Genomic DNA, 72089 nt, shown 5'->3' on the forward strand with positions numbered 1-72089 from the left:
CAAGGCCTTGCACAAACACCTGAGTGGACAGTGCCAAGGTCCCTGCAGCGACTGTCAAGATGGGGAAGGTTGACAAGCCAAAGGGCACATCACCTCTGGGCACGATGTCACCTGGTGAGGGGCTGGTGACCACCAACTCATCAGGGATGGCAGCCCCATGCACCCCAGTCACCACCACCGCTCCGACCGCCACCTGCACCGCCACCTGCACTGCCACCTGCACCGCCACCTGCCCCGCCACCTGCACCGCCACCTGCACTGCCGCTGTCACAACGTCAGTCTGCAGCATCCTCCCCAAGGATCAGCCATCCATCCACCGCAACAGTCACTTGCACCACGGTCAGCACCCCAGCCACCATCTCCACAGCCACCACCACCTGCACCACCATCAGCACCACCACGTGCACAGCCGATGCCACTCTGTCGGACGTCAGCCCCATCCCCAGTGTGCAGCCGTCAGAGTCTGCAGGTGACGTCCTGGACACTGGACACACCACTTGAGATACCACCTCCTGCACTGACAGGAACAAGCAATTGGAAGCATAAGTCGACACAGGATGGAGTGTGGGTCTGCCTCCATGGAGTATCATGCTACCTGTTCTGGGTACATCGCGTGGCTGTGACACACAGGTGAGACGAAGTCAACATGCCACACCCCAGGAGCAGCATCACTGGGCACAAAGCCCCCTCCAGAACTAGTGGAGAAAAGCATCCACTAACCCAGTCCTTGGCAGGATGAAGCACTGTGGGCACAAAGCCCCTCCAGAACCAGTGGAGAAAAACATCCACTAACACAGTCCTTGGCAGGATGAAGCACTCTGGGCACAAAGCCCCCTCCAGAACCAGTGACGAAAAGCATCCACTAACCCAGTCCTTAGCAGGATGAAGCACTCTGGGCACAAAGCCCCCTCCAGAACCAGTGGAGAAAAACATCCATTAACACAGTCCTTGGCAGGATGAAGCACTCTGGGCACAAAGCCCCCTCCAGAACCAGTGGAACATGTCACCGACTTGAGAGACTGTGGCTTTGACCTCCCCAGGAGCAAGCAGTGGGCAATGAACCCACTTGAGAGACTTGAGAGACTGTTGCTTTGACCTCCCCAGAAGCGAGCAGTGGGCAAACCACCCACTTTAGAGACCTGGGAGACTGTGGCTTTGCACTCCCCAGGACCAAGCAGTGGGCAAACCACCCACTTGAGAGACATGAGAGACTGTGGCTTTGCACTCCCCAGGAGCAAGCAGTGTGCAAATAACCCACTTGAGAGACTTGAGAGACTGTGGCTTTGCACTCCCCAGGAGCAAGCAGTGGGCAGACTACCCACTTGAGAGACTTTAGAGACTGTGGCTTTGCACTCCCCAGGAGCAAGCAGTGGGCCGACAACCCACTTGAGAGACTGTGGCTTTGCACTCCCCAGGAGCAAGCAGCGGGCAGACTACCCACTTGAGAGACTTGAGAGACTGGAGCTTTGCACTCCCCAGGAGCAAGCAGTGGGAAGACTACCCACTTGAGAGACTTGAGAGACTGTGGCTTATCACTCCCCAGGACCAAGCAGTGGGCAGTGCACCCACTTGAGAGACTTGAGAGACTGTGGCTTATCACTCCCCAGGACCAAGCAGTGGGCAGTGCACCCACTTGAGAGACTTGAGAGACTGGAGCTTTGCACTCCCCAGGAGCAAGCAGTGGGAAGACTACCCACTTGAGAGACTTGAGAGACTGTGGCCTTGCACTCCCCAGGACCAAGCAGTGGGCAGTGCACCCACTTGAGAGACTGTGGCTTATCACTCCCCAGGACCAAGCAGTGGGCAGTGCACCCACTTGAGAGAATTGAGAGACTGTAGCTTTTCACTTCCCAGGACCAGGCAGTGGGCATGGAGCCCCCTCGAGGTGCAGTGGCGTTGTCCCCTCATCCGGCTGAGGTGCCCCCCCCTCCCCTTTCCCCTAAGGTGCCTGTTTTTTTGCGACCTGATGCCCTTGCAATGTTCTCTCTGTTTTGAGGCAGGTGTCATGTGTGGGCTTCGCCCATGCTTTTTGCGACCACTGGTCCACGGACATTTCATGGGACAGTGTACAGACTTGTGTACTTGCTGTAAATATTTGTGTATACTGATTATTTACTGTTCTCTTGGGCTATCTGATTGTTCTAATATTACACTAGTTCAACTCATTTTGTTTAGTCCTTGCGTTCTTCCAGGGGGTGACGGGGTGTATCTGTGATATGATTGGATATGCGTGTGTGTGTTGTTGTGGGTGGGGGGTGGTGGTGTTGCGTTTTGCGTGTGTGTGTCACTCTCCTTTCCTTCCTCCCCTGTGTGCTAGGTGCAGTACTCACCATGGTCGTCGCCCCCGCCGCCGTTCGTACTCCTGGTAGATGAGAAGATACACCAACCTTGGTAACACCTGTAGTTCAGGCTCCATGGCATCCTGGTTCTTCGTTGAGTGTCGAGAGGTGAGTGGTTTCCCTTCCAAAGACTGTTTCCGCCGTGCTTTTGATGGCATTGGTACCGCCCCGGAAAAGGTGCCTTGCAATAGTGTGGGCGGTACATTGGTGGTCATTCTGACCCTGGCGGTCTTTGACCGCCAGGGCGGAGGACCGCGGGAGCACCGCCGACAGGCCGGCGGTGCTCCAATGGGGATTCCGACCGCGGCGGTAAAGCCGCGGTCGGACCGGCACCACTGGCGGGGTCCCGCCAGTGTACCGCGGCCCCATTGAATCCTCCGCGGCGGCGCAGCTTGCTGCACCGCCGCGGGGATTCCGACCCCCCCTACCGCCATCCAGATCCCGGCGGTCGGACCGCCGAGATCCGGATGGCGGTAGGGGGGGTCGCGGGGCCCCTGGGGGCCCCTGCAGTGCCCATGCCACTGGCATGGGCATTGCAGGGGCCCCCGTAAGAGGGCCCCTACATGTATTTCACTGTCTGCTGCGCAGACAGTGAAATACGCGACGGGTGCAACTGCACCCGTCGCACAGCTTCCACTCCGCCGGCTCGATTCCGAGCCGGCTTCATCGTGGAAGCCTCTTTCCCGCTGGGCTGGCTGGCGGTCTGAAGGAGAGCGCCCGCCAGCCCAGCGGGAAAGTCAGAATTACCGCCGCGGTCTTTCGACCGCGGAACGGTAACCTGACGGCGGGACTTTGGCGGGCGGCCTCCGCCGCCCGCCAAGGTCAGAATGAGGGCCATTGTCTTCCGCCTGTTTGTTGGAGGTTACCGCCGCGGTGTTGGTTGCTACCACCGTGCCGGTCGGAGTGTTAAAGTGGCTGTCTGTGTTGGTGGTTTCCGCCATGGTCGTAATTCCAATTTTTTTGACCGCCGGCCTGTTGGCGGTATTACTGCCGCTTTATCACCGACCGCCAGGGCTGTAATGAGGGCCTATGTACTGGTGGGATAACAGGGAGCTTAGGGACTGTCAGCTTCTGAAATTACCTTGTTGGATCTGTCCCTTTTTGAAGGGTCAGTCCCAAACATTTTGCCTCCTTTCTCCTATATTTTCTGACCTTTTTGTTGGCTTTAGGACTTAGGGCACTTTACCACTTCTAACCAGTGCTAAAGTGCATGTGCTCTCTCTCTAAAATGTATTGGTGGTTGGTTTATCATTGATTGGCATATTTAATATACTGGTAAGTCCCTAGTAAAGTGGACAATGTGGGCCCAAATAATACTTATAGGCCTGCGCCACTGATCATGCTACCCTCATGGGTAACCTTGTATACATGTCTCAGACCCGCCACTGCAGTGTCTGTGTGTGCAGTTTTAAACTGCCAGTTTGACCTGGCAAGTGTGCCCACTTGCCAGGGCCAAACATTACCTTTTACTACATGTAAGTCACCACTAAGGTAGGCCCTAGGTAAACCCAGGGGCATGGGTAGTGTATTTGAAAGGTAGGACATGTACTGGTGTGTTTTACATGTCCTGATAGTGAAATACTGTCAAATAAGTTTTTCACAATTGGAAGGCCTATCTCTCCCATAGGTTAACATGTGGGTTGCCTTTAAGTATCGTTTAAGTGCAGCTTCCCATTAGGAACAGATACAGATTGGAGTTTGGGGTCTCTGAAATCACAATTAAAAAATACAACGTTTGGTAAAGTTTTTTTGATTGTCTGTTTGCATTACCATTCTGTGCCTCTGCTTATCTGCTGAATACACGTCTGGGCCAGACTGACAGTTGGGCTGTTTGTGAATTCACTATAGACAGTGACACAAGGGGAGCTGAGGTATGTCCTGCATATTCTGATGAGTCCCCCTGGGCTAGAGTGGGAGGGAGGAGCTGACACCCACACTTGAAAGCGTTGTGTCTGTCTTCACACAATACCGTCTCAAAGTGAGGCTGGGGCAGGGCAAGGAAGAGGCAGGGGCTTAAGCACTACAAAGACTTCCCTTTGAAGTTTGCCTATTTCAAAGGCTGCTGACCCCACAATTTTAGTTTTCTTCTGGATCAAGAGGAACCTCTGCCAAGGGGAAGCGCTTGATGTTTGAGGAGGACTTGCTTTACTGTTCTGGCCTGCTGCCTCTGCATAATGAGGGAAATGACTGGACATTGCATTCTGAAATCCTGCTTGTGAAGTTTCTTCAAGGGCTTGGACTGAGCTTGCCACTGTTCTGAAGTCTCAGGGCCAGCAACTGGGCTCGCTTGCTGAGACCCCTACCCTGCTAAGTAGTGCCACAACCAGTCACTGGGCTCTTGAAAGGAGAAGCTGGTGAACCCAAGGTGAAAACCCATGCACTGGAGCCGAGCAGCAGAAAAATAAACGCGGCACCTGCGCTGCGGCTGAAAATCAAAGCAGGCCCGGTGAAACCGATGCATTGCCAGCTCAGCATGGATTCATCTTTGCCGTGCGTCTGGATTTTCCACACCTCATCCCTAGGCGTCAACATCTTCAACATCACTGCACGGACCGGAAGCTGCTTGTCTGAAAACGGACGCATCACTAACCCAGCGGAGAAAGAATCGACACCTGACCTCACTGTGTAAGGAATCGACCTATCTCTTGCTTTTCCGATGCATGCTAGCCAGTGTGGCTTTATTTTTGATGCATACCAGGTACTTTGTGCTAAAACAACACATCCATTGATTTCTATGATTTAAGACTATTTTTATTCTGAAAATTCATGTAAATTGCTTGTGTATGCTGGATTTTTGTTGTTTTGGTCTTTACTGTGTTACTGTGTGTGTGTGTGCAAATACTTTACACATTGCCTCTAAGATAAGCCTAACTGCTTGTGCCAAACTACCAAGGGGGGGAGTAGGGGGTATCTGAGCTGTGTATCTCCCTTACCCTGACTAGAGTGAGGGTCCCTACTTGGAAAGGGTGCAAACTGACTGCCAACTAGAGACCCCATTTCTAACACTGGTGATCAGCGGTGAGGATAGGACTTGTATTTGTACTTGACATACAGTGATTGGTGTACACTACGGTTTCAGCACAGACCATTACATACCATCATACTTTTTTTCTCTCCCTGTATATTTGTGAAACTCTTGAGTTTGGGCCACAATCATGTCTCAGTGCGATCAGCACACAAAGGATGGGAGTTATGTGGCGAAGGGGGGGACCAGCATCGGCTATGGGGCGGGGGCCAGCCTGGAAGTTGGAAGAGCATCCTTCAGAGCAAGCAACAGTGTTTCCTCTCTAGGTCTGTCTCCAGAGGAGCTGGAGACTAAGCGGAGAGCCAGGAAGTTCAAGTCGGACCAAATAAAGCTCAGGTTAAAGCAGGACAGAGAAAAAGCTTTTGAGGAAATGCGACTGCCCTTGGAGGAGGAGAAAGCTCTTTTAGCTCAAGAGCACAGTATGATGAAACTGGACCTCAGAGTCAGTAGTTCTGGGTCCAACACAGATGGTGGAGGCAAATGTGTTACATCCAGTACCATGGGAGAAGTGCACATGCCCAGAGACGTGGTGCCAAACTTGAACGAGGTGGGTGACATACGTGAGAAAGTTCTGGGTTATGAGATAGCTCCAGTGGTGCTCAGGGTCCCTAAGAGGGATTAGGGAACAGGCATGAAGAGCCATATTGCTAGTGGTGCGAGGGACGCTCTACTGGCTCTAGGTGAGAGTGACAGGGAGATGTGTTCCCCCCGGCAGAAGTCCTGATAGTGAAGTATGGAGACACCCCAGATGAGTGTGGGTTGAATGCCAAGGACAGACAGATACTATCTACCAGTCTCAGGAGGGTGATGTGGGGTACTTTTTCATGGCACTGGATGGTGAGGTGGAGGGTAGTTTGGCTAACACATGTGAGGGGCTGTGTGTTGTGATTTCTGGAGAGCATATGATCAGTCCTTGTTTTCCATAGCTATGCCAACACCAGCTGGAGTCTGAGTTCTTTGACCCCAGGGAGCCTGCACTGGAGGCAGACCTCTGGGTGAGTACCAGAGAGTTTGAGGAGGAATATGGGGGTGCTCTTGAAGGGAGTGAATCAGATTGTCCCTCAACCAAGGGAGGTGGGGGAAGTTTGCAGTGACCCAGGAAGGTCCCCATGAAGTGGGCTGGGTGAAGAGCTCCATACCCTGTCTCAGGACAGAGGGAGTGGGGTGGGCCAAGGCCCAGGTTGCCCAAGACCCAATTCCACAGCCTGGCGGGTTCCATGAGAGAACACCAGGGGAGAAGCCTAGCCTCTACTGGGAGGCAATCTGCTAAGGAAGATCCCTTAGATCAGGAGGGTTTTGAAGGGGGGGGGGTGGCTGTCACCAACGTCCCGCCAGTCCTGGTGTCTGGCAGTACCCCTCCAGAGTGGAGGGTGGGGGAGACCAGAGGGGTGAGAGGGGAAAGGAGTCCCTTTGTGGAGAACATGGAGGGTCAGCACTGAGGCCAGAGCTCTACAGGATTGACCCTGGTGATACAACTTCTGTTCTGGGAGGGCTTCATGCTTTGCCAGATGGACAGGGGTCGGGAGACTAGTGCCAGACAGACTCTTGCGCAGCACCTTAAGAGGATTTTTCCCTTTGGGGGGATTGGAATGCTCCCCGGGAAGTCCTGGCTTGCCAGAGACAGGTCAAGCCTTAGGGTATAGACCCTAGGTTGGAGGGCCAGGTTCAGGGAGTCCCCTTGACCTAGAGGGAGGGGTGACTTCTAACAGTGTCCCTACTGTATTATCTTCTGGGGGTGATCTCCTTAATGTGGGGGTGCAGAACTCTGGAAGGGGAGGCAGAGGAGGGAGAGACTCACCTCTGAACCCAGTTTAATCCGAGGGTACAGCCCCTGGATTCGGAGACCAGTTACAGGCAGTGGTCCTACAATGGTGGGAAAATTGTGCAGGTCAGCTGGCGCCAGTGCCCTTACAGTTCTGAAGCCTGGGACTACTGCTCCCAAAAGGTGGGTACAGAGCTGAGGAGGTGGGTGGGGGTGGGAGGAGTTGCCCCTGGCCCCTGTCCAGCCTAAGGGTACAGACCCTGGGCTGGAGTTCCAGTTTCTGGATTCAATCCATGAACTGGTGAGAGGGAGAGTGGACAAAGGGTGCCAGTCACCTAGGGCTGCCGCCCCCCCACTCTAAGAAACCAAAGAGGCTACAGAGCCCTGGAAGGGCAGAGGCATGGCTCTCATCACTGACAGCTGTTGGTGGCGTCTGTGTGTTGCTGTCCTCGTGGAAAGGGTTGCCCTTGGGTTGGAGAGAGGAGTCACACCCTGAGAGTGGAATGGGCTACACCACTACATTGGCCATGGTGGTACCATCTGTCCACTGGGATACGTCTGTGAGCAAACTAAGGTTAGGTGCTGCACAGATGGGGTCCACAGATGAAGAGAGGGATTCTTCAAGGGTTAGCTTAGTGGGCCTGAAATTATGGAAAGAGGAATCCAACTGAGTTCAGGAAGACATAGAACTGGAATGCACCCTTGCTGTTGCAGGCCAGGGTCCATGTTCTGTCGTCCTAAGCTGGGAAGCCCATTAAGGTATTGATTGGTCTCCCCTGGCTTTAGGCTGGTGGGGGGTAGTTTGGGACCTAGCCTTTTTTGCAGGGTCATCCCCAAACATTTTGCCTCCTTTCTCCTATTTTTTCCTGACCTAGTTTTGTTGGCTTTAGGACTCTGGGCACTTTACCACTGCTAACCAGTGCTAAAGTGCATATGCTCTCCATCTAAATTGTATTGGTGATTGGTTTAGCTATGATTGGCATATTTAATTTACTGGTATGTCCCTGGTAAAGTGCACTTTGTGCGCCCAAGACCTGTAAATCAAATGCTACTAGCGAGCCTGCAGAATTGATTGTTCCACTCACATGAGTAGCCCTGCAAATATGTCTCAGACCTGCCACTGCAGTATCTGGGTGTGCAGTTTTAAACTGCCAGTTCAACCTGGCAAGTGTACAGACTTGCCAGGCTCAAAAATGTCCATTAACTACATGTAAGTCACCCTTAAGGTAGACCCTAAGTAGCCCCAGGGGCAGGGTGCAGTGTGTTTAAAAGGCAGGCCATGTACTGGTGTGGTTTAAATTTCCTGATGATGAAATACTGCCAAATTCAGTTCTCACTATTGCAAGACCTATCTCTCCCATAGGTTAACATGGGGATTGCCGTTAAATATCTTTAAGTGTAGTTTCTTATTAGGAACAGACAAACATTTGGAGCTGAGGGTCTCTGAAATCACAATTTAAAAATGCATCTTTTTGTAAAGTTGTTTTTTAGATTGTTTGAAATTCCACTTTTAGAAAGTTGGCATTTTCTTGCTTAACCATTCGGTGCCTCTGCTTGGCTGCTGAATACACGTCTGGACCAGACTGACAGTTGGGCTGTTTGTGAATTCGCTCTAGACAGTGACACAAAGGGAGATGAGGTATGTCCTGCATATCCTGATGAGTCTTCTAGGAATAAAGTGGGAGGAAGGAGCTGACACCTACACTTGAAAGGGCTGTGCCTGCCCTCACACAATACAGTTTTATAGAAGGAACATGGAGGGCTAATGGAAAGAGAAGAAAGCTTTTGGTTACTGTGGGAAAAGAAATCAGCAGAGGTAAAACCTCATGTAGTAAATACTGGGACAAGGAAGGAGATGAGGATGGTAGTGAATGGTTGAATGTGCCGGTTTATTAATGGTTCAGATCAGTTGCTTCAAGTCTAAAGTATCCTACAAAAGTTAAGTGTGTTAGTTCTTGTCGAGAGATTATTTAAAGTATTCACAATGTGTTTGAAACCCATTTTGAATGCTTTAACCTGGTGGCTCAGCTTCAGGGAGACGTCTTGCTCATCCAAGCATTTATTCTTGTAACAAGTCATCTTTCAAATGGAGCAAGCTCCACTTTGAGCTCTATCAACCAAGTATTGCGGTGCGCAATACTACTGTACAAAAAATATTACACCATTAGATTTAGCAAAAATCACCTCCTGGAGACTTCAGCAGTGAAGTCTCTTAAAAAAATAGCAATTCTGTGCGTTGCTCAGACTTAAGGCATTTCACAAAGGCAAGCCAGCAGTGTTTAGCGGAGCAATCATATTCAACATACACCTTCCAGTACAAACTGCTACATATAGACAACTGTACAGGGGTCGAACCTGTAAGCTTCAACAATAATAGGGCTACAAACAGAGGATGTTATGCTATGGAGCAGAGCAGTGCAACTGAAACGGTGATGGACTGCACGCCTCTCGTTGCTGCTGCCGCTAGCATCGTGGATTACTGTGATCCCAGATCGTTGGAACCTAGTTCTCAGTATCCCCCCACTGGACTGTGGGGGGTAGGGTGGCCAAGGGGGGGCAGCAGGATTTGGGTTGGGTGGCACCCGGCTGGTACAGGGCAGCGGTAGACTGCTGATTACTCTGCTGACTTTCTCGCCGGACTCCGTTCTGCCATGCCCTATCCTATCCTGCCTGCTCCTGTTGACTATGGTGCTCCCTACCTTTCCCCGCATTGCCGCCTCTTGAATTCCAGAGAGCGGACACAAGGTGCGGTTGGTCAGCTAGGGGAGAGTGCGTTTACCGGATGACTGCTGGCTGACGGCTGACTGCTTTGGAGGCCCAAGTAGGACAAGGATAAGCCTCAGGCTGCCAGCTAACAGGTGGGGGGCACAAAGAGGGGAAGACCACAAACGCAGTTCTAGTTCTTCGCTGAAGTCGCAGCAGTGTGAAGCCCAAGGTAAGGGCTTGCGAGATTGCGAGTTTGCGAGCGCGGTGGTCTTAGACATCCACCGCTGAGTGTGCATCCCATCTCCCTTGCGGAAGCGGGCCAGCTAGGTCTAGGTGCGACTTGTGGGGATGGCCGGTGAGACCCACTCACCCCACCTCGTAGCCTTGCCATACCTTGCCCTACCAAGCAAGCAACAATGACAAATAGATTTACTGGCCACATTTGCCAGCGTCAAGTATAATCTTTACTAGAGCTCCACTAGAATCCCAAGTATTTCAAGTATCCACTTCTGTGGTCAGGTGGTCCTGTGGTCTATTGGAAGTGAAACAGACGTGTAGTGGAAGAGCGCAGTTGCGATGCCTCCCCTCTGATCATTGTGAGTCCTTGCTTCATGGGCCTCTCTAGGAGTTACTGAGATACTTTGGAATCCAAAATTCACCCGGCCACGTTGACTGCTGATTATTGAGAAATGAGATCAGGCAAAATAAGAGGCAAGATTTCAAACTCAAATAAGAGTAAGAGAAAGGAAGAGTCAGTACTAATTGAAACTCAGCCAAAAAGGAGAGCTAGTAGCAGAGTTCAGTCTGCAGGACTACCTAGAGACGCCAGTACAAACCACTTATACACCTGGAGCCTATCAAGGCAAAACCTTGAGAAGAAATTGAAAAATACAAAAGCAACAAATATGGCAACAACTGATAGTTTGCAGCCTGGAGGGGGAGGTCTTCCAGAGCAGGGAGGATAGGAATCACTAGGGGACAACCATCAAATCTGAGTCCCCTAGTGACCCCTGTCCACCTCACATTTTACAGCTTGTCCCAGAATTAGTTTCTACTGCTCTTGTCACCATTTTTCAGGAGGTTCTGACCTCGGGATCGTTCCCTTCCTCTTGGAAGGAGGCGACGGTGATTCCCTTGAAAAAGAAAGCAGATGGCAAATCTAATGACATCAAGAATCTAAGGCCTATCTGCCTTTCTAATCTAAGATCTTTGAAAAACATATCAATGAAGAACTAGCTCAGTTCCTTCAAGACTCTGGCAGTCTAGATCCCACTCAACAAGGTTTTAGAAAGAACCATAGCACTGAATCTGCTCTCGTTTCCACTTCAGATACGATTCAAAAACTAGTTGATGAGGGAGTTTGCACTATCTCAGTGATTCTAGATTTGTCAGCAGCATTTGAAACCATCTCCCCTCAAATTGTGACGCATCGCCTACACCGGGCTAGCATTAGGGGCACAGCTTTAGACATTCTGAAGACTTTTCTTGAAAACAGATCTACTATAGTAACTTGCGGGGACTTTAAAGCTCCAGCATACCAGCTACCTTGCGGTGTACCTCAGGGTTCCTCACTCAGCCCCACTCTGTTTAATTTGTACATGGCTCCATTGGCCAGACTGATTCGCTCATTTGGCTTTCTGACCTCTTCTTACGCGGATGATACCCAATTGATCATCCCTATTCATGGGAATTGAGAAGACGTCGCCGTCCGTTTCCACCAATGTATGTGTGAGATTAATAGATGGATGGGCATGAACTGGCTCAAAATGAATGGCGACAAAACAGAAATTCTTTTTTTTGGGGTCTAGCAGGAATTTATGGAGCATCCGCTGGTGGCCATCAGAGAGTGGAGATCTTCCGGTTCCGATTGATCCTACTAAGAATCGGGGGTCATCTTCGACACAGCTTTATCCTTCAAACCACAGGTCAACTCTATCACTAAAACCTGTTTTTGGATACTGAAAACTTTGGGAAAAATATTTCCCTACCTATAGGAGAAGCTTCGAATAATGGTATCTCTGGCTCTAGTTATCTCGAAAATAGATTATTGCAATGCCCTTTTTCTTAATTGTGACAAGGTGTCACTTAGCAAACTTCAATTGATCCAGAATACTGCAGCTCGTTTAACACTCAATCTCCCTTGTTCCACTTCGGCCAGTGCCACTTTGAGGCAACTACATTGGTTGCCTGTGAAGAAACGTACTGCCTTCTAGACAATGTGTTTAACACATAAAGCTCTATATACCAGCAGCCCGGATCGTGTGAATTCGGGGCTTCGCTGGTATATCCCTAGCCGCCAGCTCAGATCTGCAGACTCCAATTTGGCCTTCATACCACGTACTCGAAAGGCCAGATGGGGTGATAGGGCATTTACAGTGGCTGCAGCTAAATGTTGGAATATGCTCCCTCTTACGTTGAGGAAAGAACACAATCTCCTGACCTTCAGAAAGAAGCTAAAGACCTGGCCTTTTCCGCAGTAGTTTTGGTCTCATCTCTTCTTTTGCCTTGTCCTTTTAGCCCGCTTACTCTTGTTCCTAGCGCTTCGATGCTTATGCCGGAATGCGCTTTATAAATGCGAAATACATACATACATATACTGGTCAACCCTCAACCCCAATTAAATCCCACAAAATAACAGATTACTTTGGGGCGATGAGCAGGATAATTGAGCATCAAGTCCTCTCTCCCCCACCATGGCCCAGGCTTTTGATCTCAGAGGGGGACTGCTGGGTGAAGGAGCTGCTCCTCCGTCAGTACCACTCTTCCCCATCATCAACATCTTAGAGAGTAGAGCCATAAACATTAGACCCGGGGTGGGGATGCCGGTGGAGCTCCCCCAGGAATCCAATGACTGTGACCCTGAGGGGATAGTAGGGGGGCCCAGTGTCCACTCTATGGGCTGAAATTTTGAACTCAATGCAGACAAAAGTAACATCCCTACAGTTTCATTCCCACAAAATGGCCATCTAGGTGGACCTACTAAATACATTGGCTGTGGCCGTGTTCAGAAGAGCTTCCCCGCCAACATTTCACAAAGAGTGGAAACGCGCAAGGAAGTGCAGGAAGAATATCCAGGTGACCCCCAGAGACATCACAAAAGTACTAAAAGCATCACCCAGGATGACGATGTGGGGATAAATACCCCAGGACCTTCACAAAAGGCAATAGGCCTTTGGAGGCCTTCCCCTCCTGCCCCAGCAAACGAAAGGCCAGAATCAGGAGGTAATGCTAGGCTCATTAAGGATCAGCAAGTAATCAGCCCAATGTGGGCCTTAGAAGCTAATCAGGAGGAGACAAGGGGCCTCATGCGTAGGCAAGTAGAGATGGCACCCAGGAGTCCGCGGTTAGGACGGGAAGACTCCACAGCGTGGTACCGCCTCTCATAACAAGTCATCTGCTCAAGGAAAGATAAAATGAGTGATACGTTAGTTAAGAGCTGTGAGTTTGCAGGCCTTTTTGCACTGAATGGGCAGTTGCCGGGCGATATACTGCCTGCTTGGACAAGATTCTCCTCGGAAAAGGTGGTCTCATCTAAACTATACCCTGGTAAATGCTCCCTTATTTAAATTTGTGAGTGATTTTAGAATTCAGGATCGTCCAGAAAGTGACCACAGCCCTCAAATAGTTACAGTCCAGAGCAAGGTATGTATCCACAAGTCTTCCTAATGGGGAGTTCCGCTCTGAAAGCTTAAATTGACTGAAATGGAGTTCTCATTTGGTCAAAGCACAAGCGGAGGAAGTGGTCGGGATACTTGTAGGAGGCCGGCCTGGTTTGTAGTGGGTACCTAAGGTACTTACACCTTATACCAGGACAGGTTGTCCCTTATTATTGAAATGTAGACAGTGTCTAGAAGCCAGGCTCTCTAGGGGTAGTGTGGATGAGCAGCCAAGGCCTAACTAGGAGACGTGCAAAGCTCATGCAATATCACTGTGGTCACACACTACTCACACACATGAAAGAAATTACTGTGTTACAAATATAAAGGCTCTTTATTTTGGTGAGACTAATGCCAAAAATACCATAGAGACTATACTCTCTTAGGAGGTAAGTAATACACAAATTATATACACTAGTATGCAGAAATAGCGGTAAAAATAGTTAGCAAACAGTGCAAATAGTGAAAATCACAATAGTTAGAAATGGGCATGGGGGAACACAAACCATATACTAGGAAAGTGGCAAGTGAAAGTCAGTTTCCCACCTAGGCAAGTGTAGTGTGTAGAGGGGCGCTGGGAGTATCGGAAAACACCAAAGGTAAGTAATAGAATCTACCCCAGAGCCCAGGAAAGCAGGAGTGAATCACAGTAACTTTCCTAGAACACAAGAACACGAGAAAGAACATCATATAAGAACCAGAAGAGACTGCAAGACACCAACAATGGATTCCTTGACCTGAATACCTGTGGAAGAAGGGGACCAAGTACAAGAAGCACTGAGGAGTCCAGGGAGAACAGGAGCCCCTGCTAGCCTGGATGAAGGTGCAAAAGAAGAACTACAGGTGAGGAACAATAATCAGTATTGCATCCAAGACGACAGATGCGGGTTCCTGGTTGGTGCAGAAGATGTCCCACGCCGGATGGATGAATGCAGTCTGGTTTGCATCGTTGGATTCCGTCTAGAAGCCTTGGCACATGCAAAACATGGGGTTAGCGGAAAATGGCGCTGTCTGGGGTCAGGAGGGACATGGTGGCCTCTACCCAGAAGGGGGATATTGAAGGGGCTCTCAGCAACTCAGAGAGCCCACAGAAGACCAGGCAGCACTCACAGGAGTCCCACGGCATGCGGACAAAAGAAGGTGCAAAATTAGGCCCACGCAGCACTACACAAAGGGATCCCATGCCGCCAGAAACCCACTCAGGATGCTGTGCGTCACAGGATAGAGTGCTGGAGCTGCATGGGGCTTGAAGAACTTTGTGGAAGGATGTCAGCAAGCCTTTGCAACTGCAAAACACGTGGTGCATGGGGGTACTGTCTCGTGTGGGGAGGCAAGCTCTTACCTCCACCAAAGTTGGACACTTGGACGTCTGGACCATTGGGACCACTTCATTCTACCACATGTGTTGCTGGATCCACTCACTTCTTCAGTAGAGAGGACCCAAGCCACCAGCCGTCACTACAGATGGGTGCCTGCTGAAGCAGGGACGTGACTCCACTTCAAGAAAGATTCATTTGTTCTTTGGTGCAGGCTGGAGACAGGCAGCCCTCAGAAGATGCACGACCTTGAAACAGTTGCAGTTGCTGGCAGGAGCTGAAGATACAGTGTTGCAGAAGTTGTCTTTGCTTCTTTGTTACAATTTATAGAGTTCCTGGAGGATCCAGATGCAGTTTCTTCAGTAAGAAGGTGAGGTAAAGGATGCAGAGGATTCCTGCTGGAGTCTTGCAATCCAAATCTGAAGTAACAGCAAGAGAGAGAGACCCTAAATAGCCCTGAAAGGGGGATTGGTCAGCTGCACAGGTAAGCACCTATCAGGGGAGGGCTTTGACATCACCTCCTGGCACTGACCACTAAGATGCTCCCAAAGTTCCCTGCCATCTTGGAATCCTAGATGACAAAACCCAGGGACACTCTGGAGGAGCTCTGAGCACCACCCCCGGGGTGGTGATGGACAGGGGAGTGGTCACTCCCCTTTCTTTTGTCCAGTTTCATGCCAGAGCATGGACTGCAAGTCCTCTAACCAGTGAAGATGGGATAATGCAAGGCGGGCACCATCTATGCCCTTTAAAGCATTTCCAGAGGCTCTGGGAGGCTACCCCTCCCATGCCTGTAACACCTATTTCCAAGGGGAGAGGGTGTAACATCCCTCTCCCAAAGGAAATCCTTTGTTCTGCCTTCCACGGCTTGAGCTGCTCAAGCAACAGGAGGGCAGAAACCTGTCTGTGAGGTGGCAGCAGCTGCGGCTCCCTGGAAAACCTCAGAAAGCTGTAATGGCAGTACATGGGGTCCTCTAAGGAGCCCCCATAGTACATTAGATCATACAACCAAAGCTTGCAAAAGCCTTGTGGTATGATTCCAACATGTTGGATACCAAACAAGGCCATATTTGGAGTTACCATTGTGAAACTGTACATAGGTAGTGACCTATGTCCAGTGCACGTGTAAAATGGCATCCTCACACTTAGGACGTCTGGAAAATGGTCCTGGATGACGTGGGGGCACCTCTGCTAGAGCAGGGGTGCCCTCACACACAGGTACTCTGCACCTAGCCTTCAGGGTTGCAAGGTCTGCCATATAGGTGACTTATAAGTGACCTGGTGCAGTGTAAATGGCAGTGAAAGGGTGCATGCACCATTTCACACAGGCTGCAATGGCAGTCCTGTAGAAGCTCTTGCATGGGCTCTCTATGAGTGGCACGAGAAATGCTGCATCCCATAGGGTTCCCCTGGAACCCCAATGCCCTGGGTACCTAGGTACCATAAACTAGGGACTTATAAGGGGGCACCAGTATGCCAATTATGAGTGGAATACTATGTTAACAGTATCCAACAACCACATTTAGAAGGGGAGAGCATAACTACTGGGTTCCTGGTTAGCAGGATCCCAGTAGACAAAGTCAAACAGGCCAAAAAGGGGGGTAACCATGCTAGAAAGAGGCTACTTTCCTACAATCATGGAAAACATCTCCAATGAATCTATAAATGCAGTTGCCACATGGGAATCATTCTCAAAAAATCATATTAATCAATGTTCTGTGAATGGTAGGTCTAGGGGTACATACTTGGGGCACAGTAACTGCATACTTATGCCACGAGCAGTACGGCTGAGGAAATCAGGGGTGAATAGGCTCTTTAGGCAACTGCTGAAACATCCGGAAGATAGGACAGTCCTAAAAACTCTACGGAAGGAAAGGAAACTTCTAAAAAGGGACATCTGGCTCTTTAAAAAAATCAAAGCAGGAAATGCTATGGGAAAAATTGCATTATGCATCGGCATCTGCAAATTCAAGACGCTTTTGGAGATTGGTCTACAACCTTGAAAAAGGCCAGAGGGCCGCCAACAATGCAAATGTAAACGAGGAGTCATGGGTGGGATATTTGAAATCCCACTTTAAGGAATCCTATTTGGAAGATGCTGGTCCGGCTCAATGGGAGAAGGGCGCCGGTGGGTCCAAGGTCCAGGAGTCCATTATGTGTACTTCCATCAAAATAACCAAGATAATTGAAAAATCACGCACAGGCTGCGGACCTGGCCATAATGGGTTACCCTAGGCCCTGTTTAAACAACTTACAACAAGATGGGCTGCTTTTTTACTGTGATGTTTGGCTTTACTAAGAAGCAGAGCACTTTAACCAATCTAATGGCATTGAGTTTGATAATTAATAGAGCAAAGGCTACAGGGACGCCTCTCTAGACGTGTTTTGTGGACTTCAAGGCCACATTTGACTGTGTTCCTCGAGATAAATTGTGGGAAAAATTACAGCAGTGGGGGCTGCCGTCAAACCTACTGAATACCATCATTATGCTTTACTCTAACACCTGGGTAAAAATCAAACTTAGGGACAGTTCCTACTTATCCATGTCTATCAAGACTACAGCTGGCCTGAAGCAGGGTTGTGTGTTAGCGCCACTTCTTTTCAACCTGTATCTAGCAGATCAATCTCCAGTTTTAGATCATCAGACAGCCCACCCCCAACCCTTGGTGGTTGCCAAATATCTAATCTATTTTATGCAAATGACCTGTGTTGCTTACCTACTCTAGAGTAGGCTTACAGAAACTCCTGAATAGCATAGGAGGGTATGTGCAGGCCAATGACCTGGAAATAAATCAAGGTAAAACTAAAATAATCCCCCTTAACCGTAAACCCACCTTACACCATAAATGGCATCTGAACGGCAGTGTATTGAGGAAGTGGCAACATACACATACCTGGGGGTCGGGATTGACTCAAAAGGTACGTTTACAGGCCATAGAGAAGTGATTAGGGAGAAGGCACAAGCTCTAATCCGTGCTTTTGGAAACCTAGCAAAGTCAATCCTTGGATGCCCTCTTAAGCCGATGACCAAGGTAATGAGAGCTAAACTACTCCTGACACTTTCTTATGGACAGAAATAATGAGGGGCGTGGAGAAGGCCTTGTTAGATAAGTTCATAGTTAAATCGTATAAACAAGTTTTTCGGTTACCTAGATCGACCTCTCCGACCCAAGTTAGACTAGAATTTTCCTTAGTAAAGCAATCACTGGCCAGGCCGGCAGCATTTATCAAGGGTTGTTATAAATTACGTCTTGCCACTTAAGTGGCTCTAGCCAATTTAATATGGCATAAAATCGATCTTGAGAGGGGTAACAGTAGTTTTAAGGAGCACTTGGAAAAAAGCTTAGCACAGCTGGAGCTGGGTGACCTATGAGGTAATACAGGAAGGCAGTGAATAAATCAGTTAAAATCATAAGCTGATTAGAAGATATGGAAGAGCTATCCAAATGGTCACACGGATGGTTGGTTTTAAATTCATATAAACTAGGTAAGGAGTCACCCATTCTGTCTGCTTCTCTATCCCTGAAAACCAAACAGAGCCTTTTACGGCGAAGATTGGGAGATTTTCCAATCATTGATTTCCTAACCAAATGGAAAAAGGAGGCTGTGACAGAATCCCAGGAATGCAGGTGATGCCATTAGGCTAGAGAGACGCTGACCCATGTGGTCTGTATATGTCCAGTCCTGGCCAGCCAGAGAAGGGAATTACTGAGAAGGGAATTTAATGCCCTATGAGTCCGATCCCGTAGGCCGGCAGTCATAACAGCACTTGACCCAAGCAATGAAATGTTAAACATTAGACTAGTCCAGTTCCTGAGAATTTTTGCCACCCTGGTTGCCCAACCCCGCTCCCTTTAATGAAGAAGGGATTGTTCTGACAGATGATTTCATCTTAGCTTTTAAGGCCAATGGAATAGGATATGTTTTCCTGCCCAACAAACCATTTATATTTCAAGATAAAATTGGTTAAAGTGGGGAAACTATCCTATCTAACATCTGTCCCAAGCCCTTCAGACATCATGAATTAATTAAGTGATGGCTAGGACGTATTTTCATTAGTGCTGTCTTGGGGCATCGGGCTTTTTACTATGATTGTGTTTTTATTATAATGATGAATTATCGTCCTAATATTGGGTGCTGCTTGACATCTTTGTACTGCACTTTATCAATGACAGTATAGCAGCCTGTATGCCAACTGTGAGGATTTAAAGATGTGTAGGGGTGGTTAATGGGCAAGAATACTTATGGTAGTGACAAACAGGTCTGCCTCTTCTCGGATAAAACTAGATAAAGTTTGGAAGGTATCCTATTTAACGTTTGTCCCTAGTCCATTAGGCACGGTGAAGTAATAGTGTGGTGGACAGGACGACAGGCGTTTTTACCATGAGGTGTATTTATCATGATTGCGTTTTATCGTTTTAGTATGTGGGTGCTTGTCTGACACTTTTGCATTGCACTTTATCTAGCACAATAGTTTTGTATGTCAATTGCGAGGACTTAACCCCTTTGCTGCCAGGCCTTTTCCCCCCTCTGGTGCCAGGCCTTTTTTTGGCTCTTTGGGGCAGCTGGCGCTTAGGCCCCATAACTTATTGTCCACATAAGCTACCCATGCCAAATTTGCGCCCTTTTTCCCAACATCCTATGGATTCTAGAGGTACCCAGAGTTTCTAGTTTCCCCTGGAGGAGATCAAGAAATTAGCCAAAATACAGCAATTTATTTTTTTAAATGGGAAAAAGGGTTGCAGAAGAAGGCTTGTGGTTTTTTCTCTGAAAATGGCATCAACAAAGGGTTTGCAATGCTAAACTCACCATCTTCCCAGCTTTCAGGAACAGGCAAACTTGAATCAGAAAACCACATTTTTCAACACCATTTTCGCATTTTACTGGGACATACCCCATTTTTACTATTTTTTGTGCTTTTAGCCGTCTTCCAGTTATTGACAGAAATGGGGGTGAAACCAGTGCTGGAGCCCAGACAGCTAAATATTTCCAAAAAGTAGACAAAATTCTAACTTTAGCAAGGGGTCACTTGTGTAGATCCTACCAGGCTTTCCCACAGAAAATAACAGCTGAATTAAAATAAATTGAAATTGAGGTAAAAAAACACCAATTTTCTCCATGTTTTATTCTGTAACTTTTTCCTGCGATGTCAAATGTTCAAAAGAAATATACCATTACATTTGCTAGACTCTTCTGGTTGCTGGGATATATAGGGTTTTTAGGTTTATCAAGAACTATAGGTACCCAGAGCCAATAAAGGAGCTGCACCTTGCAATAGGTTTTCATTGTATACCTGTTCAACAGCAATTCATTTGGTGAAACATGAAGAGTGAAAAATAGGTATCAAGGAAACCTTTGTATTTCCAAAATGGGCACAAGATAAGGTATTGAGAAGCAGTGGTTATTTGCACATCTCTGATTTCCGAGGGCCCCATACTAGCATGTGAATTACAGGGCATTTCTCATCTAGATGTCTTTTTTGACACACTGTCTTACATTTGGAAGGACAAAATGTGGGGAAAGGCAAGGGGCAATAACACTTGTTCTGCTATTCTTTGTTCCCGCAAGTCTCCCAATAAAAATGGAACCTCACTTGTGTGGGTAGGCCTAATGCCCGCTACAGGAAACGCAATATGGGTACATCACATTTTCCCAAAGAAAACAGACCTGTTTTTTGCAAAGTGCCTAGCTGTGGATTTTTGCCTCTAGCTCAGCCGGCACCAAGAAAACCTACCAAACCTGGACATTTCTGAAAACTAGACACCTAGGGCAGCCTAGGATGGGGTAACTTGTGGTGCTCTCACCAGGTTCTGTTACCCAGAATCCTTAGCAAACCTCAAAATGTGGCAAAAAAATTAGCTTTTCCTCACATTTCGGTGACACAAATTTCCTTCTACCCAGCAATCCCCTAAGCCTCCCGATAAAAATGGTACCTCACTTGTGTGGGTAGGCCTAGTGCACGCAACAGGAAATGCCACAAAACACTCATGGACACATCACATTTTCCCAAAGAAAACAGACCTATTTTTTGCAAAGTGCCTAACTGTGGATTTTTGCCTCTAGCTCAGCCGGCACCTAGGAAAACCTACCAAACCTGGACATTTCTGAAAACTAGACACCTAGGGCAACCTAGGATGGAGTAACTTGTGGTGCTTTCACCAAGTTATGTTACCCAGAATCCTTAGGAAACCTCAAAATGTGGCAAAAGACCCACTTTTTCCTCACATTTCGGTGCTGCAAAGTTCTGGAATCTGAGGGGAGCCACAAACTGCCATCATGTCTCTTGATAAAAATGGTACATCACTTGTATGGGTAGGCCTAGTGCCGCAAAGGAAAATGCCCCAAACACTATGTGGACACATCAAAATTTTCAAATACAAGACTACCTGTTTTTGCAGGGGGGGCACCTGCATTTTTGGTCCTGGGCTCAGCATCCACATAGGGGAACCTACCAAACTCAAACATTTCTGAAAACTAGACACCCGAGGGAGTTCAGGGAGGTGTGATTTGGGTGGATCCCCTAGTTTTTCTTAGCCAGAATACTCAGAAAACCTTCATTTTAGCTAAAAATCACATGTTTCCTACATTTCTGTGTGGGATCACCGCACTAGCACAATTTTCCTACCACCCAACGTTCCCCTCAGTCTCCCAGTAAAAATTATACCTCACTTGTGTAGGTGGGCCAAGTACCTATGACAGGGAAGAGCCAAAAACATTTAAAAAGTGAGAGGGAACCAAAGCGGGTTCAAAAGGGAAGTTTAAAAAAAAACGTTTTTAAGGCTGACAAGTGGGGCAGAATTTTTATCGGTATAGAAGTGGCAATGCTGAGTGGTAGGAATTGTGTGGATTCCTGCAGTTTCCGGAACGTTCTATTACAAAAATGTGGGAAAAATGTGTGATTTCTAGCAAAGTTGGAGGTTTGCAGGACATCATAGGTAAGAAAATGGTGCGGGTGCATGTGAAGCACACCACCCTGGACTCCGCCAGATGTTTAGTTTTCAGATGTGTCTAGGTCTCATAGATTTTTGTAGATGGCAGTGTCCCAAAGTCCAAAAAGTCCAGACCTCCCCATTCTAAGTGGGACGATTTTGAGAGTTAGACAAGCTCTCATGGCCCAAGGCAAAACCAAAACCCAAAATAATCAAATGTCCTCTTGCTTGCCAGGGGATAAGATGTTTTAGTGTGCGGGGGGAGAGCTGAAAGACTGTTACCCCCTTTGGTTGGGGTTGGGGCATAACCATGCCCATACTTGTTGGTAGCCACCACCCCACTATATTTTTTTAAAATTCCCTGGCATCTAGTAGGCCTTCTGCCCCCCTGCGGACTGGATCACGGGTAATTGCCCTATCTGCTCACCGGTGGGCAGAACAACCTTGTCCCCATTTATTTGGGAATTGGGGTGGGGTTATGGCCATACCCCCTCCCTCTTTTTAAAAAAAACAAACATCTTCCCTGGTCTGTGGGGGGAAAATGGGCCTTACAAAAATAGGCCGATCTACCCCCAAGGGGGGCAGAAATGGCAAACAGTAATGTGCCCCCATGCGGATCGACCCTTGCCCAAGGGGCTGCCCCCCCAAACAAAACACACACACACCAATCCCTGGTGCCTAAGTGGTTTCTGTCCCCTTGGGGGGCAGATCGGCCTAATAGAAATAGGCCGATCTGCCCCCACGGGGGCAGAAATGGCCTAAAATCAATTTGCCCTGTCCCCCAGGATAGCAACCCTTGCCTAAGGGGTCGCTCCATTTGAGTGAAATTGAAGCAAAAAATACCTGGTGCCTAGTGGTTTCTGCCCCCTTTGGGGGCAGATCGGCCTAATAAAAATAGGCTGATCTTCCCCCAAGGGGGGCAGAAATGGCCTAAAGATAATTTGCACCCCAGGGGAGCGACCCTTGCCTAAGGGGTCGCTCCCCCACATGTAAAAAATAAACAAAAAATATTTATCCCTGGTGTCTAGAGGTTTACCTTGGAGCAGATCGACCTAATTACAATTGGGGGGCAGAAAAGACCTAAAAAATATTTCCTCCCTTGGGGAGTGGCGTTGCCAAAGGGGCCGCTCCCCTTATGCATAAATATAAAAGAAACAAATATCCCTGTTGTCTAGTGGGCATTTCTGCAGCCCGATCGCTTCATGATCGGGCTGCAGAAATGCTCAGAGAGACATCAAAGGAAAGGAAAGGCCTTTCCTTTCCTGTGATGCCTCTCCCGCCCCCAGCCCGTGATCGGAAGAGAAATGCAAAAGCATTTGTCTTCTGATCTGTTAGCTTCGAGAACGGTGGGGGCGGCCTCTTATGAGATCAACGCTGACGTCATCAGACGTCACTAGGGGGGCTGGCTGAGGGGCGGGGGCGGAAGGGGAAGCAACTCCACTTCCATCCCTGCCCATACGAGGGGGGTGCGAGGCCCTCAGGGTGAGCGCCAGCGCTTTCCCCGAGGGCTCGTACCAGGACAAGGTGGTCACGTCTGTGGCGCTCAGGACGAGACCACCTCGCCCTGGGCACCCAAGCGGTTAAAGATGGTTATGGGTGGGAGAATGGGTAAAAATACTTTTGAGATTGTTTCATTGGTCTGCTTTTTCCCGGATTGATGTGCCATGATTAGATGTTTTATGGTTTTTATGAACTAATTAAGTATTTTTAACTTTAACTGTAAACTGCGTACTTCAATAAAAAGCACACTTAAATGTAGCAGTAGATGTTGAAGGAGCATAACCTGGCTGCACCATTATGATTCCTATATCGTGAGAAGAAGGGGTAGTTATTTTTCTTTTTGTAATGTGTAAAACGAATTGTTAAATGTAGTGCACTGAAATATATTAGTAAAAGTGCACAATGAAGTTAATGTTTCAAGTAAGCAACATTTAATACTTGTTTGCAAGAATGTCAATGTTATATTATTTTAGAAAAAGGTATTCTTTATAATCATTTTATATTCAACAAGTTAGCCACCTAACGCATATTGAACTAAGAGTATATTTGTGTTCATTTTAGTTTGGTTGGAGTGAAGCTCGCATTCTTTTTGTATCTTCTAATCTTCAACGTGAAAGGTTGTTTTTCCAAAGCTGCAGGTGCTGAAACTAGCAAGGAGCTTGTTGTGCACAAGAGATAAAAGTCTCAGAGTAGTGCTACCGGACTAAAGAAATAGCCTGGCATTGACAGCTATAGCTTTTGAGCTTCCTGAATGCGAGGGTATATCAAGGTTGAGTGCTGAAGGCTTCGGAAGACTGAAGTGTTAATTATAATTGATTTGCAGTTTCGTTTTTCAAATAAGAGTTTTGGTTATGATGTCATCACACCTGGAGAAACTAAGATTTAAGTGTGGTTTAGTAGCCGAGAGATTAAGATTCTCTTTGCCACTTGCTCAGAGCAGCCCTTTTTGGGGTACAAACCTCATATGTTCTATGTGGCTTTATGCCACTGCACCTCTCTTATTCAGAACCTTCTACCGAAGTTCTGTTTGCTAACTTTTTTCAGATATTTCTTTTGTACTAGATAGTTAAAGAGATAGATTCAATGGTTAGGCAAGAAAATGTAATTTTAGAATCCAGACATCACATACTTTTCCTGATTTTCTGCATTGTTTCTATTGAAGTCTTGGTCTTTTATATGTTGCTTCAATTTAATATTGTGCGACGCCTTAATTTTCCATTGCTGATTTTATATATTTATACTATGGTTTTGAGATTCACCTATGTAATCTTGGCTTCAAGTCTGTAATAGAGCCCTTTGAAACTTTAATTTGGACTCTGAGGTATAATGTGTGACTATTGAGTTGCACTGTAACTGATTTAAATAATCTGGTAACATTATCTTTTCACCCCTCCGAACAGAGAAAAAAGATTCTTCAGACTCCAGGAAAAGAAATAGGGCTTCATGCTGGATCAATATAGTGCTTTTGCTTAGTTTCACTCAGCATTAGGGTTTGGTAAAACTTTAGTAGATCTGACTTTGTGGTAAAAGCTATGTTTTTGTGCTGTTCTGCCTCAGACAAGCAGTACTTAATTTGTAAATAAAAAACATGCTGGTGCCGAAATCTCCTCTGGAAAAAAAGGTCTACTGCAATGAAAATTTATGAGCACAGAATAGTGAGGCAGCGTAATCCTGAAGCCATCTCAGGCCTCTTTAATCCATTTACGGCCACTCCCTGCCCCTTTAGCTCACTCTTGCTGCTTTCTCCTTTATCCCTTTGTGATGCTTATTGTTTTTCTCTTCCTCATCTTTCCATAGGAGTCTTTCGCTCGCAGTAAATACTTGTGGCAGAAAAATAAGTGCTGGCCCTCAATAATAAGTGCCAGTGCTCCGTACTGGAAGTCACCAGCACAAATTAAGGACTGCAGACATGCCACCTTTGTATGAATTAATGGAATTAGCTCACATCAGTTTTAAGGCTGGCTAACGGTCAACTTTTGGCACAAAGCAGTTTTTGGACGTGAAAATTGATCATTGCTGATGTTTGCTCCACTTTTTACACGAAAGCGCCAGCACAGACGTTCAATACATCTGGGTCAATATTCCATTAGAAACTATTTTAATGGAGCCAAACCGGAGCAGGGCCTGGATATGTACCTTTGATATCGTACGCACGATTACAATACCTGGTCCTAAATTACATTGGCAAAATGTAATCAGCATGTGAATACACTACCGTATCCGCCCTTCAGAGATGTAAGTAGCTTTTGCTCTGACGGGCAGTTGCAAAAGAAGACAGGTTCTTTCTTAGTGTGTGGTTACTGGTGAAGACGGTGTGTGTGTGCAGAACAGTGGGCCTGACTTGCTAAGCCAGAACTTGTAAGCACTTTCAACAAGATATATTTATATCTACACTCTGCATGCCCTCGCTGCACTGTAATTAGCTGCAGGTGACAGATGTCTTGTGGATGACGTCTGAACACTTAATCAGCAATCAAGATCTGTGAATCATTGATGCGAGGGTCAGGACATGGCATTCATAAAACAGTGCTGGGGAGGAGTAGGCCAGAAATACATAAGCTTTTAGGTGCTCCTTTCAAAATATGTTCTATGAGAGGTTTATCTTTGGCTGGGACATGGAAGATTCATGATGCAAACATTTAAAACTGTCTGATGTCAGACATGCACATGGCTATGTCTTGGTTTGTGAAATGGGGAGGTGTTGGTGTGGGGAAACAGCCTTTACTATGAAATCTTTACTGCACAATACATTCATGACACAGACTTTACCACGCAGGTAAGTACAACGCAGGTAGATATTTGTACCTTTACCACGCATGCACTGCAATGCAGGTTAGGGTTGTTTAATGTTAAAATGAATATATTATTTTTAAAAAGGGTTTAGGTGCAGGTAGTGGTAAAGAGAGGTAAGGGTAATTTTATGGTTTAGGTATGTGGAGTGGTAACAGAAATAAGGGTAATTTTAGGGATTATGGGTGGGCAGTGGTACAGACAGGTATGGGTAATTTTAGGATTTAGGAAAGTGCAGTGGTAATGGGAGCTACATTTATTTTTAGGGTTTAGGATGGGCAGTGGTAAAGGGAGATTAGGAATAATTTAAAGACATGGGAGGTTTGGGGGATTTCCCCGCCAAAAAAATAAAAAATAGCTAGTTGCTAAAAATACAAATTAAGTTATACTTACCTTACATATACTTACCATGCTTGCTGAAGGCACGTGTGATAAAGGCATCTGCATGGTAAAGGCTGTATGGAAAATTCATGCATGGTAATTGCATGCGTTGTAATGTCAAACATTCATTGGTATGAGCCTGAAATTTCATGACAGACACTGCAACATACCAATAATGTGGCAACGAGGATGTGGTTTTAAAGATATATTGGAAGGTTATATTGAAAAAAAAACATCTTCTTGAAGCCTTTACTTCTGGATGCATTGAGGTATTGGGCATTGTACGAAAATGGCCTGATAAATGTTCTGTCACTGAAAATGTGGCCTCGGTTTTACTTTAACTGTGGCAGAATGTGGCAGCCGATTTCCTGCACCCTGATACTACTACCTGTCCCCCGCCCTCAATTACAAAGCAGTGGAGGAGGTGGCGATAGCATTGATCAGACAGTAGTATCCCTTCCTCTTTCACCATCAGCAAGTCACCACACCCCTGCAATGTAAGAAAGTGGAGGTAGACTTTGTCACCCAATTTATAAATGCTGGACAGATTCGAAGGATGCACTGACATCTAAAACCTGACTGCAGCCCCAGCCAACTACCTTTTCTCTGGTGCATCCCTTTTAACAGAGTAATTTGCACACCCCAGGTTCGCAATCGTAAGAATTGCGATGGTGCCTTTCAGGCAGGGGAATTCCAAGGATTCCAACACACTGGTAGGCATACAAAGGACTGCACAGGGGAATCAGAGGAGTCATTAAAAAGATTCTGTTTCCCCCAGGAGCCACTGCTGGGATGGAAGGTGGACCTCGGACAGCTGCACGGTGGTGCATGTGCTGATTTCTACAGATGCCCCAACATTCTCCACCACAGTCTGGCCACTGCTGATTGTTGATGACTATATCCACCACTTGTCTTGAGAAATGGCACCGGACAGGCTCATGCCTCTGCCCAGGTCTAAACTCAGGCGGTGTCACATGAAGGTTTCAGCCTCCAGTCCTAATGAAATAGCTCATAAACCAAAGTGTCTTCTCGATATTATTTGTAACCTGCAGGTCACTAGTTAAAATGTAAGTAAGTGACTTGGTGGGTTAATTCACCTGGTGTTTGTGTGTATGTGTGTGGTTCATCTATAGAGACAATTGTTCTGCCAGCAGTAGGGGCTTCTCCTTCAAAGGTGTAGCACAGACAACTGTATGCAAGAAACCTGAACCCGTATAATGAATTGGGTGCTATTTTCATGTCTACATCATGGCGCACCTTACCTTTAAACAGGTGCGCCAGATGCAAACTTGAACAGTGCACCACATTCCAATGAACGTACCGCCTGCAGGGCAGCCGCAAACTCGGGCTGCCCTGGGGGCAGCGCATTCAGTAAAATACAGAGCAGTTGCTTTAACCTGCTGCTCCGTGTTTCCCTGTTCAGTTGACACCCACTTGCACGTTAGAGAGGGGACAGAGACTCCCCTGCAGGTGGGCGCAGTGGGTGACTGCACCTGACTGCAGCATCTTCATGGAACTCCCTGTCCAGAGGGCTGCAATCAAGGGGCATGCTGACAATGCACAACCTTTTTGTGGCACGCTTTCAGTGCACCTCCTGACAGATTCTTTGCCTTTGTGCCTGCATCCATCATAAGGTGTGGGCACAGAGGCAAAGAGATCCCCTCATTTGCATGGGGACACGCTCCCAGGCAAATGAGGGCATTCCCTCTTGAATTAGTGGTGACTCTACATGTGCACCAGCATAACAGGATTACAGAAGGGGCTACTCAAGAGTCTGCAGCCCCCTCTGTAATATTAAAATGCCCTGGGGCCACACAAAGAGGGGACACATGCTTGTTGCATCCTAGGGCCCTTTCTGAAATACTGCCCCAGGTTGAAACCAGACTCCAAATAAACATAATGTGAAGAAATTGGAAAGCACCATGGAAAGAAATTACCAAGCTACCAGTTCTCAATATGTCCTAATTACTTCATTTCTTTTCCCGTGGCCTGTTGTGCATACTGGAAGAGTAAGAAAGGTTGGTTTCAATGTTGTAAAGAAGGATCCGTGACCTCCATTACTGCTTTTCTCTTGATATCATTTGAGAATGAAACACACCGTGCTGGTAAATTCACTGGTTTGGCTACCCTTCCAGGAAAGTTCCTAACTTTATAGAGTATACAGGAAGTGGTGGGCCTGATTTAAAGCTGTGCATGACCTGATGAGGTGGATTGGCAACATGCTTCAGGCTAGCTTCTGGAGACAGGTAGTCTAGTGACCTTGCATAATTTTTCCTCACCCTATCGATGTCCAGGTGGTTTGCTGACTTCACTGTAATCTTATGGAAAGGATGAAGGTGTTCTGGGTGCTCCTAGTCTGAGTTGCATTAATTTAATGGTGACATTAAATTGAACCTGGGTATCAAGTCAGGTTTAATTGTATGACTAATTTGATACCTTACAGTACCCAGTTACGTAGTCCCATACAGAAGTTAGCCAGGCAGGCATGCCACCCTGTAACCCTGTACTAGCCAATGGGACTACTAAATTTTCCACAGCAAAACAACAATTTAGAATCTATCTATCTATCTATCTATCTATCTATCTATCTATCTATCTATCTATCTATCTATCTATCTATCTATCTATCTATCTATCTAATATATATCTATATAATATATATCTATATACATACATATATATAATGCCCTACTTAATAATATGCATCTCCCTGCCATAGGGTATTTAGGCCTTCCATAGGGGATATTAACATATATTGTCAAGGGAGATGGTGGCTTTACCATTGGTGTAAATGGCAAAGTCTTGAACTAGCAGTGTAAACATTGCCCTTACAGTCTGCAGTGGCAGGCTGGGAGTCATTTTGGGCCGTATTTATACTTTTTGGCGCACAACTGCGCCAACGCAGTTGTGCGTCAAAAAATTTAACGCCGGCTAACGCCATTCCAAAGCGCCATGCGGGCGCCTTATTTATGGAATGACGTTAGCACGCGGAGCTGACTGGTGTGCGTAAAAAAAAATGACCCACACCAGGCAGCGCCGGCGTAGGGGAAAATGGAGCTTGGGCGTCAAAGAATGGGGCAAGTCGGTCTGAGGCAAAAAATCTGCCTCAACCCGATTAGCGCCATTTTTTTTTACTCCCACCCTCCATTGACATGACTCCTGTCTTAGCAAAGACAGGAGTCATGCCCCCTTGCCCAAAGGCCATGCCCAGGGGACTTCTGTCCCCTGGGCATGGTCATTGGGCATAGTGGCATGTAGGGGGGCACAAATCAGGCCCCCCTATGCCACAAAAAAAAAAAAAACAATTACTTACCTGAACTTACCTTAAGTTCCCTGGGATGGGTCCCTCCATCCTTGGGCATCCTCCTGGGGTGGGCAAGGGTGGCAGGGGGTGTCCCTGGGGGCATGGGAGGGCACCTCTGGGCTCCTTCCGAGCCCACAGGTCCCTTAACGCCTGCCCTGACCAGGCGTTAAGAAATGACGCAAAAGCGGCTGGACGTCATTTTTTTTGACCCGCCCACTCCCGGGCGTCATTTTTGCCCGGGAGTATAAATACGGTGCACATGCCTCGGAGTCATTTTTTAGAAGGGAACGCCTACCTTGCATATCATTAACGCAAGGAAAGTGTCCACGCTAAAAAATGACGCAAACTCCAAGATCTTTGGCGCTAGACGGGTCTAACGCCAAAGTATAAATATGGAGTTAGTTTTGCGTCGGATTTGCGTAAAAAAAAAACGACGCAAATCCGGCGCAAGCAGAGTATAAATATGCCCCTTTGTACTTTATCACATGCAAGGTGGCCCAATCAGTGCTGCACCTGGGTGGACACTATGCCTTACATACCTTGGGCACCATGAACTAGGGACTAATAAGTAAGTCAGCACTTTCCAATTGAGCATAGACAATTCAGCATATACTTTATAAGGGGTTAGAACACTGGCTTTGAGGTGTGGTTAGCAGGCCTCAATGCACTCCCAGAGTCAAATCACCAGCAGTATCAGTCCAAAAATGTGGGGATGATCATGCAAAAAGAAGCATTTCCTTACAACTAAGAAGGTGGCTGTAATTTTGCTTGTAAATTAATCTATGTTTAGAGCAAGGTGTCCTAAAGATGACAGATAATAATAAATAAGGGTTTGCAGATGCCACATAAGAAGTGGGGGATGGCTCAAATTTTGAGAAAGGTGAACCAAACCACAGTCCCAGGTTGGCCCATGGTACCAAAACCAGCTGTGATACTCTTCTGAATTCTCTGTAATGCTGAATGCTTCTCAGTCGTTGACTTTTGTCAAATGTTCTTTTCCATTCCTCTCCATGAGGACAGTCAGTTCCTTTTGACTTACTGATTTTAGTTGAAATTCTGGCAGGATGCTAAGCCTCACAAGGGAATACAGTGAGTCCCTCGATCTTCAATCACATCCTGAGTAAAAATCTGGAGACCATGCGATTGCCATGCAACTTGGTTCTGGTCAAGTACACCGATGACCTACTGGAGACGTCAACAACACACGATGCATGTAAGTAAGACACCATTACCTTGTTGAATCATGTGGCAGAGAACTGAACTAAGATGTCCCCTATAAAACTGCAGTTCTGTCAGAGAGAGGTTCAGTGTCTGAGGCACCATGTTGAGAAAAGATCTAGGAAAATGTCCCAAGAGGGAGAATCTACAATCTTGAGATGCAAAGAGAAGTCAGAATGTTTTTGTGAATGGTAGGCTAATATCGACACAGTGGATTCTCAACTTTTCTGTAATGACAAATCCACTAGCGAAACTTACACACAAGGATGTGTGTGATCTGCTACCATAGGACAGCGAGTGCATGAATGCCTTCATAAAATTTAGAGGAAAATGCCAGATTTCAACAAAGATTTTATTCTCTACTGCTGTGAACGTGAAGAGTACGCTCTGTCTGTGTTGACACAGCTCCATTGTAAAGCCAAACAACCTAGCTGCAGGGTTGCTTGGATGCCTTAAAGCAGTAGCTGCAGTTGATGTCAGCATACAGCAGTGCGAGGGCATTGTCATTGGTTAGTTGCTTATTGTACTGGTCCCACACTTAGTTGAGATTTTGGAATGAAAATGATGTTATGGATTTGCTTTATTCATTGCAATTGCATAGAAAAGTAGCTGTTGTGAAAATATGCAGCATACAGGAGTGGATGGGATTTTGTGAGAGAAACTGCTATGCGGATGAGATTGCAAGGTACTGTGCTCTTGAGTTCTGTACATTTAACAGGGAGCATTCAAGTGAGTCTGAAAGTGATGCTGTTTCAAACATGTTTTTAAACATTACTGATACCTAGGAAGAACTAAGGTCTTTTGAGGAGAAAGCCCCAGAACCCAAAAAAGTGAAATAATTTAGATCAGGGTGTGTAAAGAATCTGGATAAACTTTGGGGTTTGACAGATGGGAGAACTGTTCTACCAGCTGCCATGTTTTCCCCATTGCAAGGCTTTTCCACAGTCCCACTCACATAAGGAGATATGCTATGGTCAGCATATTCAAAACTTACTGGTTTAATCCCCATTGCTGTGTCATTGGCAAGAAATTGCGTCACAGATGGGTTACCTGCCAACAGGTAAATGAGGGCAGGATGACAGTTGTATCCAGGAGTCACAAAGGGAGATCAGTTAGTCCGGTTAATCACATGTATCTACATTTTGTGGAAATGACCATTTGCAACAGGCTGTCCTATATATTGGTGGTAGTATGTCTCTTTTTCTCGTTGGGTGGAAGTTTACCCAACTAGGAGAAATAACAGCTTTGCAGTGGCCAGATTACTGCTGAGGGAGTTCAGCCCACTTTCTCTAGAGTCAGCTCATGGCAGCCATGTTAAAAAATGAAGTCATGAGGATGCTGTTTATAGCACTTCAAGTGAAGCAGAAATTCCACTTTAGCTACTGGCCTGAGGCATCTTTGATTGTGGAGCAAGTAAACTGGAGGCTGAAGTCTCGACTGGCCATGATGTGAGCGTCTACTTAATTCAAATGGCCTGTCTCTCTTCCCCTTGTTCTGATAAATCTCCAAAGCACCCCTGATCAGAGGACTGGACTCTCCCTTGCTGAGATTTTAATTGGGAGAGTCGTGATACCTGCCGCTGAATTTGTACATATAAAGGATAATATGATTCTTGACTACTGCAAGGGACTGGCTGATGTGGTGTGTTCTGCCTCCCACCAGGTGGAGTTGCCGACTCCAATTCCTTCCTGAGAACAGCGTCATGACCTAAGTACTGGGGCTGGGTCTTGGTGAAGAAACAAATCAGAAAAAGCTGCCCGGAGTTCCGCTGGCATGGCCCTTTCCAAGTCCTTGTGATGAATCTTGCTGGGAAGTGTGGGTGGCCCTAAACTGGGTCCCATGACTCCAACACCAATGAAGAAGTGGTGACCACAACCACTTAATTGCAGAGTCGAACTCCAGCACAGAATTGATGTCCAGAAGGAGAAGAAGATTTGGCACAAGTGTTTCTTAGTCAGGTTGAGATAAGTACTGAGCCTGTGGTGAATGAGTCAAAAATAGCAACAGGAAATCAAGGTGCAGAAACTGAAGGTGTGCACCCCAATCTTGAAGAAGGTACAAACACTTCGACAAAGGGAGTGCGGGGAGAGAAAGGTGGCTGAAAGGTGGTGAGAGACTGAAAGCAGTTGTGTCAGAGGATCATAATCCCAGAAATGATCGGGAAAGAAACAGAGACAAGCTAGCAAAGTAACAGGGATAGTGAATAGGCAGCAGTCAGCTGACTAAAGAGACAATGGGTGCCTAGCCAAGGGTACTTAGCTCCTGAATGGGCTAACTTTTCTGAAAGTGGTCCTGATTCGAGAACACATGAGACTTAGAATCAACAGAGAGTTGTTTAAAAGCCTTCATGAATATTGCTACCCCAGTGAAGATTAACTGATTATTGATTGAATCCAAGTGATATATGTCCAGACACTGATGTTTTATGTTTATATCCTGAATATTTTATAAAATTCCTCAGCTCCAGTAGAAAAGCACGCTTGTCCTTTTTGTTTTACCGGCTGTAGTGCTAGGTTCTGATTCTAAAGTCAACTGAACTGATATGCTTACAATGAATAAACTGACAGTTTGTGCTGAATTTGCATGGTAGAAGCAACACATACAGTTTTGGTTTTTGAGTTTTCCTTTTTCTTTTTGAGCTGACTCGATAGAAACCATAGTGTCTAATACACCAAAAGGATGTAGTGTGATATTAACAATAGTGGCAATTGCCTTAATTATATTAATGATTGGCATATTAGTTGGTCTTAATTCTTCCGTTGAGTATACTTCCACCGAAACTAAATCTAATTCAACGTTCTTAGAATAGCAACATAACAACATAGGTTTAGCAAGAACCTTTTTACATAAAGATGGGTCTGAAGGAAAGTATTCAAAAATGCCTTTTTCAACCTGTTACACAAGTACTCCAGGATCATGCATGCATGTGATTGCAACATATACACATACTACCAACCTTTACAGCAGCTGGTGTCACATACCATCACTTGCCACTTACATTTTTGCTGTGTAATCACAAGTATTTTCTATCAGCAAGTTCTCTTAGAATATTCTTTCTCCTAATATGACTTACTTTCAGAAGCACTACTTATGTATAAGAAAAAAAATCAAAATTATGGAGCTAAATCTATGGAAATGGTGGGACATTATTTAAGGTATGTCACAGAAATGCATATCCCCAAATTTGTTAAAGCTAGAATTACATGTAAGTTGCCTAGACCTGAGAAAGATTTTATTGAAGAATTAGATCAAAGGAGGAAAGAGACTGAGAGGAAGGCAAAGAGAAGAGCTCAGTTGGGATGGGAGAAGGATGAGGAAATTATGAAAGTTGCAGGACTACATACAAAGCTAAATTTGGATTGACAATGGGAAGAAAAGCTGAGTTCTCATTAGATGAAAGAAACAGAATAAGAATCCTCAGATGGTGGGTTGAAGTGAATATGTACAGAGATTAGAAGTGTTGGGTACACACATATTTTTGGCGAAGGGGCCTGTTATTCCTGGAATCTACTTTGTGTGTGGGGAGAGTGCTCATTTTCATTTTCAGCTTTCTAGGAATTGTATTGGTAGTTGCTATTTAGTCTTAGTGTTTCCTAAGGTTTATTAAGTAGATGAAATAGATGGCAAAGGAGTGGTGATTCATGGAAAAACTAAAAGTTATTGTTCACAAGTAGTTGATGACACCTTTGGCACTATGATTTCTTCTGTAGGTGTAGTTTAAGTTCATAATATTTTATTCTTTTTCAAGGTCTTGAGGACAATACAAAAACATTCTGAAAAGGTACATACTACAAGAAGATATTAGAATATGAAATAGTCATATATAAGTGCATCTGTAAGAAAATAGGTAGCCATGTTTTAAGAACACAAATAACCTACATTAAGCAAACAAACAATACCGACTTCATCTATAAGGAATAATCTAAGATAAATAAGAGTAACCCTTTTGTAACATTATTAAACATTACATATACAAAGAAATATAATCATCAACTGGCTTCGAAAACATTTGCAAATATTTGAAAAGAGGGGGTACTACAAAAGAACCAGTAAGGGATACCTGGGCGCATTGTCTAATAAAGGTGATCCAAGACCACCACGTATGGACTGATAATAGAGATGCATCTTTCCAATTTGATGTCATTGATTTTGTAGTGGAGGATAACAGGAAGTTGAATAATTTGCTATAAATAGAAGATAATTTAAAGACCAAGGAAAGGGATTTACACATAAGCAATCATAAGAGAATTTATAGGAGATGGGAAGTTTGTCTCAATAGTATTCCAAACATCTGAAATAATACTACATGTCTTAAAGAGCCGTATTACATTGCCAACATAATGGAGTATTTAAAAGTTTGGCTTTAAATAATTTATGTGGATTCTATGAACAGCTTGATAAAAGTATTTGTTTGATATAAAGTAACAGGGAACTGGCGAGAAACGTTTGCTAACCAGATTTTCCCTAAAATTTCTAAAGAAAAAATCTTTGAAAGTTCCTTATTCCAAAAAGTGATAAGAATTAAATTACTTTCTCCTGTATTATTTAATTTTTTGTAAAGTTTAGAAACTTTATGTGAAGAAACATTAAAAGCATTCAAACTATTTTCTGAATCAGAGTTTGTAATAGTAGGTAGAGTCTTTGGAAAAATTAAGTACGAATTACATTAAAGTTCATGTTTATAAATATACACTGATGATACTAAAACTTATGGTGTCATTCTGAGATAGATAAAAAGACATCATTGTTATAAATATCCTTTAGATAAGAATGCCAGTGGCAGTCCAAGGATTCCAGAATGTAATGTTATGATCAAATTGTATTGGGGGTTTGTGCCATATATGCAGAAATAGATGACGGGAAGAAAGAATCAAAATCTTGTAGAATTAATTTAGTGAATTTGATAATAGTTGAGGATTTTACAAGCATATTAGCATTAGACATGGATTATAATACTGACAAGAGGAAGAGGACAACTATTTTTTCTTCAAGTTGAAAACATTTAGGCAAGCTGGCAGTGTCTACAGTTGTAATTATAAAGATCCTTGTTTTAATATTAAAGTTGCATTATATGTATAAAAATCTGCTTAACCAAGTCCAACATTAATTTTAGAGGTTTTGAGTTTAGCATAAGCCTCTCATGAAGATATATTATTTCAAATGAATTTAGCGATGTATGTTAATTTTCGTATAGAATGTGAGAGATAAATGTAAAGGATACATGGATAAAATCTAAAATATTTGAGAAGCAATAACCATTTTGGCAGATTCAGTTTTCTCCAACCATGAGTGATGTAGTGTGGACCATTTATACATATTATATGTAATTTTCAAACATAAATTATCACAATTAAAGTAACAGATTGTTTAAAAGTGTGTGAGAAATGAATTCCCAGTTACTTTATTTTTGCTTTTTACCAGATAATGTCAGTATTATGTAACATGCTACAGATACATAGAACATCTAGAGGGAAACAGAACCAGAAACAAAAAAAATAGTCACATGAGATGGATAATTTTAGGTATAGTTGTATTTGGGTTACTGATAAACAATAAACCATTATCTGTCTAGGCAAAAGTTTTAAGAATAATGTTTTTACTATTTAATCCTTGAATCTCCATCGAGTTTTGGATAACGGAGAGCAAAGAGTTGATGGCCAATAAACAAAAATAAAGGTAATTATGGACAGCCATGTCTAGTTCCCCTAAAAATGTGAAACATAATGGAGAAGTTGTCATTGTTTAAAAGCTTTCCAGAGGAGTTCAAATAGAGAGCTGAGACCATTTTATTAACCTTAATAAATTAGCCACCTAAATTAAAGGTAGATAGTGTTCAGAATAAGGATTGCAAGTGAATCTTATTGAAAGCCTTCTCAGCATCTGGTGCTTGAAGGCCAATAGGAAAAGGCAGGGAAGGGGTAGTTTTAAGTGCATGAAACAAATATCTGGTGTTATTAACAGAGTGTTTATTTTTCATGAAACCTGTTTCGTCTGCGTGAATGACATTAGACAACATTTTTGACAATCTAGTGGCAAGAGGTTTTGCAAAAGATATACAATCTTGATTTATTAGGGAAATAATTTGATAGTTAGTGTAAAGAAATGGCTCCCTGTTGCAGTTACCCCCCACTTTTTTGCCTGATACTGATGCTGACTTGACTGAGAAGAGTGCTGGGACCCTGCTAACCAGGCCCCAGCACCAGTGTTCCTTCACCTAAAATGTACCATTGTATCCACAATTGGCACACCCTGGCATTCAGATAAGTCCCTTGTAACTGGTACTTCTAGTACCAAGGGCCCTGATGCCAAGGAAGGTCTCTAAGGGCTGCAGCATGTCTTATGCCACCCTAGAGACCCCTCACTCAGCACAGACACACTGCTTACAAGCCTGTGTGTGCTAGTGAGAACAAAATGAGTAAGTCGACATGGCACTCCCCTCAGGGTGCCATGCCAGCCTCTCACTGCCTATGCAGTATAGGTAAGACACCCCTCTAGCAGGCCTTACAGCCCTAAGGCAGGGTGCACTATACCATAGGTGAGGGTACCAGTGCATGAGCACTGTGCCCCTACAGTGTCTAAACAAAACCTTAGACATTGTAAGTGCAGGGTAGCCATAAGAGTATATGGTCTGGGAGTCTGTTTTACACGAACTCCACAGCACCATAATGGCTACACTGAAAACTGGGAAGTTTGGTATCAAACTTCTCAGCACAATAAATGCACACTGATGCCAGTGTACATTTTATTGCAAAACACACCCCAGAGGGCACCTTAGAGGTGCCCCCTGAAACTTAACCGACTGTCTGTGTAGGCTGACTAGTTCCAGCAGCCTGCCACACCAGAGACATGTTGCTGGCCCCATGGGGAGAGTGCCTTTGTCACTCTGAGGCCAGTAACAAAGCCTGCACTGGGTGGAGATGCTAACACCTCCCCCAGGCAGGAGCTGTGACACCTGGCGGTGAGCCTCAAAGGCTCACCCCTTTGTCACAGCCCAGCAGGGCACTCCAGCTTAGTGGAGTTGCCCGCCCCCTCCGGCCACGGCCCCCACTTTTGGCGGCAAGGCTGGAGGGAACAAAGAAAGCAACAAGGAGGAGTCACTGGCCAGTCAGGACAGCCCCTAAGGTGTCCTGAGCTGAGGTGACTCTAACTTTTAGAAATCCTCCATCTTGCAGATGGAGGATTCCCCCAATAGGGTTAGGATTGTGACCCCCTCCCCTTGGGAGGAGGCACAAAGAGGGTGTACCCACCCTCAGGGCTAGTAGCCATTGGCTACTACCCCCCCAGACCTAAACACGCCCTTAAATTTAGTATTTAAGGGCTACCCTGAACCCTAGAAAATGAGATTCCTGCAACTACAAGAAGAAGGACTGCCTAGCTGAAAACCCCTGCAGAGGAAGACCAGAAGACGACAACTGCCTTGGCTCCAGAAACTCACCGGCCTGTCTCCTGCCTCCCAAAGATCCTGCTCCAGCGACGCCTTCCAAAGGGACCAGCGACCTCGACATCCTCTGAGGACTGCCCCTGCTTCGAAAAGACAAGAAACTCCCGAGGACAGCGGACCTGCTCCAAGAAAGGCTGCAACTTTGTTTCCAGCAGCCTTGAAAGAACCCTGCAAGCTCCCCGCAAGAAGCGTGAGACTTGCAACACTGCACCCGGCGACCCCGACTCGGCTGGTGGAGATCCAACACCTCAGGAGGGACCCCAGGACTACTCTGATACTGTGAGTACCAAAACCTGTCCCCCCTGAGCCCCCACAGCGCCGCCTGCAGAGGGAATCCCGAGGCTTCCCCTGACCGCGACTCTTTGAATCCAAAGTCCCGACGCCTGGGAGAGACCCTGCACCCGCAGCCCCCAGGACCTGAAGGACCGGACTTTCACTGGAGAAGTGACCCCCAGGAGTCCCTCTCCCTTGCCCAAGTGGAGGTTTCCCCGAGGAACCCCCCCCTTGCCTGCCTGCAGCGCTGAAGAGATCCCGAGATCTCTCATAGACTAACATTGCGAACCCGACGCTGGTTTCTACACTGTACCCGGCCGCCCCCGCGCTGCTGAGGGTGAAATTTCTGTGTGGGCTTGTGTCCCCCCCGGTGCCCTACAAAACCCCCCTGGTCTGCCCTCCGAAGACGCGGGTACTTACCTGCAAGCAGACCGGAACCGGGGCACCCCCTTCTCTCCATTCTAGCCTATGTGTTTTGGGCACCACTTTGAACTCTGCACCTGACCGGCCCTGAGCTGCTGGTGTGGTGACTTTGGGGTTGCTCTGAACCCCCAACGGTGGGCTACCTTGGACCAAGAACTGAACCCTGTGAGTGTCTTACTTACCTGGTAAAACTAACAAAAACTTACCTCCCCCAGGAACTGTGAAAATTGCACTGTGTCCACTTTTAAAACAGCTATTTGTCAATAACTTGTAAAGTATACATGCAATTTTTATGATTTAAAGTTCCTAAAGTACTTACCTGCAATACCTTTCGAATGAGATATTACATGTAGAATTTGAACCTGTGGTTCTTAAAATAAACTAAGGAAAGATATTTTTCTATACAAAAACCTATTGGCTGGATTTGTCTCTGAGTGTGTGTACCTCATTTATTGTCTATGTGTATGTACAACAAATGCTTAACACTACTCCTTGGATAAGCCTACTGCTCGACCACACTACCACAAAATAGAGCATTAGTATTATCTCTTTTTACCACTATTTTACCTCTAAGGGGAACCCTTGGACTCTGTGCATGCTATTCCTTACTTTGAAATAGCACATACAGAGCCAACTTCCTACATTGGTGGATCAGCGGTGGGGTACAAGACTTTGCATTTGCTGGACTACTCAGCCAATACCTGATCACACGACAAATTCCAAAATTGTCATTAGAAATTGATTTTTGCAATTTGAAAAGTTTTCTAAATTCTTAAAAGACCTGCTAGGGCCTTGTGTTAGATCCTGTTTAGCATTTCTTTTAGAGTTTAAAAGTTTGTAAAAGTTTGAATTAGAACCTAGAACTAGTTGTAGATTCTTAAAAAGTATTCCAACTTTTAGAAGCAAAATGTCTAGCACAGATGTGACTGTGGTGGAACTCGACACCACACCTTACCTCCATCTTAAGATGAGGGAGCTAAGGTCACTCTGTAAAATAAAGAAAATAACAATGGGCCCCAAACCTACCAAAATACAGCTCCAGGAGCTTTTGGCAGAGTTTGAAAAGGCCAACCCCTCTGAGGGTGGCAACTCAGAGGAAGAGGATAGTGACTTGGAGGAAAATTCCCCCCTACCAGTCCTATCTAGGGAGAACAGGGTCCCTCAAACCCTGACTCCAAAAATAATAGTCAGAGATGCTGGTTCCCTCACAGGAGAGACCAACACCTCTGAAATCACTGAGGATAACTCCAGTGAAGATGACCCCCTGTTAGCCAGGATGGTCAAAAGATTGGCTTTGGAAAAGCAGCTCCTAGCCATAGAAAGGGAAAGAAAAGAGATGGGCCTAGGTCCCATCGATGGTGGCAGCAACTTAAATAGGGTCAACGATTCTCCTGACATCCTAAAAATCCCCAAAGGGATTGTAACAAAATATGAAGATGGTGATGACATCACCAAATGGTTCACAGCTTTTGAGAGGGCTTGTGTAACCAGAAAAGTAAACAGATCTCACTGGGGTGCTCTCCTTTGGGAAATGTTCACTGGAAAGTGTAGGGATAGACTCCTCACACTCTCTGGAAAAGATGCAGAATCTTATGACCTCATGAAGGGTACCCTGATTGAGGGCTTTGGATTCTCCACTGAGGAGTATAGAATTAGATTCAGGGGGGCTCAAAAATCCTCGAGCCAGACCTGGGTTGATTTTGTAGACTACTCAGTAAAAACACTAGATGGTTGGTTAACTGAAAATGAAGTGTGTGACTATGTTGGGCTTTATAAATTGTTTATGAAAGAACACATTTTAAGTAACTGCTTCAATGAAAAGTTGCATCAGTATCTGGTAGACCTAGGTCCAATTTTTCCCCAAGAATTGGGAAAGAAGGCAGACCACTGGGTCAAGACTAGGGTAACCAAAACTTCCACTGGGGGTGACCAAAAGAAAGGGGTTACAAAAACTCCCCAGGAGAAAGTGGGTGACACTAGAAACAAAGAAAAAGAGTCCTCTGTAGGCCCCCAAAAACCAGAACAGGTGGGTGGGCCCCAAGACACAACCCAAAACAAAGGTGGGTACCAGGGTAAGAACTGGGATGCCACTAAGGCATGGTGCCACAACTGTAAACAGTCTGGGCACCACACCAAGGACACTTCTTGTCCCAAAAACAAACCCCAGAACAAAATTCCAGGGGTAACCAGTGTAGCCATGGGAGATGACTCCTCAGATGAGGAGGTCTTCATAGCCTTCAACTGGAAACAGGGCCCAACAGGTGAGTTGGAGATTCCAGAGGGAAGTAGACACTTCCACCACCTACTGGTGAATGGAATCCCAACCACTGCCCTGAGAGACACTTGTGCCAGTCACACTATTGTGCATGACAGGCTGGTGCTCTCAAACCAGTACATCCCAGGTGAGACTGCCAGGGTAAGAGTTAGCCTAGACAGGGTCACTAAGAGGCCTGTGGCTTTAGTGCCCATAGAAGTGGGTGGCACTCTTAGCTGGAGAAGGGTAGTAGTCAGTACAGACCTCCCCCTTGATTGTCTCCTTGGAAATGACTACCCAGAGGTTAGTCAGAGCCCAAGAGAGGAACTGGTCCAGTGCCAGTCCTCTCCCAAGGATTCTGGAAGTCCTGCCTCTGCAGTAAATGCAAGCAGGCCCAAGAAGAAGAAGAAAAGAAAACAGAGTAGGAAGGGTGGACAACCTTTAGCCAAGGTTACAGCAAGCCAAGGAGATTCTGCTCCAGTAGGGGAGAACTCCAAAAATGGCCCTGATAAAGTCCAACCTGACCCACAAGAAGTCCTGGTTAGTCAGGCAACTGTTAAACCTGAGTGGGTGGCTCCTCAGCTAACAGAAGAAAGAGTGGAAGAAGGGTGTTTACTACAAGATGTGGTAACCCCCCACTCTAATACAGCAGACAGGCAACCTGAACCCAAAGAGGCCTGTAACTTAGCCCCTTCCCTTTTAGGTGAAGAGCTAAAGGTGTGGTTCTGGGCACTGACAGCTGTCAGTGGCCTCTGCTGGGTGTTAGCCTTTATGGCTGCACTATCCTTAGCATGGTGGTCTGACCCCATGCCAAATAGCAAGTTAGGCCCCCTGACCCTATTGGTCATGGTGGGGTTACTCCAGCTCTGGGTAACCTCTCTGGGTAAGCTAGGGGTAACCCTGGCCAAGCTAAGGTTAGCAGAGGTGGATACCTCTAAGACCAAAATAGAAAGAATGGGTGGAGACATTGAAGAGGCAGACAAGAGGCAATTCAGACTAGGTCCTATCACTGTGGAGGTAGGTCAGTTCCCCAAAGGGAATGACCTGAACAGAAGGATGTAAGGCAGAGTAGGCCCTGCAACTAACCAGCCTATTTCTCCTACTCTTCCTCGCCTGACAGACTAGGAAGACTCTCCCAGCTTGGGCTGAGTCTCCTGGCCTGTGGGCTGGGGGGGGGCTTGTGTAAAGAAATGGCTCCCTGTTGCAGTTACCCCCCACTTTTTTGCCTGATACTGATGCTGACTTGACTGAGAAGAGTGCTGGGACCCTGCTAACCAGGCCCCAGCACCAGTGTTCCTTCACCTAAAATGTACCATTGTATCCACAATTGGCACACCCTGGCATTCAGATAAGTCCCTTGTAACTGGTACTTCTAGTACCAAGGGCCCTGATGCCAAGGAAGGTCTCTAAGGGCTGCAGCATGTCTTATGCCACCCTAGAGACCCCTCACTCAGCACAGACACACTGCTTACAAGCCTGTGTGTGCTACTGAGAACAAAATGAGTAAGTCGACATGGCACTCCCCTCAGGGTGCCATGCCAGCCTCTCACTGCCTATGCAGTATAGGTAAGACACCCCTCTAGCAGGCCTTACAGCCCTAAGGCAGGGTGCACTATACCATAGGTGAGGGTACCAGTGCATGAGCACTGTGCCCCTACAGTGTCTAAACAAAACCTTAGACATTGTAAGTGCAGGGTAGCCATAAGAGTATATGGTCTGGGAGTCTGTTTTACACGAACTCCACAGCACCATAATGGCTACACTGAAAACTGGGAAGTTTGGTATCAAACTTCTCAGCACAATAAATGCACACTGATGCCAGTGTACATTTTATTGCAAAACACACCCCAGAGGGCACCTTAGAGGTGCCCCCTGAAACTTAACCGACTGTCTGTGTAGGCTGACTAGTTCCAGCAGCCTGCCACACCAGAGACATGTTGCTGGCCCCATGGGGAGAGTGCCTTTGTCACTCTGAGGCCAGTAACAAAGCCTGCACTGGGTGGAGATGCTAACACCTCCCCCAGGCAGGAGCTGTGACACCTGGCGGTGAGCCTCAAAGGCTCACCCCTTTGTCACAGCCCAGCAGGGCACTCCAGCTTAGTGGAGTTGCCCGCCCCCTCCGGCCACGGCCCCCACTTTTGGCGGCAAGGCTGGAGGGAACAAAGAAAGCAACAAGGAGGAGTCACTGGCCAGTCAGGACAGCCCCTAAGGTGTCCTGAGCTGAGGTGACTCTAACTTTTAGAAATCCTCCATCTTGCAGATGGAGGATTCCCCCAATAGGGTTAGGATTGTGACCCCCTCCCCTTGGGAGGAGGCACAAAGAGGGTGTACCCACCCTCAGGGCTAGTAGCCATTGGCTACTAACCCCCCAGACCTAAACACGCCCTTAAATTTAGTATTTAAGGGCTACTCTGAACCCTAGAAAATGAGATTCCTGCAACTACAAGAAGAAGGACTGCCTAGCTGAAAACCCCTGCAGAGGAAGACCAGAAGACGACAACTGCCTTGGCTCCAGAAACTCACCGGCCTGTCTCCTGCCTCCCAAAGATCCTGCTCCAGCGACGCCTTCCAAAGGGACCAGCGACCTCGACATCCTTTGAGGACTGCCCCTGCTTCGAAAAGACAAGAAACTCCCGAGGACAGCGGACCTGCTCCAAGAAAGGCTGCAACTTTGTTTCCAGCAGCCTTGAAAGAACCCTGCAAGCTCCCCGCAAGAAGCGTGAGACTTGCAACACTGCACCCGGCGACCCCGACTCGGCTGGTGGAGATCCAACACCTCAGGAGGGACCCCAGGACTACTCTGATACTGTGAGTACCAAAACCTGTCCCCCCTGAGCCCCCACAGCGCCGCCTGCAGAGGGAATCCCGAGGCTTCCCCTGACCGCGACTCTTTGAATCCAAAGTCCCGACGCCTGGGAGAGACCCTGCACCCGCAGCCCCCAGGACCTGAAGGACCGGACTTTCACTGGAGAAGTGACCCCCAGGAGTCCCTCTCCCTTGCCCAAGTGGAGGTTTCCCCGAGGAACCCCCCCCTTGCCTGCCTGCAGCGCTGAAGAGATCCCGAGATCTCTCATAGACTAACATTGCGAACCCGACGCTGGTTTCTACACTGTACCCGGCCGCCCCCGCGCTGCTGAGGGTGAAATTTCTGTGTGGGCTTGTGTCCCCCCCGGTGCCCTACAAAACCCCCCTGGTCTGCCCTCCGAAGACGCGGGTACTTACCTGCAAGCAGACCGGAACCGGGGCACCCCCTTCTCTCCATTCTAGCCTATGTGTTTTGGGCACCACTTTGAACTCTGCACCTGACCGCCCTGAGCTGCTGGTGTGGTGACTTTGGGGTTGCTCTGAACCCCCAACGGTGGGCTACCTTGGACCAAGAACTGAACCCTGTGAGTGTCTTACTTACCTGGTAAAACTAACAAAAACTTACCTCCCCCAGGAACTGTGAAAATTGCACTGTGTCCACTTTTAAAACAGCTATTTGTCAATAACTTGTAAAGTATACATGCAATTTTTATGATTTAAAGTTCCTAAAGTACTTACCTGCAATACCTTTCGAATGAGATATTACATGTAGAATTTGAACCTGTGGTTCTTAAAATAAACTAAGGAAAGATATTTTTCTATACAAAAACCTATTGGCTGGATTTGTCTCTGAGTGTGTGTACCTCATTTATTGTCTATGTGTATGTACAACAAATGCTTAACACTACTCCTTGGATAAGCCTACTGCTCGACCACACTACCACAAAATAGAGCATTAGTATTATCTCTTTTTACCACTATTTTACCTCTAAGGGGAACCCTTGGACTCTGTGCATGCTATTCCTTACTTTGAAATAGCACATACAGAGCCAACTTCCTACAGTTAGGTACTTTGCTCTAATCCTTATCAGCTTGGGCAGTGCAATGATCAATGCTTCCGTAAAAGACCTCAAAACCATGCGTGCATTACCAAAGTTAGTGAATAACTGAAATAAATTAGGAGTAAGGTGAGAGGAAAATGTTTTATCAAATTTAACAGGGATATCATTGGGTCATCAATGGAAATTGATAAATCTAAGGTGGATCTATCAGATTGGGATAGAAGAGAAAGGCTACATGAATTTAGAAAGGAGTTATCTATGGTTTCTCGTTTACTGCATAGGGAGGAAACACATTCTGGAACTTCATTAACAATATCTGAAGTAAATAATGCAAGTTTTCCATTTTCCCATGAATAGCATGCTCTTGAGCTCTGTATTTTATGAATATGAAAATAATTAGCCAATAATTTCTCAGATCTATTTGCAATAAAATCAAGTTTTCTTTTTTATTTAAAACTTTCAATCCAGCTTTTTGCTTAGAAAGGAATTGTATTTATAACAAAACTTCTGTAATTTAAGTCTGATAGAAGTACTATTAGAAGTATTAAACAGATGTTCAAACTAAGTAATTTATCTTTCTAAGTAAGATAATTTAGAGTGGAATGATTTGATTTTGCGCACTATTATTGAGATTGGTAGAACTCTACTATATGCTTCAAAATTATTCCATCATATGGTATTAGATGTTGCACCACCAGTATTAGGAGAAAAATAATCATCAATAGCAGACAGCATTGTAACCTTATTATTTTTTGTTTTAAGAGCAATGTCAACATCCACACGCCATCTAGATTTAAAAACATTGGAATTATGTAAACACATTGAAATCATAGCATGGTGTGAGACATCAATATTTCCAATTACAGGATAAGTGATGGAATGAGCTAAATTTCTTGATGATATTAAGTAATCATTTGTGAATACGAGTTATGAGGAATGGAAAAAAATTAAAATCTTTGTGCATTGGAAAATGAAGTTCCAAGTATCAATCAATTCTGTATTTTTAAACAATGTTTTCAGAGATAAGAAAGCTTTAGGAGGTCTAAATTTTGTTGCAGAGAGTCTATCCAGAAGAGGATCACCTATTAAATTAAAGTCACCACCTACAATAAGGAAAGCATTGCCAAGTTGGATAATTTCAGTAGCAGTATGTTTCCAAAAAGTCAAATCATCAGCTGTAGGACCATAAATGTGAATTAAATGCAAAACAACTGTATCAATGTTAACTTTAGCAAATGAAAATCTACCATCCACATCAGAATGCTTTTCTAGCATCTGTAGTTAGATTTTCTAGAAAATATGATTGAAACTTTTTTGTACTGATGGCTGGAGAAGAAAAAATACTCACAAACTTTTATATTCAGATAAGATAAACTTTTATCATTAACATGAGTCTTTTCAAGTAAAGAAATGTCAGCTTTGTCTATTGAAGTCATCTGATATTTTCATATGTTTAAATTGATGTCTTAAACCTTTAACATTGAAGGAGATGATTTTAAGTGGTTTGGAATTATCTATGAAGCAAAACAGTAAAAAGTAAAAGTGAAAACATTCTTAATCAAAAGGTTTAGAAAATTAAAAACATTGAAGAAGCTTTGAGAAATATAACATTGAGGACAGAAAACAAAACAAACAAGGGACAACATAGAAAACTCACAGAGAACACTAATGAAGTGATGGTGGTCAAGGAATGCTCAAAGGTCTTCAAGACAATGAAATTATTTAGAGATGTTGTCTTTCCAGATGTGCATAGTTCAAGGGTCAAACGATCATATTTGAAGGCAGAATTTCTCTGTTAAGGTATTAGTTCAGTGACTTCCTTACACATGGCAACCGTTAGCTTTGCAAAATCCTAATGTATAAAAATGTTGTTCTGTTAAGCATTAGAGAAGGAATTTCTCTTGCAGACTTTCTCATCACTACTAGATGGTTATGATGTAGAAGCTTAACGATGACTGGTTTGGATTTAGAGTGACAGATTTTACAGTGTGATGAGATGTGATGTGCCATATTGATCACAAATTTATGTGCAAATTTTAAATTCAAAAGATTAGGCAATATTTCTATAAGGTACGTAGAGGGCGATGAGCAGTCTCCCCATGCCGCTCTAGATTGAAAGGGGACATTTTAAATATCTGGGATTATGTATATTCAGAGGTGAATAGTCCACTATGTGGATAATCTTGCAACCCTACTTCGGATTTTGGAGTGGGATATTAGGCAATGGAGGATATTATCTCTTTCTCTACTTGGGAGAGCAGCGCTGTTTAATATGGTGGCCTTGACCCGCTTCACATACATACTTCAAAAGTGCCCATTTCACATTTCCAAAGAGTTTTTAAGGAAGTCATTGCTCTGCTGAGAAAATTCAAGCCAGAATAATACCATGTGTGCAGCAGCTAAAACCAATGAAGGGAAGATCAGAGGTCAAAGTAATGTCTTTTCCTGCAATAACTCCACCTCTTGTGTCAGGAATCTCAGCTGCAGTTAGCAGAAAGCCTCAGTGCAGTCTGCAGACTCATCCCAGTGGTGTAACAAAGGTCACAGCAGACCCTGCGGTGTGGGGGGCCCCAAGCTCTAGGGGCCCCCCTCAGCACAGTACACTGGCATTAGTCCTCCCAAGTGAGTCCGGAGATGGGGCCCCTCCATGTATTATGCAGGGAGGCCCCCCTCAAGCTTTGTTACCCCACTAGCTTACCCCTTCATCAAAACTGGCACAAAACAACAAATAATGGCACCATGGATCTCCTCAATGGTAAGCAACAGCAGGTTAAAATGATGATAAAGGCCCTCTAATGATCATAAAAAATCGTTGTTTAAGATGGGCTCACCAAAGCTCATTAGGAGGCAGTCATATTGAACCCTGTAGGTATAGTTTTGTACAATGTAAAGATCAGAAAGCTGTCTACACTGGTTGATCGCCTTGCTCCTAATACAGTTGGTGCTTTAACTGCTAACTCTTTAACTGCTAACTTTGAGTTTGTGCAAATAAGAAAAATGGTGTTGCAGAACAGGTTTGCTTTCAATATCTTATTTGCAGAGGAGGGCAGAGCATTGCTTAATTTGTGCTTGTTGTTTCCGTTGTGGAGAACCAGCACTTATTATTGATGGCCAGCTCTTATTTTTCTGCGTCAAGCATTTACTGCAAGCAAAAGATACATATGGGAAAGAAGGAGGAAGGGAAAAATGAAAAAGTGTCACAATGGGAGAAAGCAGAAAGCTGCAAGAGTGCGCTGAAGGGGCGTGGAGTGGCTGTAAATGGATTGAAGAGGCCAGAGATTGCTTCAAGATTAGGCTGCCTCAGTATTCTGTGTTCGCACATTTAATTGCAGCAGCCACGTGTTCAAGAGGAGGGCTTTGGACACAGGCAAATTTTTATTTACAAATTAAGCACTGGGGCAGAGTCTGCCACATTTTACACATCCAGCAATGCTGCACCTACATGCCTACCACAAGTAATGAAATTAACAAGTTTATCTCTAATATCTATGATGTTTCTAGACACCTAAAGGATTTGTAGGAGGTAAGTGAAATAAGGAAAGGATTTTCTGAGATTAGTAAATGGCTTGGGCGTGTTGGCAGTGGATTGCTTGGGAAGATTCTAATACCTATACTAAGTATTGCAATTTCTGTGATCTGTATATTATTTCTTATAAGGGGAGTAAAAATTAATACTGCAAAGTGTGGGTCAAAATGCAATGGAGGAAAGCAGCTGCCTGAATTGGATGGGAGAAAAAGCTAACGCAATGATATTGAGTTGGAAGAGTGGCTGAGCGACATATACAATGAGCTGAGAGCCTTGGAGGAGTGCAGACATTAGTTGCGAAAGACGACAACGGTTGCGTAGGGGGAGGGTTTGGAAAGAAACATGGGTGTAGTGTTTGGTGACTCCCAGAGTCACCAGAAGGAGGGAATTGATGTAGATGTTTTTGTAATTAAATGTTTTGCTTTTATATTTAATATTGATACAAATGAACTGAGTGTATATCTTTCACGTTTAGCTTGATCATAGGTAATGTAGACCACATTGTCAACGTTTTTAACATGTGGTTACCGTTTTGTCCATGTTGTGTATCTTTCTTTTCTTCTGAGGAAAAGTGAAGTAGCAATTTTTACGGATTTTTAATTTGTTTTCTGACCCCATGTGAAATAGTTTTCTTTAGGCAATCTTTCTGAAATTTACTGACAAGCACCTACAGGTACAGCATGGACTGAAAGTATCACTTTATGTTTCAGATAACCGCTATCCAAAGGATGTTTAGAGTGAATTTATTGTGTATTAGCATGAAGGGGTGGCTCCTCTGTTAGGGCGGAGGAGCGTCGCTACCCCGCCAGAAGCAGCAGCTGCAAAACCTTTTCAAGAAAGACATAATAAACTATGTTTATTATGGCTTTCTTGAAAAGGGGCGGGGCATTGGGGGTGACAAGCACTTGAGGGGAGTGCATAGAGCACCCCCCTCAGAGCGCATGTGTGTTTGGCCGGCCGTATCGGGCCAGCCAAACACACATGTGCAGTAGACTCTCTCCAACCCGTACAGTGTTGCAGGGCTGGAGAGAGCCTGCACAGGCTCCCAGTCTACCTGTGAGTGCCCTGGCTGTGCACTCCCAGCTAATCCTGATGCTGCTTTGAGCAGCGTCAGGATTGGCCACAGGGAAGGCTGGGAGCCTGTGCCTGCAGCGAGATGGAGGAGAGCAGAGCGAATGGAGTGGCCCGGCGCAGGAAAAAGTTAAGTTTTATTTTAATTTAATTTTTTATTTGTTTTGGTTTCCCCGACCTTTCCCACCATGCGCCGCCCGCCCCTTTTTCCTCCCTGAGCCGCACGTGTTAGCATGAGAGAAATAATGAAGTTGTCTTATCTTTTTCTGTCTTAACCTGATTAGTTCTTCATCTGAGAATCATGTGTAGTTGTAACGAAAATGTGTTATTTAAACTAATGCAGTGTAGACACAAATGCCTTTAGAGAAGATTCCTTCATATGTGCCTTTATATTCAGCTACCCATTTCCACTGGAAAACAGAATTGTTTTCCTCTGACTTAACAGTGTAGGGTGCTCCCTACATGGGAAAACTGATCTAAACTTAACTTTCCTTTTGAGACAACTTTATAATAGGTAGCTTTATCAATTTTGAAATGCATGCAATTACACATTGGCTAGTGAATTCATCTATTGATAACAGCTAGTACTAATGATTTGAGTTCCACCTTTGCAAATCCTTTTTATAAACCTTTATGTTTTGGCACTTAACTATTAATCTCTGTCCGACTTTTGAGGCCAAATGAGCTTCACGTTATTGAAATTTAATTTCCGCCTCAGTCGGAATTAAAGAAATTAAAGATTCTTGAGAAACCGCCAACGTTGAACACGATGTAGAGTGCTGACATGTACCTACTGGTTTTCATATAAAGTCTCTACCATCATAAGCCATGTTTGAATGTTTAGCACATTGGAGATTTCCCGTCTTTCTGGTTTCGGTTCTTTGTGTATTGCATATGTGCAGGGATAGAGCAAATTACAGGGCTTGCAGTTACTAATCCTGACTTCAGATGTGCTGGTAACACCCATCTTTCCAGTGCACACTGGCAGCTGGCCTTGCCCTCCTACAGTAGCATGCCTTTGATGTTGTCGTATCTCTAAGCTTTTAATTCGTGGTTTACATCTTCTGTAAATTGATACCGTAGTAGACACTTTTACAGGCTAAAATAAATTCACTGTTTCCTCCGACGGATTACTTACATTGACAAGCTGCAATTGATCCGCAATGCTTTTTCGCCATCTAGTGGCAAATACTCGAAATATACTTTGCACTCTTGTTAAACATAAAGCAGTTCTAATCTGGAAGAAAAATTCCGTTTATAAAACAACATTCGGAATGATTAATTACATAAAACAACTATTGCAGATTAAAATTCGCCCCTAAACGTAGAAGTCAAGGTGTGATATTTCATCGTGCTGCAGTGTCAGTGTAAATTCCCTCTTCTCTGTGAGAGTTTAAAGTTCGGTGCGATTTTAAACCCCAGGCGGGGCTTGAACTGTGTTGGAATGTAGTGGAACACCATTCCAACAGTGATTCACTTGTCTAAACTGCGCTCCAGCCTGATCCAAGATGCTGAAATTAGGAATCACCAAGGAATGTCCCGGAAGACCCGAGTGACAGTGTGCAGGCTCTCAAAGATTTCGCTCTGACTTATTCTTGCATTACTCCTGAATTCTGGGAGTAAGCTAGGTATGAGCAAAGAATAGTAATGGCTTCGTCCAGGAAGTGAATGCAGAACAGACTTGGGCCCTTAATAAGAGTTAAACTCTTTGGGTCGGAAAACCATCACTCTGTTTCCCTGGCCCAGCAGAAAACTCCCCACAACATTGACACCGGCTCGAAATCGAACTGGCGGCAATGTTGCGGTGCATCGGGTGTGACAGTACCCGTTGCGCTTTTCACTGCACGTAATTTAATTTGGGCAGTGAAAAGCACGACGGGGCTCACCATGGTGGCCCCTGCATTGCCCATATTGGCCGTCTCCGCCAGCCTTAGTGTGGCAAAGTCACCACCATGCAAAAGTCAGCAGAGAGGGGACTCATAATACCCAGGGCAGCGCTGCCCTGGCGGATTAAGACCGCTGGCACCACCAAGCTGTCGACTGGCGGCAACCTGGTGGTGTTGGTGGTTGGATGGTGGCAGCTCCACCAGGGTCATAATGTGGAGGCCGGACTTCTACTTTGGCAGCGGTACGACATCCAAAGCGAGTCTGGCGGTCCAAGGACCGCCAGACTCGTTATGAGGGACTGGGTGTTGTCCTTTATACTTAGGCTGTGGACATCATCTTCAAGAGAGGATGTTATTTTCTGTTATGTGTATTTGTATAGCACACAACTCACCCAGGGAGGTATCCTGGTGCTGAAGCAAGAACCTGGGTCAGGGCTAGGTAAGAGCCAGATCTTCAGTTTCTTGCTGAATTCAAGAACTGAGGAGGTGGCTCTGATGTACAGGGGCAAGTCATTCCAGGCTTTAGAAGAGAGATAGGAGAACGCACAACCACCGGATCTGGTTCTGTATATTCAGAGGTGAGTGTATATAGGAGTCTGGCTGAGTGGAGGTATCTGGTAGGTTTGAGGAGGTTTATATAGTTAGTGAGGTTTGGGTTCCCACTAAAATACCGGATTAAAAAACTATGCCCATGATAGTGCTCATTCCTCTGTTTGACTCCTTTTTACATCCCAGATTTAAAAACTTGCTCACAATATAGCTCATTATGGGCCAAAAAATGTCTTTCTTGAATTAGTTGTTTTGAGATAATATAAAAATAGTAATCAAGCACTGGAATGGATTAAGAAATGTAAGACATATTTGCCCTGAGGAAGCAGCGAAACACGTATTGGCATGGGAAGAAAGCAAGCAGATAGCAAAGCACTGGAGCATTTAATGATTATAATTAAAGGATTGATTTCAACAATCAAATATCGAAATAAAATATAAGAAACATATCATTTGGAAAGTGATCATTGGTGTCTCAGGGAATTTTAACGTTGCTTGTAAATAAACAGCATCCCTCTGGGAGAAGCAAGCTAGTAACGAGAAGACTTTAGCGTTCGGCCATAAGCCATTCTCCAATTTCACATCTTTATATTATATATATATTGTATATTGAAGTCACGCCCTTTCTGTAATCTACCATACTCAAGGGCAAAATCCAGATTTTTCGGATTATTCCATCCTTGATCGTTGTACGTTCTCAGCAGAGACACCGAGGCTTCAAGGAATGAGGAACTGGAATGCAGAAACCTTTGAACTCCTCTTGTCTTTGTAGAATTCTATGATATGTTCAACAGAGTTCCCACCATTTAAACCAAATGAACTGTTTTTACAATTCCTGAGATCTTTCTTTTATAATCGTAACTGACTACACAGTGCGCTCTTTTTAATCTATATTTTAACTAAACTCTGTTATCTCAGACGATTTGTTTATTTAGCTGTCAGTACAAGAAAAACGTTATTCATATTATTTAGGGCAGTAAATGGGGGAAGCACGGCCACAGCTAGTTACAGATCTCGCGTGAAAATGATTACCTCCTAGAATAGGAATTTAGCACAGGCGACAGGTTACGAAGACAGTGAGCGACGAACATAACTTGGGAATTCTAGTCCCTGTGCTGTTAAAACTTAAGAGGATTCGAAATAGACCTGTAGACTAAACAACAATGAGAAGATGATGTTTTCATTTTGGTGAATAAATATGTAGCGTCGTTTTTATTGATCAGACGATAACATTTCCAAGATGTAATGAATAAAACACTTTAAGGGAATATTTACAAGCCTCCATAGTGTCCTTTTTTTAATGCTAATGTGGCGATAAACTGCATGCATTTCACCTCTTTGCGATACCTTTGTGCCACATTATGCCTACGCCAGGCATAATGTATGAAAGGGGATGATCCAACGCAGGGAAGACCGTAAAAATAGTGCTGTGAAATTTACTGGATATTACTGCATCATTTTTTCTGCATTTATTACGCCTGCACGAGGCTGGCGATAAAATGACGCACCCATTAAAATCAATGGGCCTCCTTGGGTCAAACTTTTTGAGCCGAGTGCAGCAAAGCTCCACAACAGCGTCAAAAATTCTGACGCTGTTGTGGTAATGACCACCATGGTGACCATATTGTAAATACGGCGCAACCATGGTGTTGTTAGGAGGTGGGGCAGGGGCAACGCAAGAGAAGTGGCACATCGGGACCGGTGCGCCACTCATAAAAATGCACCTTTATTTTCCTATTTCTAGTCTGTTACCTATTTGCAGTTTCTTTCCCAATAAATCTTCTCCCTTGCGGCTATCTCTTGGAAGACACACCATTGTCAAAGGGATTGTTTTAATCTGCTCATTATCCAGGTATTAGACTTTCTAATTTGTATGTTTTTTTTTTTTAGATCTGGGTAGAACTAGCTTTAGCTTCAACCCCAAATAAAGCACACTTCAAGCACTCACGTGCAACCCTTATCCACTGATCCACCTACTCACTCACATTCCCTCCGTGGCATTAAGCATTCCTATTCACTTTAAAATGTTAATTCATATACCCTGTCATACACATCCAACCCTCAGCCACTTATCTTCACCCATCAACCCAATCACATTCACTCAGTGGGAGCAAGCATTCTCAAACACCTCAAATATCAGTTCACATACCCGATCTCTCACATTCATCCACCCAGGGAACCCATATTCACCCACCCACAGCTACCCCACACTCACCCGTGCTGTCACTGACTAACCCACCCTAAGTTACTCACATACACAAATGTTCCCATCAATCAGCAAGCTCCTTCACTACTAAAAAGCCAAACCTAACTGCAAATACTGTCTCTCTCACCAACCTACAGCATGAATATGGAAAATCATGGTTACTTCATGAAGAAGAATATTTTGTACAAGGATTTGCAAATGCTTGTTTTTAACATAATGGAGTAAGCCTGTCCTCTGTACAGGACTCTGCAACGTATCCTGGACGTTTGCCTATAGCTCTTTCCCTTTCGCATGTGCGTTGAGGCGCAACCACAGGGCGTTTTTTTACCTGACTCTCCTTTGCACTCTTATGAATGGACAACTTGTGTTTTTTTTTTATTTCCGACTTTTTTGCCACGTGGCACAGCAAAGAAACAGCTGTGAATACCTCTCAGTTGCTGGGCATGACTGAACTTGGCAGACACCTCACTTGGCATTGAAAAGCAGCTTACCGTACCCAAGCCAGGAGCAGCCACATGGTATACCCCCCACCCCCTCTGTGAGGGCTGTTCTGGCTGGCACTGTTCTCATTGTCAGCTGATGCCCACATTCATTAACTCTCCCACCGCAATGATATATGATGTGTGATAAACTATGGATGAATATAAAACGATAATAAGCTAATAGGTCCAGTGATTGTTGCAAGAAAGGTGCACAGCCTGTGGTCAAAAACAGTCAAGATGTTTCTGCTTTTCAGATATTTTGGTAACGATATTTAGGACACTATGGGCATGATTTATACTTTTTTAGCGCCGCATTTGCGTCCAAAATATAATTGAATTTTATAAGTTTGCGCCAAAAAATGACGCAAATGTGGCGCTAAAAAAGTATAAATCAGGCCTTATTTTTCTACTAGATTATATTTTTTTAAATAATCTTCTCCCACAGAGACATGCTTAGACAGTTAGCTGAGGTGCAGCCAGTTAGTATTAATAAGTACCGTAAGTGAACTCTTTACGGCTAAAGTCCAAAGCAGCCCTTAAGCACTGTTAGAGCAAAATAGGACCCAAATTCAGGAGTCCAGTAAGGTAGTGTTTCAGAATACTGTTAGCAAAAATATTGCCTGGAAGAAATATAGGGACTGCTTTAAGATAAGCGCCACTTTCGTTGCACCACTTAGCGCCCCCCTACCGCCACCATGTGTGGGTCGTATTTGAAATACGGTGCACCACGGCGCAGGGCAGTGGGCAATAGCATCAGGATTCCTGACGCTATTGATGTACTCTGCAGAGTACCTAGGGGCCCATTGTATTCAATGGCATGCCCCCTTTTAACGCCTCCTCTGAGCAGGCATTAAAAGTGTCAAAAGAATATTTCAAGGATATCTCCTAGATTTCCTTGTGCCATTTTTTCACCCCCCTTAACGAGGGAATGCCCTGCTTGCATACATTATGCCTGGCGCTGGCATAATGTGGCACAAGGGTTTACAAAGTGGCGCAATGCATGCATTACGCCACTTTGCACATATGTTGTGTGTAAAAAGGCACTTTAGCGCCACCGTAGTGTTAAAAAAATTACGCTAGGGCCTTTTAAATCAGCCCCATAGTATCCTACATACCCTTCACTAAATTTTTCAGCCAATTGGATGTAGATTTTCGGTTATGAACTCTAATGGGGGGATCTTTCTGCAAACTATATTTAGGACTCAGGCCCATATTTATACTTTTTGAAGCAAAACTGCGGCGGCGCAGTTTTGCGTCAAAAATATTACCGCCGGCTAACGCCATTTTGGTGCACCGTGCGGGCGTCATATTTATACTTTGACGCACGGCGGCGCAAACAAAAGGTGGGAGTCATTATTTTTTACGCACACCGCGGCGCCAAGTCGTAAAGGAAACCGACGTTAACGCGGCGGAAATGATTGTGGGTCGATTTACGACACAGCAAACCAGATATGCGCCGGTTTTTTGGACGCAATAGCGTCAAAAAACACAGCGAACACAGCCATTTCACCAGAGGAGAGCCAAAATGGATCCCAGATGCCACTACAGACCCCAGGAAGATGACAGCAGACCAGGAACCAGCCAGGAGGACCCACACAAGAACCAGGACACTTTTAAGAAGAAAAGAAAGTGTCGCTTCAGTGCAGAGGAGCAGGAAATCCTGGTTAAAGAGGTGACGGAACACCAGCACCAACTGTTTGTCACATCAAAGTTGCCAATCAGTAGGAGAGAGGCTATATGGCAACAAATTGTCGACAAGATAAACAGTGTGGCAGAAGTACGCAGAACAGTCATTGAGTGCAAAAAACACTGGCATGACTGCAAACGCAGGACCAAGGAAAAGATGGCCAGGAACAGGAAGGCAGCACTGCAGACTGGAGGGGGGAGTCCAGCACACCAGGAGGCCCTGGACCATATGGAGGAGATGGTCGCAGCCATCATCCCTGAGGAGATCGTCACAGGGATTTAAGGACAGGACAGCGCCGACTACCAGGACACAACGCACATGCAGGGTAAGTCGCATGGGGAATTAAAATGCAATAATGTCAACTGTGAGCATGGGGGGGGATACCGACCACTAAATGCATGGAAGTCATCTAATACATGGAGTGGCATGGGTAAAGGGGCACGGCAGGGGGGCATGGCCCGTTCTGAGAAGACCTGGGGCACACCATTACACAACACCAACAACAGTCCCATGGGGGCATGCTGTCATGCCAACGATGGAGCAAAGGGAAAGCCACAACAGGAGGGAAGGGCACAACGTCAAACTGACATCCCTTCACACGTCAGCCACCATACCCCCTACATTAACTAGGGCCCTATTAACAACCTCTAGCCATACTGACAACTGGAATGTAACTGCGACAACAGTTGCCACTACCACCTCTGCTCTGTGTGCAGCTCAAGTAGCCAATGGCAGCTACCTCCCCATGGATCATACACACCTAAATTAGGGGGTGAGGATGACACCTGCACCAATCTCCTGAAACAAGACAAAGGCCCCAATACACTCAAATGTCAATGCCCATAGTTGTCACAAACATCAGCCAAAGTAAACAACAATAGGAGCGACACAGCACTAAGGACACACCCATGCTGCATATGTCAGGGTCCATCCATTGCCTGGGTAACAAGGCAACATCACAAATGTCATACTGTTCAGACAACAGCATTGAGGAGGGGACACATGTAACTGGTCACTGAAATACACCTGCACAGTCAGAGGACGAAATAGGACACTGATACGACTATCAGGGCAATCCAATGTAACACACATTCCCCAACATCAGCAGGACCCATTAACAATGTCAACATCCATATCGGATCATAACATTGCCATGCATAGAATATGCCACATGTCAATTACATTTAAGTCAATGTGAACGAGTAGGGATTGGGGCAGGTCCTGATAGTTAAGTGTGCTGCCAGGGCCATCAGAACACCCACAGGCAGTGAAAGGTCTCACAATGAGAATGGATATACACGGAGGGTCGAGTAGGACAAGAAGGTGGCAATTCTCGATTTGGCATAAAGCAACACCTAGAGGCGATGAGGCTGACAAGTCTGATAACTCAATAACATACATGTGACACACAGGTGGGCCATAGGCCTGAAACAATGCCCATCTGAAGGACTGGAGATATTAACACAAAACAAGATCACAAAGTGAATTCATCAAAAGGCAGGCACTTCACATCAAAATTGCCACAACACAGACACTCTAATTGTACCCTGTTTCATTGCAGAGGAAGATGGATCTCCTGCCGATATGCCTGTCCCAGATTTCCCTGATGACATGGATGACGAGCCAATAAACATTCCCCAGGAGACTATCCAAAAGGTCCTTGAAACCCTCCAGACCCCACCTTCAGTCACAAGGAGGAGCACAGAACAAGCAGCCATCGCAGAGGATCCACCCACCACCCCAATTGTAAGACCTGCCAGCTCCAATACAGCTGAGGAATCAGACGACACTGGCACCAGCTTTGAGAGAACTGTAGTTGGAGTACAGCGGGAGCTGGCCAAGGAGGTGCGGGTGGGAATGCAAACTATGGCAGCCAGCCTTGAGGGGATGCGTTCGTGCATGATGTCATCTGCAGATCAGGCAGCAGCTATGCAAGCCCTAACATCTATCTTGCAGGAACTGCAGAAAACCCAGAAGGAAATCAGCACAGCTGTAATACAGTTGACCCAACACCTACAACAGTAATCCTGTCAACGCGTGCACGAATGCAACATTGAACCCCTCAGGGCCGACCTGGCTGTCTACCATCGTGATGTGGCTGCTATTCTCAAGAACCAGCAGGTCCTCCTTGCAGCAGTACTGCCCTTAAGACCTTCACAGGGAGCAGCCACCGGGATGTCTGACTCCATGTCTTCTAACACTGAGGTGTGTGTTGCCCCTTCACAACCAACAACAACAAGGACAAAGAAGGCAACACACACATCAGAAGAAGAAGACATGGAACAGATCACATTCACAAGGAAAATTACCCAGAAGCACTAGTCCCTGCCACATGGCCAACTATTACCAAATTCCTGCGCTTTGTAACTTGCCAGTCTTGCAACAACTGTACTAAAGCACTGTTCTGCTAACCACTGTATAACTTGTCACCCAGCCCAGTGATTGTCTCTCTCCTACTCATTGGCTAAGTCTGTCCCTCTGCACTGTCTGAAACAGCAACCCCAGCATGACAAAAGCATTTTGGTAAACCCTTGTGTTGGATCACACTGGAAGATATCACTATAATGGACTCACAAGCATGGACAATGTACACATAGCACTACAGCACTTTTCAATAAATAGCACTTACACAACAAATCTGTATCTGGGTAATGTGACATATCAACTGCGCAGTAGATAATCAAAATGTCCCTACTGTCAAATAACGTAGCTTGTCAATACAACTGTCCAGATATTGTGTAGTTAGAGAAATCTGCACAGTGACCATGATTGCATCAAACTCTGCCCATCCTGAGGGAATAATCTGATGAAGTGAGAAACCATACACCACCATGCTGTGTTGGACAGAAGAATGCCTCCTCAGGGGATAACTAAGTCATCAAATAGTGCCCGCTAAATGTTGTCAACATGCAAAAATAACACAATAAACATGCCACACTAATCTAAGTAAATACAAAAAAAAAACTGTGCCAATGAAGTTGTCTGAGTTAACATATAAATAGGTAATCATGCCGAACTGTGTCACAAATGATGTATGAGGGTCATGAAGACAAGAATACAAGATTGCCAATGAGAACTCATCTTATAAGGGTGTGCATGATCATCACACTGCAGTCAGACCTAAAACTGTTTCCCCAATATCATGTCTGGAAGCACTGTTAGTGACTTTGAAAACACACTTATCAACAGAAACACATTGTCATCCATATTAACTGTGATTGGTGGTTGCAACAAAGGGTAGACACTTTGCAAGGTAGCTCTGGGTTAGCTGCCAATCGTACAGCTCAGTTGGGATTTGTTTGTAGCATTGGACACAGATGTTATAGTACAAAAGAGATGTACACGGAATCCAAACCCACGATCAAGTACCATTCAACACATACTATTAAGGGGTAACCAAATATTTATTAAAAGCTAACCATAGATGAGGAAACTGAGGGAAAAATCTTACCTACCCTAATCTACCCTGACTACTCATTACCCACAACTGTCCCTAACTAACCTAAGCTACACTTATTTATCACATGTAATGAAACGCTCTAAACATCTACCCCCCACCCCCCTTATAAGAGGGGGCACATTGAGGACAACACATACTAACCTAAACACATACTATACTATCCTAAACAAATATATTTTTTTTTGGTAACATTTTTTTTTATGTTGTTTGCTTTTTTTTGTATTTTTTTTTTTACACTCAAGAACCCCAACATAGCCCCCCACCCACCCACCCACACATGTAATAAGTCAAAAAAGAAACAAGCAGGACCCCCTACCCCCCACCCACTAACACTGACTAAACTAACAGCCTATACTAACCTAACACTAAGCCCCCTAAGCCCACTAACTATAAGAACAAGGAAAGAGGAGGGAGGGGAGGGTATCATGTCCATCGAATCAACTGTCTAGAGGTTGGCCCTCCGGAGGGTCCTCTTTATATCCTTGACCCGCCGTTTAATGTGCCGCATGTCCCGGCTCAGGTGGCTCACCTTGCGCAGCACTTTGTCCATCTTATTTTCAAGTCTATTGAAGGCTGCAGAGTCAACAGATGGAGCAGTGGCAGTCTGGGTACCGGTGGAGGAGGTCTGTGTGGGCTGTCCTGCACCGGTGGCAATGCTGGGGCCAGGAAGTCCAGCAGATGTAGATTCAACAGAGGCAGCTGTGGGTGGGGCCACCTGGCTCTCTTTTGTGGTTGTTTCTGTGGTGGCTGTGGTGGGCACAGTAGGCCAACCCTGTGGGAAGGCTCACCATGCCCCGGAGGCAGGTTCATGGCGATATCGCCGGGCCATCCTCCGGAACCCCGACTCCACCAGCAGGATGTGCTGGTATTGCATGGCCCGATGCTGAAATTCACGGACCTGGTCTGGAGTCATGTTAGCTGCTGTGAAGACAAATGCAGATATGCCACATTAGTAACTGCATTGTGTAAAACAGCACAGCAAGTTAATCAGACATTACATCTACTGTACTTCTAACAGCTCATATCACGATACAGAGCATCGAATGTCCCTGAGGAAGTACATGGCAGGCCAGACAACAAAGGTCACATCACACAAAGCACATTCATAACCCACAAGAAGGGTAACATCTGGCCTTGACTTGCAATCTGAGTTCTGACAGTTAACATCTAAGAATCATGCTGCATATCCTCCACCAAGAGCTGGGCTACAAATGTCAGTGTACGGAAAGCAAAACTAAAGCCACATGGTCTGCAAGTTGTAACTGGACTTTCCAGTATGGTACCAAGTGCCAAACCTGAGTGTGTATACTACTATGCAACCAAACCGTCACTTATTCACAGGTATGTGTAACATACTGGTAGCATCAGTACTAGGTACCCCATTCACAAACCCCTGGCCGTGTTTGAGGGGGGGCGGTGGATACACAACTATAATTTGCCAACACCATGTACACCGAGGAGTGTATAGGCTAATCCACACATGTTTGTCTCTACAGACTCACCACAGGTAAGGTCTATCTACAATTTGGAGTCAGCAAACCCTAGAGCACTCATAGGGTCAGACATGTCAGGAAAATCAGAACTTAGTACAAACATATACTTCCAGTGAGGCCTGACTTACATCAGACACAGAGTTGCTAGAACACCCATGATCATGAATTGCATGCACACCTAGGCCATTACACTCAAGTTCCACAGACTTGATACACTACATGTGGAAGTACATGCTGCTAGGAGGTTCTACCTACTGTTTCAAACTTACGTAGGTAAATAGGGAAGCAGATGTCTATTGAGAAGCTATTAGCTCCACCAATCTTAGAGAATGTGGGTCTGACAGGCTGACTAAATAGGGGCTGACTTCCATTGCGACTCTTGGTGATACAAGTGTCAGAGACATGACTTTCCCCTGTACTCACAGTGGGGCCTACAGGGATGTCCTACATGATACCATTGGATACGCATTGGCTAACTCAAAACATGTGAGAACTGCATTCCCACTCATGGAACAAGTGAAAAACTTGCCCACAGCATCACACCTTGCTATGCGTCCAACTCAAACGAGTCCATAACCAGCAAACACAACACATAACAGACATATCAACACTTACTGTAGTGGTCGGGGTCCTCAAATGTCGCCACCTCTCCCACAGTATAGGGCGCCGGTCCACCTGTAAGGTATGGAAGGAAGAAATGTGCTCAAAATCTGTGCACAGTGCAACATTTTCAGTATCATTTACAATGTGTAGGCTGAATAAGTAAATGGCAGCGATTCAGACATGATGGTACTGCATCTGATATTTCACGGCCAACTTGTACATAGCATGGGTCTCCTGTGACAGTTACACACATATCTGCACACATACAGTGGCCCTAACTATCATGTGGTTGCAAACTTGCCCCATAATTGGTGAGCACTAAAAAATATGGAGTGTAATCGTCTCATCATGTGCATCCAAGAGAAACATCCAACTCCTGGTTACTTGAGGACTGCATTACCAGTCAAACAAGCCTTGTGGCCATGACACATTTAGTGCACATAGGCCCAATGTACAGAGGGAGGGGCAGGGACTCCTGTAAGCCATCCTGTTGTTACAGTATAGTCAATTGATGTGGCCCAGCTATGGTGATTTGCACCAACCATGGAGATATAAAGCCATGTGCATACACTTGGACTGCCATCCATATTTGGATTGTGGCTCAACCGATTCCAACAAACATCTTAAGATGTTAGCTGAGGGCACCTTACACCTTTTCACGATGTTTTCAAATCATGAACTGACATGTATCCAAAAAGATTAAGAAACACAATAATCCCACACATTCATAGTACTTCTGTGAACGCTTTCCTTCCGCACTCACCAGACTAACATGAGACCAATGTCTGAGCCACTTTGCTATTATAAATTGACGTGAAGGCAGCACTCATTTTCAGCATCATGTAGTGATTCTAAAGTCAGTCTAGCAATTGCGTCAACATAGTTGGCCTAAATGTTGGTACATCTGTACTTCTCTGTCAATAATACCCTATATGGACATGATTAGCTCCTATTTTGTTAGCTGTGCTGGCAAAAAGGCCGCGCCAATTTCCTTCATGGTAAAGTTACCTGTAAGTTTGCTGAGCACGTGCTACCTAACAGCTAGCAATTGTGATCCTTGCCATAGTGCATCAATGATCCCCTTATATTTCCCCAAAATTACACACAGTCATCAAGTTAGCTGGCAGACATTGCAATAATCCACTGATGTCACTACAGAGCATTTAATTGTGCACAATAACAATAGTCGTACTCACCAACAGTGCCACCAATCATGATTCCCAGGTGGTCCAAGAGATCCTGCTCCCTGGTGATGAGGTCAGCCCACCGGTGCTTCAGCTGGTGGTCACTCCTATGGCTGGCATACACACGCTGCAGGTGATGCAGCACCTTTCCCCACCGGATTCTGCGCGCCTCTGTCGGGTACCCCTGTATGACCCTGCCCCCTGCCTGGATCATGAGCGGCAAGAAATGTGTCACCAGCCAGATGAAGCCCCCCAACTCCTCTTCCCCCATCCTGCCAAGACGTGGCCTACCAGACATACTTATAATTGAAGAGAAGGAATAGGGGTAAAAGAAATAGAAAGGGGAAATGGGTGAAAGTAGGAGTAAAACAGACAGAAAAAAAGTAAACCTAAACACTAAAAGAGCCCAACTATCCCCAAATTAACACTACCCACAACAGACTCCCACAAACAAGAAATACACAAGATAAATGGACAAATGTAGACAAAACACAGTACTACAGTATACACACACTAAATTTATTTCACCAAAGGACTTTACAGATAACACACAGGACAAATACAGCACAAAATCTCTGGACAACACTCTCTACACAGCCACACAGTCTAGAAGGATCATAGACTGCAAAGTGAAAGTGAAAGTACACCCACTGTACATGATCTGTAAACAGGATATCCTATTACATCACTTCCTGTATGAAAAGTCCCGCCTTTTTCGCATTATGCGTCATTTTTGGTTGCACAAAACTGTATTTGCGTCATTTTTTTTTGACGCACAGACGTGAATAAGAACCCGCATCCACATAATGATACATGGACTGTACAAATATCTGGATGCGGGCTAAATTTCACTCCTGTGCGTCAAAAAAAATGAAGCAAATACAGTTTTGGTAAACAAAAAATTACACACACCGCTAGGGACGCCAAAATTACAGTGCATTAACTGGTTTGGGGCATTTTTACTTCTTTTTTGGTTATTTTACATTTGGAACACATCAGAGATTGGCTAATTGAACACAGTATGGTGTTGATGGTGTATGTTCACATGTGTGACATCATACTGCAGCGGAACATCATCTACTACACCCTTCACAGTATGTTTACAGTTGGCTGACATCATAGATGGTCATAAGTGTGGCCTACATACAGTATATGTGTGGCACAAATTGTGCATTTTTGCCATAAGGAGAAGATAGCAATGTGACGCACATATGTACAATACCTAATTGCCTTTGGCTCAAAGTGTGTGCTTTGACAACTAATTTGTTGGTTGACCAAGTGTGTGTGTACATCACATGAAGCATTATTGTACATTTGGTTGTATGAATGTGACGTCCATGTGTCCAACCCTAAGATGCAAGTAAAAATTGGAATGAGCAAGGGCATGTGTTAGTCATACATGTTACAACACCCGCAAAGTACACTTCCAAGTTTTAGGGTCAGGTAGACACCACATGTGACATAGCATGCACTAGATGGATGGCAGACGCATGTTCATGTCAAAGGTCCCCAATTTCTACATCCTATGTCCTAGAGTATTGGTAACAGCTTCCTAGGCACTAGTTGATGAATCCCACAGTGAGTCATACACATGCATTGAGGAAGTGGGTACCATGTTGTTTGCACAGACAGACAAGGGTCAATCTCATATGTATGATGACACCACAGTTGAGGCCATAGAAGTAAGCCCCAACTATTAAGTGGCTGTGGTGGACCAGCATACAAGACAGCACGTGTCCACATATTTCCAGTGATCAATTGCACATAGGTGTCTTGTTCATGTGTGTGGTCCAATGATGATCCTGTAGATATTTTGGGATGTAATTTGTCACAGTTCAGACCAGGACTCATCATGAGTCAGTGGCAGCTATTCCTGTAACTACTGAGTATCCTTTGTTGATCAATGTGAGTAAAGTAGATGTGGACATGTGAACCAACATGTGGATGGTCCCACCCTGTCACTAAAGACGTGTAATGAGAAAGTCAACAGGGCAACCTTGTTGTGCTGAGTGAGATAATGTCTCAATTGTCATGTTCTGGCAGGTGTCATTACAACATTTGTACACAGGTTGGCCTCTGAACTTCCCACTGCATCTGGGAACATCATGTGCTGTTTATTCTCGCAGCTATTCACCACACATGGCCCATCACTATGTTGTGCGAACTGTGATTTTGTGTGTGAACTGTCATGTTTCTGACATTTGTGTATTAGTCATGTACATTATCAGAGGTTGCTGTTTGTGCTGCATGCCCCATACCCAATCCCTGCCTATGACCCTAGGACACTGTCACACTTTGTCATTCATGCATAAATGCAACCCAGACAAGGGATGGGCCATGAACTTTGCATTTCCAAGAGGATTTAACTCAAATGGTACAGTTAAAAGGCAGATGATGCTATACAATGTATTTGTGTATGCATGGTAGAAGCCCATGCCCAATGCCCCCTGATGAATGGCAGGTTTGCTAACGCAAGTGTGGTACATACGTAGACACAGGGAAACTTTAGTGTGACGCACAGACAGTTGCCAGTCAGGCTGACAGAATGCAAGATGATTCAGGAACCAGCTACTGGACAAGTAACATAATCAGTGGTCTGACTGAGACTGTTTGGAGGATAAACTAGACAGTTGACATGTCAATCTGTGTACGTCCTGTGTTTTTGAAGGTGACAAATGAACCCAAGGGCTGTGTTACACGGCTTAATTACTATCAATGGTTGACGGGGTATTTGACATAATGGCAACTCCTATGCTGTTCCAGGCATCATCAGGGGCAGTGCTTTTTGTAATGGATGGTGTGCATGGAGGTGATCACAGGTGTGGGCTGCATCTGTTTCTCACCAGTCCTGTGGGTGAGACTTGCATTCTAAGGGCCAACAGACATTTTCACAAGGGAAAGCAATCTACATGTGCTAACAGGGCTTTTAAACTAGAAGACAGTGTATAAATTGACCTGACGTCCATGCAGTCAGATGTTCTTTGACAATGGCATACCTTAGGAAAGGGTGTAGCACACTGGTTTGCTAATGTTGGTCTGTGTTTGTAGAGGAGGTATTATCAGGGTACACATCTTAGTATTTCAGGGACCTCTTCCGACAGCTGGGTTGTGACCAGGTGCATGGGTGTGTCAGGAGTTAGGAAAGGGGCTGACATGTGCATGGAATGTCATGTGCGCAATGCATTTCATATGTGTGGCACTTGTGCTGTCTATGCTCTGCCTCTATGGAACTCTAGTCACAGATATTCCTTGCAAATATTGGATGCAGTTAGACTAACTGCTGTCAAGGGTCTTGTCAGACATTCCTGTTAGTGATTCCAAAGCACATTGACATCCTCATGTATGAGGCTTGTTTTCCCCTTATTGAGTGATGGTGTCATAGTTGTGTGCCATATGCTGCGTTGGACCTTGCTTTCAACATGTATGTGTGAAATAGTTGTGGTCCTCTGCTATAGGCCTTCAAAGGAGATATGTACATGATATATGTCATTAAGAGTGTGTGTGTATGTGACCGTTGGATGTTAGGCATCACATAAGCTCTGGGATGTTCCGTGTCCTACTCAGTATCTCAGCAATGCTCCATGAGGCAACACTCTTATTCTGATAAGTAGAGATGAAGGTGTGTAAAAAGGAATAGCCAGACCATGATATGGTGATTATAATAGGTGTTTATTTAAATTAGTTAACTAAAGTGGTGAAGGTGATCATATTCAGAAGAAATTATTTACAATCTGTTGCCGCCTGCGTGTTTTGTAGTTCCCCCTCCTGTTGCAGGCCAGCATCCTCCTCTTCCTCCTCTTCAGGCATGTGTGGCTCTGGCTCCAGGAGGGGAATGTTTCTTCTGATGCAAATGTTGTGCAATATTGCACATGTGAGGATGATCCTACAGACCATCTCGGGGGAATATAGGAGGCTACCACCAGTGATGTCGAGGCAGCGGAACCTTGACTTGAGGATGCCGAAGGTCCGCTCGACAATGCTGTGTGTCCTCCTATGGGCCTCGTTGTATGCACGCTCTGCAGCAGTACTTGGGTTGCCAAATGGTGTCATAATCCATGGCTGGATGCCATACCCCTGATCAGCTGCAAGAGAAAATGAATGGGATCATGTTGATGTAGATGGCACTATTGAAAACACCTTTAATGGCAGTAGTTGTCTTGTGTTGTCTGTGACTCTTTTGTGTACTAATGTGACATCCTATGCTTGTAGGCTATACCATCTGCATTGTGTTGTTTCCTTGGCTGAACAAGTGTTTGTCTGCTAACCGTTTGTCAGCAGTATGTTTTGGGATTTGCAGTACAGTGTGCCCTCCCTAGCATTGTGACTTGTGATACAGGTGTCCGTGTGTCTTCACTAGGGGTGAGATGATAGTTAAAATTGAAAGTGTTGTTAACACGTTCATATCAAAGTACCCTGGACATCCCATACCTTTAGACTTAGGCAATGTATTATTGTAAAGGTCATTGGGACACTTACAATTTGCAAGGTGACATTTCGGCAACCACACTCATTGGCGTCTTCACATTAGGCTGTACAGTAAATTCCGATGTGTGACAGGTTCAATGGTGACTTAAGAAACATGGCTAGCGATGTCACGACCTCAATGTGTTCCTGTAGACATTATGCTGTTGTGGTGTATGTGTTGTGTGTCCTAGAGGGTTGCTGTGCAGTGTGTAAATAAGCAGGTTTTTGTTCTTACCAACAAGTAGTCCATTGCCATACCGTCCATCCTGGAAGTGTTCATTGATGGTGCAGTGACGGAAGATGTATGAGTCATGTACACTCCCAGGATATTTAGCCACGATGTTGGTGATCAATCCCTGGTGATCGACAATGGCCTGCACATTGATGGAATGTGTGTGCTTCCTGTTGCGGTAGAGGTGTTCAGTTGCAGCAGGTGGAACAAGGCGTACATGTGTGCAGTCGATTGCACCAAGGACGTGTGGGAAGCCACTGATTGCGTAGAACCCCTGTTTAGTTTCCTGCTGCTTCTGCAGTGTGTTAGGGAAGCAGATGTGGCGGGTGTCAGTCAAATGATGGCGTCCAGTACTTTGGGCAAAAAGGCGGAGAATGATGGTTGTGATATTCCGCCAACCAGGGCACCAGTTGTTTGAAAAGAGCCACTTGCCAGCATATGAAGTACGGCAAGCAGCTTTGTTTCTGTTGGGATGTTGCGGGGTGTCACCAAAGTGGGGGCCAACTACTGTTCAATGTTTCGCAGCAGCTGCTGAATGGCCTGCTAGTTCAACCGGTACCTCTGTATGATGTCGTGTTCCCTGAGGCCCTGAAGGGTTGTTCTTGGGCGGAATATCCTCTCCTGCCTTCTGCGCTGCCTTTGGGGTCCCTGCTGGTGTTTTTGTAGCTGCTGTTGTTACTGCTGGGCTCTGCGTCTGCATGCACGCTGGATTAGAATCACCTCCATGGCTCCCTGTTGCTGCTCTGCTGCTCTGCTGTTTGTTCTGTGTGTTCTGATGAAATACAGGTGTGTTTGCCCCATTTTAACGCCTGCCCTGACCCAGGCGTTAATTTTTGACACAAATGGGGCTGTGCTTCAATTTCTGGCTCCGCCTCCCGGCCGTGTGTAAATTTTGCCCGAAAGCATACATACGACGCACGGCTGTTTAAGCCATTTTTTGGACGGGAACGCCTACCTTGCATATAATTAACGCAAGGCGGGTTGCTGCATCCCAAAAATGACGCACACGGCGGAATTTTGTCGTCCGCAGGCTCGGGCGTCAAAGTTTAAATACGGGGCAATATTTGCACTGATTGTGTGTCCATTTTTTTTACGCACAATCGGCGCAGAGGGAGTATAAATATGCCCCTTAATATTTCTGTCCGAGAATATTTTGGTTACAGTATTCTGGTACCACATCATCACACTTGGCTTCGTTTGCCAGACTGTGCTCTGCAGACGGTATAGTGGCCATGGACATCAATACATCAAGGCCTGGGGTAGCTAAAATTACTGCATTTCCTTGGATCCCCAATGAAAGCACATTGGTTGACCCTTATTCCACTCTTAGCCCCTCAAACAGCTCCTACATGCTGCAGAGGGGCTACAGAAATGGCAAGAAGGGATTGTTATTTACTCCTTTCAGGAGAGCCACATGATGGCCATTAAGAACAAGGCAAGCAGTTCCCATCTATCTCATATGGCCACCACAAGTGCAGCACTCACAATTTACGTTGTAATATGTATGATTACTCCCTCCGAAAATCACAAAATGACTACACGTGCATTAAACTCACACAATGACTTTGCTTTTAGAAGCCCTTTTGGCACATTTTATAGTCGAACGACAAGATGTCGCAGTCAACATTGAATGTGCAGTGCATGCGGACCACTATTAGCTTCACAGCAAAATCATTCTTTTCTCCACTTATTTACTCTCAAAGTGGGTGAAGCTACACCTTTCACTTCTGCTGGAACATGACTGAGGCAAGGCTCAACAACACTCAGGCTCAGCTCATAGTGCATGATGCTCAAATTTGAATTTTTCTTGGTTTTCTGGGATCTTCATACCACATACTGGTTACCTATTCTGCACACGCACAATTGAGTCCTCACAGACCTTGATGGGATTTGAGACATGTCACCAATGTAATGAAGCTCGACTTTCATGTTGTATTCATGGTAAGAGCTTTCTTTATGCAGACTTCATACACAGCTCTCTTAATTGACTGTCAACCATGGAACTCCTGAAACCAGGTGTTCTAGAGTCCAGATAAAATCCCATTTCTCCTGCGAGATGCCACACATCTTTTGCCATACTGGAAATGGCTCGGATTACATCGAAACTAATGCACACTGACAAAATCTGGGCATTTGAAAAGTCAGAATTCAAATCTGGTCTACAGAACGTCTGGCTCAGTCCTTTTGGCTAGTGTGGCTTAGAATGGAGCGTGAATAGTAAATTTACACCCTTTATTGTTTAAACTTCTCAACAGTGGATTTTAGTTTGGAGCTGTAATATTAAATTTACACCCCGGTAAGATGACGTTTAAGTTTTGATAGGAAGAAATATTACATTTTTAGGTATTGTTATTTTTTTATTTTGCAATTTGTATTTTTATTGATAAAAATAGTAATTTTTTTATAATCAAATGTATTGTTTTATAGCAACATCACAACCACAGCCATTGCCGATTAACACTACAAGAGAAAACAACATTATTACAAACATTTTTGGAAGTCCACTGTCACCCCACTGAGGCACTTCGCCAGATAAAGATTACAGCAGGCCCATCCCAAGACAATCCAACCACTTGCCCTAGATCTTGGCATGTTTTTTTAGGGCATCCTCTGGCTTATAGACCGTTTTTTCTTGATGTGCCACTCCAATCCCCTCCCCAACACCACTGAGACATTGAGGGCGGACTAGAGGATTTCCACTTTCTGGCTATATCTGTTTTTTGCCACAGACTGGCCACTCCCAAAAGTATTTGATTGGCAATGTAGGAAAATGGCTCCCTGTTGCAGTTACCCACCACTTTTTGCCTGATATTGATGCTGACTTGACTGAGAAGTGTGCTGGGACCTGCTAACCAGGCCCCAGCGCCAGTGTTCTTTCACTTAATATGTACAATTGTTTCCACAATTGGCACACCACAGGCACACAGATAAGTCCCTTGTAAAAGGTACCAGTGGTACCAAGGGCCCTGTGACCAGGGAAGGTCCCTAAGGGCTGCAGCATGTGTTGTGCCACCCTAAGGGACCCCTCACCTAACACATGCACACTGCCATTGCAGATTGTGTGTGTTGGTGGGGAGAAAAAGGCAAAGTTGACATGGCATCCCCCTCAAGATGCCATGCACACAAAACACTGCCTGTGGCATAGGTAAGTCACTCCTCTAGCAGGCCTTAAAGCCCTAAGGCAGGGTGCACTATACTACAGATGAGAGCATAGCTGCATGGGCAATATGCCCAAATAGTGTCTAAGTCTATTCTTAGACATTGTAAGTAAAGTGTGGCCATATTAAGTATATGTTCTGGGAGTTTGTCAAAACGAACTCCACAGTTCCATAATGGCTACACTGAACACTGGGAAGTTTGGTATCAAACTTCTCAGAATAATAAACCCACACTGATGCCAGTGCAGGATGTATAACAAAATGCACACGCAGGGCATCTTAGAGATGCCCCCTGTATTTTACCCAATCCTTCAGTGCAGGACTGACTGGTCTGTGCCAGCCTGCCTCTGAGACAAGTTTCTGACCCCATTGGGTGAGAGCCTTTGTGCTCTCTGAGGCCAGAAACAAAGCCTGCACTAGTTGAAGGTGCTTCACACCTCCCCCTGCAGGAAGTGTAACACCTAGCAGTGAGCCTCAAAGGCTCAGGCTTTGTTTTACAATGCCCCAGGGCACTCCAGCTAGTGGAGATGCCTTCCCCCCGGACACAGCCCCCACTTTTGGCAGGAAGTCCGGGGAGATAAAGAGAAAAACAAGGAGGAGTCTCCCTCCAGCCATGACAGACCCTAAGGTGTCGTGAGCTGAGGTGACCCCTGACTTAGGAAATCCTCCATCTTGCTTTGGCGGATTCCCCCTAATAGGATTAGGGATGTGCCCCTCTCCCCACAGGGAGGAGGCACAAAGAGGGCGTAGCCACCCTCAATGTCAGTAGGCATTGGCTACTGCCCCCAGACCTAAACACACCCCTAAATTGAGTATTTAGGGGTGACCCTGAACCCGGGAAACCAGATTCCTGCAACCTGAAGAAAGAAGAAGGTCTGCTCACCTGAAAGCCTGCAGAGACGACG

Source organism: Pleurodeles waltl, chromosome 6, assembly GCF_031143425.1.
Source record: "Pleurodeles waltl isolate 20211129_DDA chromosome 6, aPleWal1.hap1.20221129, whole genome shotgun sequence".
NCBI classification, from domain to species: domain Eukaryota; kingdom Metazoa; phylum Chordata; class Amphibia; order Caudata; family Salamandridae; genus Pleurodeles; species Pleurodeles waltl.